At 43.5% G+C, this 72,089-nt stretch overlaps 1 protein-coding gene across 1 annotated transcript; it reads right to left on the bottom strand.

Annotated features, from left to right (window-relative positions):
- Positions 1 to 17,885: 17,885 nt before the first annotated feature.
- On the bottom strand, positions 17,886 to 27,961 carry FGF8 (fibroblast growth factor 8). Its single transcript, XM_073555742.1, has 5 exons — positions 27,088 to 27,961; positions 26,959 to 26,995; positions 25,148 to 25,328; positions 21,733 to 21,839; positions 17,886 to 19,330 (listed from the first exon to the last, which is right to left on the bottom strand). The coding sequence occupies exons 1-5, from the start codon at positions 27,117 to 27,119 to the stop codon at positions 19,052 to 19,054; spliced, it is 636 nt and encodes a 211-aa protein (XP_073411843.1). The 5' UTR covers positions 27,120 to 27,961; the 3' UTR covers positions 17,886 to 19,051.
- Positions 27,962 to 72,089: the final 44,128 nt, after the last annotated feature.

The following is a 72,089-nucleotide window of genomic DNA, read 5'->3' on the forward strand; positions in this document are numbered from 1 at the left end:
ATTTTTTAATTGTACGGCTGTAAGTTATAAACTTCTGTGAAGCCCTTGGGGGTTCAAAGTTCTCACCACACATCTAGATAAGTTCCTTGGGGGGTCTAGTTTCCAAAATGGTGTCATTTGTGGGGGGTTTCCACTGTTTTGGTACATCAGGGGTTTTCCAATCGCGACATGGTGTCCGATCTCAATTCCAGCCAAAAAAGTCAAATGGCGCTGCTTCCCTTCTGAGCTCTGCCATGCACCCAAATAGTCGTTTACACCCACATGTGGGGTATCAGCGTACTCAGGACAAATTGCACAATAACTTTTAGGGTCCTGTTACCCTTGGGAAAATAAAAATTGGGGGTGAAAAGATCATTCTTGTGGAAAAAATATGATTTTTTAATTGTACCGCTGTACGTTATAAACTTCTGTGAAGCCCTTGTGGGTTCAAAGTTCTCACCAAATATCTAGATAAGTTCCTTGGGGGGTCTAGTTTCCAAAATGGGGTCACTTGTGGGGAGTTTCCACTGTTTAGGTACATCAGGGGCTCTCCAAACGTGACATGGCGTCCGATCTGAATTCCAGCCAATTTTGCATTGAAAAAGTCAAACAGCGCTCATTCCCTTCTGAGCTCTGCTCACTCTGCTAACAGTGGTTCCCCCCACATATCAGGTATCAGCGTACTCAGGACAAACTGCACAATAACTTTTGCAGTCCAATTTCTCCTGTTACCCTTGGTAAAATAAAAAATATTGAACCTGAAGTATTTTTTTTGTGAAAAAAAGTTAAATGTTCATTTTTTTTAATATTCAAAAAATTCCTGTGAAGCACCTGAAGGGTTAATAAACTTCTTGAATGTGGTTTTGAGTACCTTAAGGGGTGCAGTTTTTAGAATGGTATCACTTTTGGGTATTTTCTATCATATAGACCCCTCAAAGTGGCTTCAAATGTGATGTGGTCTGTAAAAATAAAATAGTGTTGCAAAAATGAGAAATCGCTGGTCAACTTTTAACCCTTATAACTTCCTAACAAAAAAAATTTTGGTTCCAAAATTGTGCTGATGTAAAGTAAACATGTGGGAAATGTTACTTATTAAGTTTTTTGTGTGCCGTATCTCTGTGATTTAAGGGCATAAAAATTCAAATTTGGAAAATTGCAAAATTTTCAAAATTTTCACCAAATTTCCATTTTTTTCACAAATAAACGCAAGTTATATGAATGAAATTTTACCACTAGCATGAAGTACAATATGTCATGAGAAAACAATGTCAGAATCACCGGGATCCATGGAAGCGTTTCAGAGTTATTACCTCATAAAAAGACAGTGGTCAGAATTGAAAAAATTGGCCCTGTCATGAACGTGCAAACCACCCTTGGGGGTTAAAGGGTTAAAAGCATGGTTGAAAAGCAATGTCTTACTTCCATCTGTTAATTTTCACAGATTTTTTATTTATTATTACTTTTGTCAGATTCAAGTTATTTCTGTGGCCATTTTGGGTTTTTCTATCATTAAACGAGGGGTACCAACAATTTTGACCACGTGTGTTCATAAATACACTGTTTTTTGTGAAACATTGTACAGACCCTCATTTTCCCTCTTTTTTAGATCTTTTGACAATTATTTTGAAGATACACCTTTTACGTCTTGATGGGAGTCTTTAACTATATTGAATTAAATGTTAGATTTTAGGGGTCTATGTTTCAGGTTTTTTTTTCTGTATTGAAGGGAGGATGGATGGATTCATGTATCACGAGAGTTTGACTAACAACCTCCTACCTTCAGTAAGAGCATTGAAGATGGGTCATAGCTGGGTCTTCCAGCATAACAATGACCCGAAACACACAGCCAGGGCAACTAAGGAGTGGATCTGTAAGAAGCATTTCAAGTTCCTGGAGTGACCTAGCCAGTCTCAAGACCTAAACCCCATTGAAAATCTTTGGAGGGAGCCTAAACACAATATTGCCCAGCGACAGCCCCGAAATCTGAAAGATCTGGAGAAGGTCTGTATGGAGGAGTGGGCCAAAATCCCTGCTGCAGTGTGTGCAAACTTGGTCAAGAGCTACAGGAATCGTCTGACCTCTGTAATTGCAAACAAAGGTTTCAGTATCAAATAAATAAACAAAAAACTTGCAAAATCGGCAGTGAATCAAATACTTATTTTCCCCACTGTATCTATCTATCTACAGTATCTATCTACAGTATCTATGTATCTACCTATCTACATATCTCCATTTCACAGTTACATATACAGTATACAATTCTGATCATATTTGTCATTTGTCCATTCTTAGTATATGAACATGCCACTTATTATATGGATGGATCGTATATGATGCATCGTTGGCAATACGCTGGCACCAGACTTATTCGGGTACATTTTATCCTTCTTTGTCTGATCTGACTGTTGAATGTTCTGTCTGGTATAGCTTGCTCTAACAAATAAGGCAGACTGATTACTTGTCATGAAGATACGATTTCTGAACCTTCCTTCCAACACCAACTTACTAAGTCAAAAAAGGAGAGTTATTCTTAGTGAATTGAAATGTCACATTGTCAAATGACACAAATATCCTGCACACCGGGGGTTCTCATCTGCTTAATCCTAATGTGGCCAGATCCCCAGTCAATAAAGAAACAAAAACCAGGGAGAGCCTCTCAGGTGCCCCCTGTAGCTCATTGACAAGAGGGAAAGATGTGCAACAATCTACACAGTGGGCTGCAAAGTTTTAAGCCACGGAGACGGTCGATTGTTATGAAATTCTCATAAAACGAATCATATCGTGCGCTATATGCATATGGATATCACTTGCTTTAAATCATATAACATTTTGGCCTTTGTATGTTACCATTGGGTTTATGAGGATTGTTATGGGGATAAAGATTTTGCCAAAATCAATAAAATGTGCTATTACATCTCATGACAGCAGAGAGTCAGCTATGGTCCTCATTTATTAAAAAGTATCACAAATATATGAACAATATGTTCTAAGGCCTCGCTCACTCTGGTTGGATGTTACATTAATTTCAGTGGAGATTTTGCATCGCAACAATTTGCATCTCATATTTCTGTAACACCGTTCACTTTCTACAGAACATTTCCACACAAACTTTTGCAGAACATGCAACTTATTTCAATGGATTTTGCATGGAATAGCTGAGGACTTGCCCCATTGGGGTTCTCCAGTGATCATATAGTAATTCTGCAATTTTAATTGGTTTTATAAAGATCTCAGGTGAGTAACTCTACAGACCTTGGTTTCATAGTCATGTAACTCCTCCAAACCGTATGATGGTAGAAATCACATTTTTTTTGTCAGATAGGACATCATCATGCCTAAACATTTTGCTGTGTATACTGTGATGCATCTATAATGCTTTGCAATGATGAAATCTTGAAAAGAAAGTAAAGGAGAAACAGGTTAATGGCCCAGGGCCCATCAAGGATCAGAAAAGTTTAATCTGAAGTTCTTAGTAGGACAAGAACTATCTTCTTTTTTCACCCAAGAGATAAAAAAGGTTTCAGTAAAAAACTAAACGCTAGAAGTGTCAAAAACAAACAGTTCCATACTTTAAATGACCTGACATTTAAATGTTACTCTTCGTCAAGTTGTCCATCCCATCCACGTCAAATCATAACATACAGTCCACACTCTTATATACTTATCAAGCCTCAAATACTCTGATGCTTCTCGATAACGACTGTAGACCACTGAAAATTTCATGGGTATGGGACCTGCCGGAAACAACTCTAACACCTAAAGAAATTTGCTGTACAGGATTTCTCTTGTGAAGCTCAATGATTTCCCAGAGATGATTGGTGTCAGAGCAGCCTAGGAACTGCTTATTTCCTCCAGTTTTCTCAAAACTCCCATGATATTGGTAGTAGTGTAACTTTTCAATGTATAGCAAAAAATCCTTCAGCTCTCAAAAAGGCTGGAGACTTTTAGCAATGCCACTAATAGATTTTACAAATAAATCTTCACACCATTGGCTTAAAAGGAAAACTTTAGGAAAACGTTTATACAATCTTGTGGACTGCAAATGTCACTCTATTGCTATTTCTAGTAGGTGGCACAAGAGTTTTTGTTCTCTTCCTTCATAAAGATGCTGTTTGCATATCTACAGTACATTCCCAGATGAGCTTGCATGGTGTAGAAGTCTCTTTACGTCAACTTAGCAGCCTCCACGAGGAGAAATTTTCCCCCTTAAATCACCTATGAGAGGCTTTTCAAACCGCCAAATCAAATATTTTGCTTGCACTCATGAGGGGCAAACACACTGAAACAGGTGTCTACAAAAGGAGATTCTGGTTTGACTTTTTATCCTAAGTCATATGGCAAAGCCATATGACATAAAGGGTCAATGTTGACTTTTAAGATTGCTACTTCCAATCATAGAATCGTAGAGTTGGAAGGGATCTCCTGGGCCATCTGGTCCAACCCCCTGCTCAAAGCAGGATTCGCTAAATCATCCCAGTCAGATGTCTGTCCAGCCTCTGTTTGAAGACGTCCATTGAAGGAGAACTCACCACTTCTCATGGCAGCCTGTTCCACTCATTGATCACTCTAACTGTCAAAAAGTTTTTTCTAATATCTAATCTGTGTCTCCTCCCATTCAGTTTCATCCCATTGCTTCTAGTCTTTCCTTGTGCAAATGAGAATAAAGTTGATCCTTCTACAATGTGACAGCCCTTTAGATATTTGTAGACAGCTATTAAGTCTCCTCTCAGTCTTCTCTTTTGCAAACTAAACATTCCCAAATCCTGCAACCTTTCCTCATAAGACAGGGTTTGCAGACCGGTCACCATTCTGGTCGCTCTCTTCTGAACTTGCTCCAGTTTGTTGATGTCTTTTTTAAAATGTGGTGCCCAAAACTGGACACAATATTCCAGATGAGGTCTGACCAAAGAGGAGTAGAGGGCAATAATGACTTCACGTGATCTAGACTGTATGCTTCTGTTAATACATCCTAGAATTGCATTTGCCTTTTTTGCTGCTGCATCACACTGTTGACTCATATTCAGTCTGTGATCTATTAGTATACCCAAGTCTTTTTCACATGTGCTGTTGCTTAGCCCTATTCTTCCCATTCTGTATATGCTTTTTTCATTTTTATTGCCCAGATGTAGTACTTTGCATTTTTCCCTGTTAAAAAACATTCTGTTAGTTGCTGCCCACTGCTCCAGTTAGGTGTCCTAAGGTGTCCAGTTAGGTGTCCTTAGGTGTCCTAAGGCTATGTTCACCCATTACGTTTTTTCAGCGTTTTTTTAATGTGTTTTTAATGCAAATTTTCAGTTGGACCAGCAAAGGACAGTGCCAGTAAAGTCTAGGAGATGTCAGAAATCTCATACACAGGTATCAGTTTTTGCTGCATATTTGGTGCAAAAACCTGATGAAGGACAATATGATTTTTTTATGCACTGAATTTTATCAGTATGCACAACAAAAAAATGTACCCTGACAAAAATGCAGTAAAAATGCATCAAAAACTAAGGAAAACCTGATTATTTAAAGCATTTTTCTTATTGCAAATCGCGTAGGTATTGCCTGTGGAAGAAAACAAATTAAAATCACTATGTGTGAATGTGGCACCCCACGAGTCCAGTTGCCACAGTGGCATTGCCTCCCTCGCAGGAAGTAATGTCATGCCTGGAAGCAAGGAGCACTAGGAACTGGATACCGGAGTCCGTGGTTGTGTGGGTACTGAAGTCCCGGCAGCTAAATACAGAGGGCAGGGGCCTGCAAGTCTCCTGGCCCGATCTAATACCCAGCGGCACAGCAGCATACCTGAGTCTGGAGCCGACAAAAAAGAGTGGCACCTGTGGTAGGTTCGAGCTGCCTGCCATGCGGGCAACAGTTTGTTTTTAAAACAGAGAGTCAGTTAGCAGCAGGAGAGTGAGCTGTTAGGCAGCGATGAAAAAGGGAGGACAGCGCAGAAGGAAGGGCTCCAGAAATACCTGACCAGGTGTATCCAAAATTGCTTCCAGGCTGCCCGGCTCTCCATCATGATCTGTTACCAGTACCCTGGTCTGTACCATCAACCATCAAGTAAAGGAAAAGAAAACTATAGTCCTCGTGTCCTCCAGTGATCTCTTGCACCCTAAGTCCTGCACCACAAGGTACACAAAGCCTGATATAAACAAAACCGGTAGCCCTGGGGCCCCGCTCCACCTGTGGGGAGCAGAACCATCCCAGCTGCGTCACCATCAGCCCCAGTGGTCTCCATTAGCAGCGTCGGCCATCTGTTGCCGAACACCACGGGTGGCGTCATGTTAAATCCCATATACATATTCCCCATTTTACGGCACAGCCAGGGTCACAGAGTCGGGTCAAGACCCCTTGACTTCCTCATAACTGTATGACCTGGTTCCGAGTACCCCACCGCCCTGGTGGGCGTGTCATTTTGGCGTCACAAACAGGATTTCGTAGCCCGGTATTACCGGGTACTGTGTGCCATAGACTTTATGGAACTGTATAATAGCTGCGATTACTGTGCCACACGGCGTGCAGAAAGCAGGAGGCAACGACTTGGAAACTTCTGGGAGCTCAATCAATCCCGCCACTTACTAACGATAACAATACCCAGAGCCTGGCTGAGGTTCACTAAGAGGGAAGGAGATGCCCTATCTAGGAGGGGATTATCCATGCCATATATCCCAGGGGCGGTCTGGCTACCTCAGTACTCAGGGGAGTCGCACACCCTGAGCGACTTTAAGGAGAGACTTCATAGTTTATTCGAAGTGTACCCCCTGTCAGAGAGCCAAAAAGTCAGCATCCTTATGGGCCAGCTAACCGGTGCGGCCCAGAGGGAGGTGAAGTCCTGGCCAGATACCGACAAAAGAACTGTTAGGCAAATCCTGGCCTGGCTTAAGGATACTTTTGATACCCGCACAGCAGCGGAGATTAAAATGAAATTCTACGGATGCAAACAAAGGCGCAGGACAGTGTACGGGACTATGACCTAAACCAGCAAGAGGCGCTGCAGGCCATTAAACAGGTAGGCCTAAACAGTGTGTGGGACGAGGACAGATTGCTAACTGAACAGTTTACTGAGGGGCTTCTGTCTACCGCTCACCTTACACAGCTGTGCATTATGGCCCTGCAAAACCCTGATCTGGACTTCGTACGATTTAAAGACCAGGCCATCAGGGTGCTGTGAGAATCAACTCCAAGTGGCACTGCACCCCTCCAGTGCCCAACTATCACATACCACCAGGAGGTCATGCCCTTTTCCCTGACACCCGTGAAGGCCGATGTGCAGACCCCAGATAATGACTCCTCTACAGGCCTATGTCTCCAGGTCCAGGAGCTGATCAAATGTGTGGCTGCACTAACCAAAACCATGCAGTCCATGCAAGTGTCCCCAAAGAAGAGGATCCAGCAGGCCTCCAGTCCAGATGACTTCCCATGGTGATGGCAGAGGAGAATCCCACCGACCAGAGGGAGAGACAATGATCGCTACGACCAGGCTGGCCGGCCCATCTGTCGCCGCTGCAACAAGGCGGGGCACATCTCAAGATTCTGTAATTTAAACAAGCAACCCCTGGGGCAGAGAGCCAACCCCAAGGAGTAAGACAGCCGGGCCCACAAAGCTGATGAGACAAGTACGTGGCAGGACAGCCGGTCCAGCCCGTCGTGATCGATGGCATCCTGATGAACGCTTTATTGGACACCGGCTCCCAGGTGACAACAATGCCATATATCCTTTTTAAACGGTATTGGGCTAATTTAGACATTACTTGCAGCCCAGATGAAAACTTTAACATCCTTGCCAGCAATGGTCAGCCTTGCCTCCGATGGGGTATAAGGAGGTGACCATCAAGGTTGGCCGAGTAGAACTGCAGTCGCAAGGTTGGATTATAGTTGATATTGACAGACAAGAATGCCATCTTATGATTACTCTAGGCACAATGTAATAGAGAATTGTCTTGGAGAAATTATTGTTTTGTTGCAACAGGTAGCCGAGACCACCAGTTCTAGTCAGCAGCGTTTCCTGCAAAAGGAAATCAGAGCCCTGATGCAGAGACAACAGATAGAGCTGTCTGGTGGTGAAGTCGGCAGTATCAGAGAGAGTGATCCATTCGCCATTGCAATACCCCCTAGGAGTGAAATGTTGATTTGGTGTCAGGCAGCAATAGGCCTCAGGGGTCAAGATTACCAGGCCCTGGTAGAACCCATGTACTCTGATAGTAGACCCACCATCCTGACAGCCAGAGGGGTAGTTGATGTCTGCAAGGGGAGGGTACCGATACACATCCTAAATTGTGGGGAGAAAGAGGTCCATTTACTCTGGTATGCCACCTTTACTAAGCTGTTCACTGTCGGTAATAATGCAATAAAGGCCATGGAACCCTTGCTTCTATCCAACCAGGCAGAGGACAATGGCTCTGAGGGGCAGCTGGAGGATTGGTGTCAGAAGCTACACATGGGTACTGACTCCACCCCTTTGCATCAAAAGCATGGGGTTTACCGGGTGGTTTGAGAATATGAGCGGGTCTTTAGCAAACACCCTCTAGACTTTGAGCAGGTAAAATGGGTCCAACACCACAACCCCACCGGAGATCATTCGCCCATTAAAGAGAGGTACCGACTTGTCCCCCCAGCTCACTATCAATGTGCCAAGGGTATGTTATGGGAGATGAAAGAGGCTGGGGTAATCAGAGATAGTTGTAGCCCCTGGGCAGCCCCTTTAATCCTCGTTAGAAAGAAAGATGGTACAATGAAGATGTGTGTTGACTACAGGCAGATTAACTGCATTACACATAAGGACGCCTACCCATTACCCAGAATTGAAGAATCATTAGCTGCACTGAGATCCGCTAACTATTTCTTCACTTAAGATGTCACCAGTGGGTATTGGCAGGTTCCCGTGGCAGAAGCAGACAGAGAGAACACAGCGTTTATGACACCAGCGGGCCTCTGCTAGTTCAACTGCATGCCATTCGGGCTCTGCAATGCATCGAGAATGTTCCAGCGTTTAATAGAATGTTGCCTAGGACATAAAAACTTCCAAATCATTTTGTTGTACCTGGACAATGTCATCGTCTACTCAGAGACGTACAAAGACCTCCTGGAGCACCAGGCCGAGGTGTTCGAGGTCTGAAAGTAAAGCCGTCCAAGTGCCACCTGTTGAAGCCCAAGGTGCAAAACCTAGGTCACGTGGTAAGCGCCGAAGGTGTGGCACCAGACCTTGAAAAAGTCACCATGATCAAAGACTGGCGAAGACCTTCCACTATCAAGGAAATGTGGCGGTTCCTCGAGCTGGTAGGTTACTACAGGAGATTCATAAAGTTCTTGACAAAGATAGTGGCATCCATGCAGGACCTCTTAATAGGCCAGTCCATGAAGACCAAGAACCCGAGTCCTCTGTTCGAGTGGAGTAAAAGCGAAGAAGAATCTTTCACTCGGTTGAAGATGGCTCTTACGGGAGACGAAGTCCTGGCCTATCCCGACTATGGCCAACCCTTTATACTCTATGCGGATGCCAACAACGTGGGATTGGGAGCAGTGCTGTCCCAGGTACAGCAAGGCAAAGAGAGAGTGATTGCCTACGCCAGCAGGAAGCTTCATCCCACGGAAAGGAACCCCGACAACTATAGTTCCTTTAAACTGGAGTTTCTCGCCATAGTCTAGGTGGTAATGTAGCGCTTCAAGCACTATCTGGCTTCAGCGAAGTTTGCCATTTATACGGATAATAATCTGCTCACCCACCTTGAAACGGAGAAGCTACAATAGGTGCGTTGGAGCAGCGATGGATGATTTGGCTGTCCAACTACGAGTTTACCATCAAATACCGGGTGGGGCATAAAAACGCTAATGCTGATGCGCTGTCCAGGATGCCCAACTTGCTGGTTGGGGGAGAATACCCAGAGGAACTTGAAGAAATCGAGTTAACAGCCTTCCACCACCCTGGTGCGGCCCAGCACGCCCACTGCATGAGGAACAAGCGCTATACCGTGCAAGAGGTAACGATTAACCCATTGCCCCACCATGGATGGGCAGAAACGCAGGACAGCCATTCAGCAGTCCACCTAGTAAAGGAATTGCTGACACAAGCTGATTCGCACCCTGGTCTATATGCTCCACATGAGACCCAACAGTTGTGGAAGGAGAAGGGCAAGCTGTTCATCTATGAGGGGAAGCTGTGTCAGAGAAGTGTCAACTCTCGAACCCACAAACTCGTCTGGCCGGTGGTAGTCCCGAAGTGGGATGCGCCAATGGTCTTAGAAGTGTACCACGATGGAGCAGGACACTTTGGGTGTAAGAATTTGGAAGTCCTGCTACGTGAGCGATTCTACTGGGTTGGCATGAGGAAAGCAATCGAAAAATTGTGTAGAGAATGTGGTCCATGCAACCTGAGATGGAAAGACCATGATAGCCAGAGGGCTCATCTACAGACCATAGTCACAAAACAACTGCTTGAGCTGGTAGTCTTGGACCACGTGAAGCTGGCCCCAAACCAGTCAGGCTATGTCTACACCCTCACCATAGTAGACCACTACTCCCAGTTCCTGGTAGTAGTGCCAGTGAAGGATCAGACAGTGAAGGCGGCCGCCAAAGCATTTTAACAACAATTTTGTAGCCTGCATGGTTACACTGAATGTGTGCTTACCGACCAAGGCCCAGCCTTTGAAGCAGAAGTGTTCAAGGAGTTCTGTAACCTGTACAGCTGCAAGAAAATAAGAACCACGCTGTATCATCCTCAGACCAATGGGTTATGCGAGAAAATGAATCAGGTAGTAATAGACCTGTTGAAGACTCTGCTCCTGGAAGAGCATAGCCTGTAGCCAGAGAAGGTACCGGATTTGGTAGACTTATATAACCACATCCCGGTGAACTCCACCAACTGTACACCCGCCTACCTGATGAGGGCAAGACCTGGCAAGTTATCCATTGACTTGAACATGGGAGTTTTAACACCTGAGACGACATCACCAGATGCAGACTAGGATATGGAGCGGCTGCAACAATATCACAAGGTGCAAGAATGTGTAGAGAAAAGTTTGTCCCAGGCAAGACAGAGGCAGGAAAGAAATTATAATCAGCATACCCCTGCAGTTCCCTTGTCACCTGGAGAACAGGTACCTCAAAAGGAAGAGACGAGTTCACAAACTAGGCAACCAGTGGGAGGCTGAGCACTGTTTTACCTTCAGACTTTGATAACACCAAGGTGTGCCTCATCAGTAAAAATGGAGGAGAAACCTCAGCGGCAGTGTTGAGGGATCATCTAAAACCATGCCCTGACCAACTAAAAGAAAGGATTGAAGACCAAGACATTCCTCAGCCAGTGGAAGAGGTGGAGAAAAAGATCAGCACAGTACTCGGCGAGTTCCCTCCAAACTGAACAAGGGTGAACCAGGCCATAGTGGTGCCTGTTTTGACCTTTCCCCCAATAGTAGTGCCAGAAAGAGATGCGACTCAAGACCAGCCTGAAGACCAGCGGGCTCAAGCAGGAGATGCCACACCAGCAGTGGAGCAAGAGAATCCACCCCCTGCCAGTGGTGAATCTGTCATGCCCACGTTGAGCATCAGTGGTTGTAGAACATCGGGTATACCCGTGCTACGTGGAGTCACCCGTAGCACAGCCAATAGAGAGCGCACTACACCAGTACCAGTGCTACAAAGGTCTACTCGTAGTACCCTAGGTCAAATCCCCGTAAGGTTCCGCATGTAAGTAGATCGTGTAAATAAGTTATGTAAATGTGTAATGCAAGTACGTAACCGTCGAGCATATGGGCCTACAGAGACTCTGTAAGAACTCTTGAACTATCCTATTTTACTTGATTTAATGATCGATTGGGTCACTGGACTCGTTGTGACCAGGACAATACTTGTATATAGTTACCAACCTGGCTCAGGAATGAACAATGGATAAAGACGCATGGACTAATCATCACCAGGACTATTTTTGAGCTTTGGTTTTTGTCATTTTTATTTTTGAAATCTTGTAAATAGTTATGATTGTTCACTTATTAATATGTTTATGTTTCCTCAGTCCAGGAGTACTGAATTTCACTAGGGGGGATTGTAGCACCCCAAGAGTCCGGTTGCCACAGTGGCATTGCCTCCCTCACAGGAAGTAATGTCATGCATGGAAGCAAGGAGGGGTCCCCTTACCAGATGTCAGTAGGAGAGATGTCCAGCAGAACCCGGGGAGTGGAGCTGTGATTAAACTCGCCCCAGAGCTGAGCGCTAGGAACCGGATACCAGAGTCCGTTGTTGCGTAGGTACTGAAGTCCCGGCAGCTAAATCCAGAGGGCAGGGGACTGCAGGTCTCCTGGTCCGATCTAATACCCGGCGGCACAGCAGCATACCAAAGCCTGGAGCCGACACAAAGGAGCGGCACCTGTGATAGGCTTGAGCTGCCTGCCATGCGGGCAACGGTTTGTTTTTAAAACAGAGTCAATTAGCAGCAGGAGGGTGAGCTGTTATTCAGCGAGGAAAAAGGGAGGACAGAGCAGAAGGAAGGGCTCTGTAAATACCTGGACAGGTGTATCCAAAATTGCTTCAAGGCTGCCCAGCTCTCCATTACGATATGTTACCAGTGTCCTGGTCTGTACTATCAACCATCAAGTAAAGGAAAAGAAAACTACAGTTCTTGTGTCCTCCAGTGATCTCTTGCGCCCGGAGTCCTGCACCACAAGAAACACATCTCAATTTAGCGTACTTTCAAATCCCATCCTATCTCTTGGTAAATCAAAGCAATAATATCAAATATATACCGGTATATAAAAATAAAATGTGTATAAATCAAATGAAAAAATATAAAAAGGTACCGTAAATTTAAAAAAGTCTAAAAAATATAGACTTTATTTTTTTTAAAAAGGGAACATTTAAAAAACAAACAAAACAACAACTAATGTCTTTTAACAACTGATTTTACAAATTTTGGAGCCAGTAGACAATGTTTAGACAAACTTCTTCCATGCTCTGAGACAATTCCAAATACCTATAATTGCATTCCAAAGTAAAAATAAAACACCACATTTTCAAGAATCATGTGCCTGGAAACTAAAAACTAAAAAAAAAATATCCAGTTTATTAGGTCAAAGTCTAAAAAAAATAATCTTAAAAATTTCAGGAAGCAGGTAATATGTTGTGTTTTCCTTCGGAGCATCGGTGCGGGACCACTGAAATAGCACTAGACCCGGCAAAGTTTAATAAACGGCTAAGCATGGTCCGCAGTCATTTAATCTTTGCCTAAATAAGTACCAGATAATATCAGAGTCCATCTGTCTTCTTTTTGGCATTCTCAGCTCTTCGAGTTCTTTTGGTCCTTTTTAAAGAATAGTAAGAAAAATGTCTTGCCATCTATAAAATAAATTCACAATAGCACCTGTGCGCCTTCATCTTGTATCTTACACATTAAGTTTTATTTCCAATAAAAAAAAAATGAAAAATGATCTGGTATTCTGCTGCACTCTCAAAATATAAATATGCGTTTTGAGGCCAAGTAATGAGCTCTGTTCCTTACATTAAGGTTGTGTGTTTTCCTCTAGATCATTATTTGGCCCACTTCCATGCCACAATCGGCTCAGCCTTACTTTTAATGTGTGGACCAAAAAGAAAAAGTGTCACATTAATCTTTGTATGCTATTTAAATCTTTTCATAAAAGTATTCATACTTTACTGGCAAAATGTGCAGGACCTTTTTTTTTCTTCTTATTGCAAATTCCACCGTGTAGTCGCTGGGCGCATGGCTGCAACCAGACTCTGAGAAGAACCCATGAATTTTGTACAGGCCACTGATTAGTTTGTGTTTTATAACAAATATAATTTCTTTCATCCCTGTGTGTTCAGCAGCTTGGTAATGATACGCTTTAATTTGGTTTAAAGTGCTGGTGGCCAAAACCAAAAGAAATAAATGAATGGTATATTACGAATCGGTGATTCTCTCCATTGTGGTTATGATTTAAGAGACAGGTCAACAGGGTTTTCCAAAGTGTGTGAAGTTAAAAAAAATGCATCTTGCGTTGTGAAGATACCTCCATCATATTATTGGGTAACACGGGATAGCACTGATCACCTTGCAGAATTGGGTCTAGATTCGAGGTGGTCAACATCTGTTTGCATTTTTTTCTTCACTCCATGAGCCCACTGGGAACTAGAAGTGATATGACATTTTGGTAATAAAGCTTCTATTGGAAGAATTGCTATAATCGCTACTAATGGACTTTCTCAAGATACACAGGAGCACTTGCCATATGTGGGCTTTCCAAGGTTAAAAGGTTATTCCAAGGTGGGCAAGTTTTCATCAATCCACATGATATTTACTGATCGTTGAGGGTCCTACTGCTGGAACGTTTACCGAGAACGAGTCTCTGAAGTATAAGCCATTTCCATCCATTCGCACTACTGCTCCATACATTGTCTATGGGAGTGCTGTATCTAGTTATCTCTCACAGCCCCATGGAAAAAGAATGGAGCAGTGGCATGCAGCTGCTTTGACTCTTGTCTCCTAGTCATTGAGTAGTTCACCACCGTCCGGTCCACTCTTCAGTAGCAGATGTAACCTCCTAATATAGTGAATCACATAAATGTTGCTTGTTCATGATTTTTTGGTTTCTTATAAACTCTAGTTCTGAGCACTAACATGTTCCTCTCTTTTATGACTTTGGTGATATTGGTGGCCTTATGCCACTTGCAGGTGCCACTTAAAGAAGTCAAAGAAAAGTCCATATTTATCTCTCATGAAGAAGATGTAGGGAAAACTTGACGTGTTTGTCACTACTTTGACAACCCCTTCTGAAACCCTATGCAGCAGCTCTCACTTCTTCTGGATGCATGTGATTTGTCCAAAGACGGGGGGAGAGTGAAGCCAGCGTTGACTGGCTTCAGGGATCGCGTGAAATAACAATGCAATCACCAGTGGAGACAGTAGTGACACCATTGGTGAGTATGTTGTTATTTTACAAGGGGAAAATGTAGGCAATGAGAAGGGGTTGTCCCAGCTGCGAACAACCCCTGTAAACACTCAAACAGGTCTCCCTTAGATAGCAACCAGTTCCTACATTTATCTTTTTCCCGAACTTACTCAGCACAACGTTTGAGGTTATTCTACTTAATGACGCATTATCACATTAAAAAACTTTACTTTGTAAATATGAACATCTGATTGCACAGTTCAAGTCACCTGACGGCTACAGCCAATGCCGTTATCACTTGCAGTGCCACCGCAGACCACGGAGCTGCCAGTGCTGGGGGCCACCGCAGGCGAATATGGGAGATTTAGTTATTTCCATAGAATCCAAGGCTTGGGTCATCATTGTTTTTAGCCTGGACTAACCTTTACGTAGAGCTAAGAGGATCTAACAAGATTCAGATTCCCAATATTGTGCTGATTTTACTGGAATATTCAATTTACAGCAAATTTATTCTCTGCAGATTGAGTGCACCATACTATGCATTGGGGTCTGGAGAGACCCCTGGGCATAATAAATGTAAGATCTGTAAAAAAAAAAAAAACTAATATCTCACCGCTCACCTCTCCTTCTTGCTTTCCTCCATCTAGTTGACACATCTCTTATCACCTCCGCACACTGCATCTTCATGCTAGGCCAGACTTCTGTCTGCCACTAGCCTACATGTGCAGGGTCGTTCCGGGCCTAGAGTGTGCGTTGTAAAGTGACAGTGACATCGTGATCTTACAGCGCACATGCCCAGAAACATTCCGGGCCTAGTCGCATACTCATGGTCTGGACTTCCGGCTGTAACTTGGCCCGGGATGTCTCTGCGCATGTGTGTTGTGTAAGGTTAGAGCGTCATCGTGACGTCACAACATGCGCCGAAACTTTACAACATAGACACACATAGAGATATCCCAGGTCAAGTTGCAGCCGTAAGTGTAGGCTTCAAATGCATGACTAGTCCTGGACCTAGTTGCAGCTGAAAGTCCTGGCTTTGCATTAAGATACAGCGCACTGCATAAAAAAAGATCTGCTGAAGACTGTGCAGGGGATGAGCGGTGAGGTGTATACTGATTTTTTTTTAACCTTTTGTGAACCTTCTATGGTATTGAAAAATGGTGGCCAGTCAGCTGCCCTGTTGCTGAAATCAAATGAAGCAAATTACAAAAAAAACCTGAAGAATACAGTTTTTTGTAAAATTTTAGTAAAATTCAATTCTACATGTATAATAATGCTATTAACTTACACATATGGGGTTATTCTGCAGGTTAATGGTGTTCTGACATTGTAAGGTGCCATCACTTGAGAGACCCACTGCCGGGAGGAAATGAACCTTATTCCCCCAGCGGCATTCCGCTTCCAGACATAGGGGTGGCGCCAGTGTGCTTTCAGTCACTGTTCTGTGTGATGCTGAGCTGCTGTCAGTCAGTGCAAGGATTACGGTTACAGCCTCTGCTAGCTATACACATAGAGGTCACTGTGACTGGAAACTGAACGCTGCTGGGGGAATAAAGTTAACTTCCTCTCGGCAGCACGGCTCTCAGTGTCAGAACGCTATTAGCCTGGAGAATAACTTCATATCTGCAGGTTAATAGCGTCATTTTACATAGCAGGTTCCCTTTAAGAATATAAAAAAAAAATACTAAATCATAAATTATATTTTGTTTCTTCAAATCAATTTTAGGAAATTTCCGCCACTCTTGTTAACAATTTAGCATTTTTGGAGAATTCTCAGCACGTTTAGTATTTATATTTAAGCAGCACATTATCATTCTGCAGCGTCAGACCAACTGAACTGGAGAATCACGTCACCTTAGTCTAAGCTAAAATAACCAGCGCACAAGCCAATAAATCAGGCTGTTATTTCAAAAGCTATTCTAGGATGCTAAGAAAGTAACCAAATATAAACTTCTCACAAGTCAGACGTACAGTACGTGCTTTCTCGTTTTACATCATTGACTATTAAGTAAGATTTTCTCCCTAGAATTAGTAGATTGTCGTAACCGCATCCAATAATGGGGTACAATATAACACCACATAAAAAGTGGTGTTATCTGGTTTACAAAATATATATCCTAGCAGGACATTTAACATAGATAGCTCAATCTATATTAAATTTATATTTAAATGGGTGTTCTCATCTCCAAAATCCTATCCAATATGTAATAGGTGTAATAATATTAATATTAGAAATGCAGCACAGCTCTTCTGATTAGCTATGTCGCTTACCCCATGTGCAAGACATTGCAGTAGCTTAGGTTTCCAGGGTTACGACCACTAATATAGTGACATTTAGTTGTTAGTAGTCGTAACCATGGAATTCTAAGCTCTTTCAGTGCCCTGCACATGGGGAAAGCGACATAGCTCAACAGAAGAACTGTGCTACATTGCTAATTGGAGGTATTTGTTTATATTATTATTACTACACCTAGTACACATAGGGATGGGATCTTGGAGAAGGGAATACCCCTTTAAATCTTTGCAAACCAACAACCCTTTTGTTTAGGACTCTCATATATTAGATGTTGGAGGAGTAGAGAGCTAAAAAGTGTATCCTGAGGCCATGTGCACACGCTGCGGATTCGCCCGCGGATTTGTATCTGCAGATCTGCAGGTAAAACCGCACGTAAAATGACCTGCGGTTTTACCTGCGGATTGGCCAGCGGTTTTCCCCTGCGGTTTGCCACCTGGACAATGGAATAGGTGGCAAACCGCAGCGGAATCCGCAGAACGAATTGACATGACAATTCTTTCTGCGGATTCAAAACCGCAGCTTTTCCGCAGTTGAAAAACCGCAGCATGTGCAAAGTGTAATGTAAGTCACATAGACTTACATTGTACTGTACACTGCCTGCAGAACTGCTGCGGATCCGCAGAGGCCAAATCCGCAGGGGATCCGCAGCAGAATCCGCAGCGTGTGCACATAGCCTTATTGTTTTTTTTTTTTTAAACCGACAGATTCAAGTATCTCGCGGCCAGTCTACTAATTTCAACGAGAACAGTGTAATACTTAATTTCACCAGTGGTGGTGCTCTTCACAGATGACAAGTGATCGTTGATGGTCATGATCAGGTTATTGTTTCAAGACCACTTTAACCAAAAGTTTAAATACTGTTGTAATTGATCCATCTGATTAAAAAAAAAAAGTGTTTAAAATTATTAATATTTTTTTTAAAGCATCATTACGAATTTTATTCTGTCTGCAGTTTGATCCTAAAATTAATTCCCTTTCAATAGACCAATAGAATAGCAAATCAGAGATAAAAGGAAACACCTAAGCACAAATTACTAGTACAAATTTTAATACACATTTAAATAAATATTTCATCATTAATATTAATATTTACACATATCCTCAAAAAAAAAGGATAAAGGTCTTTGCCAGAAAACTGACATTTGTACAGTGTTTCCAAAAATAATAACATTATTACTTTTATCACTATTTTTTTTTTTTTACAACTGATCTCTACCTCTGGGATGCGTCTCCGTTTTACCACCATTTAGTTGCAAGTCTTGAGGTTTTCACTTTCTGTATGTCAAACGCAAATACGGTTTGTCCAACCTTGCAGAATTCACGACAACAGTATCAAAAGTGGATCACAAAAAGATGTAAGAAGGATTCATGGTTTCCATAAAGAAAACCGAATAGGTAAAAAAAAAACAACAAAAAAAAAAACAAACAAAAAGCAGCTCTTATGGATAGTCAAGAAAACATATGTTAAAATCAATTATTCCATAATGGATGCCGAAGAAAAAAATAGCACAAAACACAGAAGGTGGAATTCCTTCTTCGGTCTCCTTACACCTGTCTTGTTTGTCAGTCTTGAGTTTTTGGTTAAGTGTTTTCATCAGTAAGTAGCACTTTTGGTCCCAGATTTGTCCTCTTCTAAAATATCTTTTCTAAGTATTAAAAAAAATCTAAGATCTATAGGAAGAGCCCACTTTATTTATACGTCCATTTTCTTTTTTTTTTTCTTAAAAAAGTCTTGTAAGTATAAAAAAATAAATCATCTGTAAAAACAAAAAAAATATATATATGTATATTTATATATAAAACAGCTAGTTCAGGTGTCCTTTTTTTTTTCTTTTTTTTTTAACTTTATATTAGAATAGAGTAGTCTATATTTAAAGTCTGTAGAATTTGGAATGGACTTTTGATCCAGTTCCTACCGAGAACGTGAGTGTCGAGTCCTTTTACTTCTCCGATTAAAAGGGTAATTAATAAATTCAAAACGTCTATGAGCCTCGGTGGTGTGGTGGCCCTTTGGCATCCTCTTCATAAAATGAACCTCTCGTTGGTGTTGTCTTGTTTTGGATCCTTTCCTAGGACGTCCTCTCCGAGTGAAGGCCATATACCACCCTTCGTACTTGGCATTTTGCAATGCTGTGTAGTTATTTTCCAAGACAATTTCGGTAAAGACACAATCTTTTCCTCTTCCATTTGTCTAAAAAAAAAAAAAAAGAAATAAAAAAGATGATAAATATAATATACCTAGATTAAAAAAATTTGAAAAGTCGGAAATTTGTATAAACCAATGTACAAGGCTTGAGCCGGTTATTCATCAGCGTTCGACTTGTGTTTCCCTAATTTGTAACCCTTAGTGCCACACAAAGCACGTATATATTTATTTTATATACTATTTGTCCTCTAATTAGACATGACATATTTTATGGCTGACTGGCTTAGCGTATGACTCACAGCAAAGAGAATTAGATCACAGAATTGATTAGGGAAGATCAATCTTTGATGCACTGTAATGTTACTTTTTCTACTGTGCTGGATGGTATTAACTGCAATAAAGTCGGTGCCCTTGATTTTTAGCTTTTATTTTTTTTAACAAGAATAAAAATTTGTTACAGATCCATTCTATAATTTCTATATATTGCTTGGGTTTTCAAAAATAATAAAGCCAGGACTTTTTTACAGTCAATGGATGGGCCACAAGTTGCCCTTTATGGCTATTGTTATCTGTACCATGGTCAGTCCCACCAGCTTTATTGTTCTTACCCGCTTAATGCATTTTATCTACACATATTCTTATTTCAATGACCTATCTAGAATTCAATCGATGACTATACATTTATAAAGATTATGGAGTGACATTTTTGCAATTTTTCTCGCTGACATAGTAACACAAGTTACCGTGGAATTTTATTTTAGGGTTCATCAATCACCACCAAAACTAAAAAAAAAAACACTTATACAATTATATTGAGATCTTAGACCTCGCAAAAAAACACAATTTCACTTCTTTACTTTTACATAACAAAATGTTTTATTACACATGTAAAAGAGGGCTACTCGCTGCCCCTTTGGTGTGGCCAATGGTTAATTGCACCATTCCGTCTCCTCAATTAGCATCTTCCGCACCTTCACTTAGCTTGCTTGACATCGCTTGCTTACTCAGAATGAGCGCTGCCTGAGCATAATTCCTGTCCATGCGCATCCACACTGACACTGCAGGAGAGCCCAGAAAGCGTGCAAACACACAGTGTCAGAGTTGTAACGCTCTCATTCCTTTTTTCCAAACTGCAGCGCGTGCCCACTATAGTGTGATCCTCGGTGCAGCGAGCGACCGCTGTAGACAGGAGAGATGGATCAGAGCGCACCCGCACTGACACTGTGTATGAGCGCCCTCGCTGGGCTTCTGCAGTGCTGGTGGGAATGTGCAGGGCTTCGAATTCAATTCACACAATGATCGCTCGGGTCTTAAGACAATAAACTGATCTGGACAAGCAAGCATTTGCATATATAATAAAAGGTTTCTATTCAAACCTAAAGTAGTAAAAGCTATATTACAGGTATGCTTTTTATAGGGGCTAAGCACTTTATATGACTGTATATAAGTAGCTTAATTTTAGTTTTCGAGGGGCCAGACTCTCTTTCAAGTTCCCAGGGTCTGATCTCCTCTAACCGCTAATGACATCACATGTCAGTATGGTGGCCAATCAGAAGCCGAGTTTTGGCAATTTTTTACATGTAGTGATTTTGGTTGTTTTCTGGAGAAGACAGAAGTGTTCTTTTTTTTGAACCATCACTTGATCGTCTCAAAGCAAATATTCTTCAATAAGCCTCAAGACCCAAGGAGCAGGGCGAGGACGGGCGGTTAATGACATACAGGCTGTTCATATGAGCCGCAGCCATGTAACACTGTAACTGCCAGGAAGTCATTGTCAGTTACTGAAGTGGATAAAGGTTGGGAAAAAACATTTCTAAAGCAGGTATGCGCAGGCAGTGGGCGTATTAACTTTGATCAGGCCGGGTCCCCTCACCCCACATAATAACAGTGAATACGAGGAATGAAAATCCTCATTGTAGCAGACATCTTTAGAACCAATAATGGCTTGAAAGTGAAGTTTTAAAAGGACCCCTCGGAACGGTTTCTGGGTGTTAAAGAACAACCATGACTAATGTGAAGATTTCAGGGCTTAGTGATGAGGCAGCCTGAACTTTGTGTCTTAACATTCCAAATACTTGTAGCATGTAATTGTACATAATAGCAAAGCAATTTGGCTATTTGTTAAATAAGATATATGGAATTTGAAACACCCCTTTTTTCTCCTTTCAGCTTTTATTCCTTTTGACTCTTTTATCTCATCTTTGTTACTCTTTTTCCTTTTCCCAATTCTCTTGCGCCTTTTGATCAAAAATTGTATTCACGATCTTACTACCGTGCATTTTCCCCCCCTGTCTTTTTAATCAGCGCCTCCTCTGTGCCTCTTGACTGCAATATTCGCCCCCGATGGCCTCCTTTTATGTTTAAATTAATTTCCAAGGCCTTCCAGCTCAGTGGGGGGAGGGGGGATGTGACAACATTTTGTCGCGGTGTGGTGAAATCTGACTCACCTTGCCAACCAACTTCCCCTTCTTGTTCATACAGATATAAAAACCCGTCTCGGCTCCTTTTATACGGACCCTGCTTCCGAACGTGTCTGTTTCCACAATCAATTTGGCTGAAAGGACAAAAGAAAAGAAATAACAAGTTATTCTTTTTTACTGTGTCAATGGGGCGGAATTACAAAAAATCCTCCACCTGCTATAGGTGAAGACAAAGACATTGCGAAGTGCGTTGCGGCGCCAGGAGGAGAAACTCCCATTGTTTTACAAAATACAAGACAATAATGTTGATCATATGGAATCTGTCCTTCTATACCAATCATAAAGTCATATATATCTGCTACGGTTGTTAGCTGTCATTTATTGAAAGGTCAAGTGAAAATCAAAGGCGGCAAAATCTTCTCTCTAAGCCAATCATGTTGGAGGACTCATCGCCTACAAGGATACTTCCAGTTTCCAGCATATTTGTTGACACGTGTACTTATGAATCCATCAAAGAATCTTTTTCCACATTTTTTCTGGTTTAATAAATACAATGAGTTTGAGAACCGTAGGATAGAAAATGCCCTTTAATTTGCCTAACCCTTGTGCGAAGAGCCATATTGATTTACTTCCTAACATTGATTGTGGTTCAGACTGACTATGCAAATTTCGGGTCGATGCAGTAGAGAAAAAAAATAAAGAAGAAAAAAAAAGTCTCTATGTTCATAGATATTACATGCTCCTACTGCTGTCTTTTATGTTATTATGACCTAAAAATAATATCCAACTTCACGAGCAAAATGAGACTAAAACTATCTCGAATTGGATGACTTATATAATTTTAATTCTGCGAGTTCCTCTCTACAGAAAAATAATAAAAAAATAAAATCCCCCAATGACCGGTCGAGCCGTGATCACTTTAACATTTGCATCTACCCACACAGTGAATCGGGAACTGTCTGTAGATTCTATCATTTTATTCAGTTGTTTCTTATTTTTTTACTACTCCTACTTTAAGTGTGTGTAGACTGAATAAAACAAAATCAAAAATGGAAAAGCTGCCATTAAACAGCATAATATATACATATATATATAAAAAAAGGCCTCTTGCTATGCGAGGCTTCATTCATTAGAGTAAGGATAGACAGGTAGGATGAAGACAGTTTTCTTTAGTAAGGAGCAGGGAGGAAAATCAATTAGAGATCCAGTAAAAGGTTTACAGGATATTGATTTGCATCTACGTCTGTCTTATATATTGTTATACTGTATGAGTCTAGATATAAGAGTGGACAAAAATGAACAAAACACCATATAGATGAAGATATAGCTATAATATTACTACCGTGACTTTATTTTTTTTACGGTATTCTATATTTGAAGATTCCACCCAACAAGTTCCATTAGCCATAAAGCACCAACGTAGTCCACAACTCTGGAGACAGAATTTACTCTCATTAATCTCTTTTACTAAATAGGGCTTGACACCTAATTTCATGCTCCTACTAAAGGAAAGGAAATTGGTCTCTCTGGACTAAACCCATACAAAGAAGGGGTAAGAATAACCCTTGAAAATGTTGCTTGACCGGATTTGAGCCACTTTCAATGCAAAACACAACAACACATGACGATTGGCTCAAAAAACAAAAAAAAGGAAATCTCGAATGTACAGTTACAACCAATGCACGGTTTACTTTCTTTTGGGGGATGATTTGTAAATAATTGAACTTTTTTTCTTTTTTTTCTCTTTAAGGGTCTTGAGATGTATTTTTGGAAAGCTTAGCATATTCATTTTTATCCTTTTGCTCTAGTGACAGCTTTATCCCAGAAAAATTATGTTTCGAGCTGAAACTTTGAAGGAAAGTAGCTACGTAGATGCAGAAAAAATGCAGTGAGACACATTTGATCCCAAAACTGCACTGAGAAGAGGAGAAAGTATTCAGGAAATGTTAAAAAAGGTGAAAGTAAGAAGAGTTTTAATGGCTCTTCCAGACATTAGGGGTCTCTCTAGAGATTCATATAGAACAATCTTGAACCTCTCTTTAACGTTTACAGACTACAACTTTCTTAAACTTTTACATCTGAGAAAATGCTTGTTCTTTTTCTGTTTTATATCATACTTCATAACCTCCTCTTAGTGTTTGTCTATATATTTATTATAGAGATTTTTTTTTTTGTTTCCTTGTTTTCCGCCCCCGCCCCCCATCTTGAAATATCTTCCCCCTGAATTGAAATGTTCTGTTTTTTGTCTAAATTACATTTTATTTTATGAATCAATGTTGCTGTGGGAAATGTCTGTACACAGACTATCCCCTCCACCTCCCTTTTCTACCAGACTGTCTATGTCCACTTCGTCTAGTGTTGGATTTTCCTTGCAGAACTATTTTGTTCCCCTTGGTAATAATTTGTCTATAGATTAAAAAAAAAATTAAAAAAAAAATATATATAGATATATTTCTGGTTTTTTTTCTATCCTTAGCCAAGCTTATGTTTGGTACAGAATCTCCAAATTCCTTTATTCCATTCAGCCTTATAAATGTTACAGATTTTTATAATTGCAAAGCACAAACCTTTTCCTACAATACAGAGATTTACGGATAACAAAAACATAGGAAAAAGCGAAGCTTACATCAAAGGATGGGATCTAATTGTCCATTATATTTATGACTCACATTGACAAAATTTCGAGTGCTAATACTAACTCTGACTCTTTCCACCTGAAGGAACAGGCCTGTACACCTGACCCTATACTTTAGGCCTATGATTATGTTCTAAAGCTTTACAATAATATTATATTATAAAAACATGATTTGAAACATGTAATCTCCCACATTATTATTTTAAAATAATTTCATTTATGCATTCTATACTATTACCCATTTTACTATATCATTATATGGATGGCTACAAATAAATACAATTTGCTCTAACTTTCTCTATACGGAAAAATGTCGAGAAAGAAAATGCTCTCTGACATCACAAACAGCCATATAAGAGAAAGCTACAAGGCCAAAAAAGCATTTCTGTATGACCCTTAGGCAAGTTATATGATTTCTTAAGTCAGGGACCGGTTTAAGATATAGGATGCTTTATGGGGCACTCATTCACAATAACGGAGAAATCTTTCGTTGATGACACGGAAGGGCTGTGGTCGTTTTATAGCTTCATGATATTATTAATAATGGCATTATTAATTATTATGATCTGATAGCTACATAAAAAAACACTACAGACGTGGCAGCGCTACATGTGACATATTGTTCCCTAGGGTTGCATGCTTTGAAACTCGAAAACCATAAATTCAATATGGGGTGAATACGTTGGATGCAAAAATGACCAATACAATTAATGGGTCATGATAAGTGTCCTGTTATAATTTTTATATAGGTTTACCCAAAGCCGGGACTCTCACCCCTGTCCCCACCCCATAAAAAAGTGTTCTTACCATGTGGATCCCCGTCCTCGGCCATTGCATTGATTTTCTTGTTGTCCAGTACTTGCACATGCTTCCCACTGGTGCGGCTGTATAACTGGTAGGTCCTGATGAGTCTTCTGCTCAGCTGATCTGTCACCAGGCTCTGATCCCTCACATGCTGTGTAAAATTAGGTGGGGACTGAACAGTTACCTTTAGGAAATACATAAAACAAGCTATTATATGGTATATCTTAGTCCAACTAGATGATGCCCGAGTGCACTCTATATTATATTATAATGGTGCGATTCTGCGTGCAGGGCAGTAACAGATTAAATGTATATATAGATACATTGTAGTGATTTCTATAGAACTATAGCTATGTAGGGTTGTAAATAAAAACTAACAAGTACTCTGCAAATAGCAGATGTCATGTAAAGAGATTACTGATGTAGCAGAACTGAAATGTCATTTATCTTTCCAGGTAAACACGCAGCAGGTCTATGTAAAAACGTCATGAATCAGATGGTTTCAAGTGACGCTCATCTCTGCTGCATGAGGGCATATAATAAATATAAATGTCATGTAACAAGTAGATTTAATTAACTATGTCTAGAACAATATATATAGTCCTATATGTAAGCATATATTTCTATATATTCTCAGTACATTGACTGAAACTTGTCCTATAGTCACATGTTTATACATATATATATATATATATATATATATATACACACACATATATATATGTCTATATGTATGTGTATATATATATATATATATATATAAAATGTGTGTGGATATAGGTCAGGTATCAATGCATATATTGATAAGTTCCAGAAATATATGCTCACGTATAGGAATATATATACAGTATATATTTATCTATTAGTAGCATCTTCCTAAAATTAGACAGCCATGGTGTTTCTCTTAATAATGCGTAGAAACCACATTGACTACTGTGACAAATTTGGCAGATTGCTAAGCAAACCATCCCGCTGGAGATTTATACTCCCTTTGGCAATGGAAAAGAGAAAGGAAAAAAAAAAAAAGGAAGAAGAAGAAGCTCCAATGGAAGTAGAAGGGATTGCTCTCATCTTTGACATTTATAAAGATGTATACTCAACAAATGTGAGGGAGATTCGGCTTTACTTCTATGGGTAACAAGGGAGCTCTTAGTGAAATCCCCATATCAAATCAAAAGATTTCGACTTCCGTACCTCACAAAAGCGAAAAGAACTCTTTTTTTTTTTACTGGATTTTTCCTATCTCTTTTAAAGTGCACTTAATATGGACAATATGTCTAAGAATTGTTTGCCAGCAGCATGGGGATATACGCTGTATAATGGCATACGGCTCACCCCCCATGTGATGCCCACCTTTATTCTGGTGAAAACTGTAAAAACCCAATTCTATTAATAGAGGTGTCAGGCCTTTTCATAGGAAATGCATGGACTCAATATCTAGATGGAAAAGTATCTCCGGGACACTTCATTTGTAGTTCTTGCTATGACCTTGAAACATGCTGCCAACCGATTATTAATAAATGGGATTAACGTGGGCCGACGGGGCAAGTTATTAGCTAATGTATAGTGCTGCATTTTGATTTATTAGTCATCTATGCTGTCTTTCCCCCCCTAGCATTGTACGTATCCATTGTTGTATTGATACTCTTGTATCATTGCTATCACCTTCCATTATTATTGGATCATTGTTATTAGGATTAACGCTACTTGTTACATAACACTCTATTTATATTAATGCATAATTGTGATTAACTGTTACTAGAGTCTAAGAAATGCTACTTATTGTAAAAATAGGATTAGAAAAGGATTCTTACCTGAGCTTGTAAACAGATGACAAACAAGTGCATCAACCTGGGGGAGATACAGAGAGATGGAGGAAAGTGACACATGGGTTTAATGCAATATATAGGGAGATGGAAGAGAGAGATCCAGTGTATACTCACAGGTAGCCAAGCATGGATGTGATGTAGAGCATGATGAGCTCCTGGCTGTAGACAGGAGGATAGTCCCTGGGATTGTTACTGTGCTGCCTGGGCAAGGGAAGGTCCTCAGTGGTAATGCAGGCAGCTGGTGGTGGGAGAAGAAGGTTCAGTGCTGCTGCTAAGTCCTAGGAGCTCCAGCAGATTCCTCCTCCCATCTCCCTGTCCAGGATACAGGGGGGAAGCAAAGGATCACAGCCGAGGCAGGCAATGCAGATTCACCAGGGACATGTAAGAGCAAGGAGGAAAAAAAAAACAGCCCCAGAAAACAGGGAAGCTCCAAAGCCACCAGCAATAGTCCAAGATCCTGCAAAGTCCAGGAGAAACCTTCCCAAAAAAAAGTTACTGCTTGCTGCTAAGGAAGAAACTCTCAAGTTTGGTTCCAAGAATTGCTGGGATGAGATGACAAATGTCCAAGTCTTCTCAAGGGTGGCCGCTCGCAGATGGGACCTCAGAGGGGACGTCCTAAGTTGGAGATGTTGGAGATCTGGGCTGTCAGGTTGAGGCACTCAGTGTGAAGGTCTCAGCGAACTAAAGCCAAGCTCTGAATAACTGAGGGAGAAGGAGCTTCTTGGGAGGATCATATTTTTTTTTCCTCTCTCTTCTCTGGAAGCAGAATGACGTTGTGTTGGATGAGAAGGCAGCTCTTGTTGTGTGAGATGATTAAAGTGTTTGATGAGTGAAGCACAGATCAGACCTTGTAGCTCATGAGAAGGACCTGCCTGTGGAAGTTGTGGTTTGGGAGCTCCTGATGGGATTGTGTGTGAGTGTGAATGTGAGTGTGTGTTGGCTGCTGTCTCATTGAGCACTAAGTGCAATGATCGCCAGCAATCTGCTCTTGTCCCTCCTCTTGTCCTGAGCTCTCCAATGTCAAACTCCCTTCTCAACTATCCTGGGTTAAATGTGGGAGGATGGACCAGGAGAACCAGCCCCTTGGAAATCCATAGCGTTACAGGATGCCCTCAGCCATGCTCAGGAGTTATGGAAGTCATTAAAATCCACCAATGACCAAATTCAGCTTCTGGAGGAGCAAGTGCAGGGGAAGGCTGGTGTGACAAGTGGTCATTATGTAACATTGTGTGGAGTGGCTGCAAAAAGTCACATATACACGATACAAAACAGCCAAGTCTATGCTGGGGGACTACAAGAATCACAACAACTGTAAAACGTCTGTATGCAACTGCTGCTGAAGAACTAAAAGTACCAGCCTCTCCTGCACTGTACTGTGTATGCAACTGCTGCTGAAGAACTAAAAGTACCAGCATCTCCTGCACTGTACTGTGTATACAACTGGTGCTGAAGAACTAAAAGTACCAGCATCTCCTGCACTGTACTGTGTATGCCACTGCTGCTGAAGAACTAAAAGTACCAGCCTCTCCTGCACTGTACTGTGTATGCAACTGCTGCTGAAGAACTAAAAGTACCAGCATCTCCTGCACTGTAATGTGTATACAACTGGTGCTGAAGAACTAAAAGTACCAGCCTCTCCTGCACTGTACTGTGTATGCAACTGCTGCTGAAGAACTAAAAGTACCAGCATCTCCTGCACTGTACTGTGTATACAACTGGTGCTGAAGAACTAAAAGTACCAGCATCTCCTGCACTGTACTGTGTATGCCACTGCTGCTGAAGAACTAAAAGTACCAGCCTCTCCTGCACTGTACTGTGTATGCAACTGCTGCTGAAGAACTAAAAGTACCAGCATCTCCTGCACTGTAATGTGTATACAACTGGTGCTGAAGAACTAAAAGTACCAGCCTCTCCTGCACTGTACTGTGTATGCAACTGCTGCTGAAGAACTAAAAGTACCAGCATCTCCTGCACTGTACTATGTATGCAACTGGTGCTGAAGAACTAAAAGTACCAGCATCTCCTGCACTGTACTGTGTATGCAACTGCTGCTGAAGAACTAAAAGTACCAGCATCTCCTGCACTGTACTGTGTATGCAACTGGTGCTGAAGAACTAAAAGTACCAGCATCTCCTGCACTGCACTGTGTATGCAACTGCTGCTGAAGAACTAAAAGTACCAGCATCTCCTGCACTGTACTGTGTATGCAACTGCTGCTGAAGAACTAAAAGTACCAGAATCTCCTGCACTGCACTGTGTATGCAACTGCTGCTGAAGAACTAAAAGTACCAGCATCTCCTGCACTGTACTGTGTATGCAACTGCTGCTGAAGAACTAAAAGTACCAGCATCTCCTGCACTGCACTGTGTATACAACTGCTGCTGAAGAACTAAAAGTACCAGCATCTCCTGCACTGTACTGTGTTTACAACTGCTGCTGAAGAACTAAAAGTACCAGCATCTCCTGCACTGTACTGTGTATACAACTGCTGCTGAAGAACTAAAAGTACCAGCATCTCCTGCACTGTACTGTGTATGCAACTGCTGCTGAAGAACTAAAAGTACCAGCATCTCCTGCACTGCACTGTGTATACAACTGCTGCTGAAGAACTAAAAGTACCAGCCTCTCCTGCACTGTACTGTGTATACAACTGCTGCTGAAGAACTAAAAGTACCAGCCTCTCCTGCACTGTACTGTGTATGCAACTGGTGCTGAAGAACTAAAAGTACCAGCATCTCCTGCACTGTACTGTGTATGCAACTGGTGCTGAAGAACTAAAAGTACCAGCATCTCCTGCACTGTACTGTGTATACAACTGGTGCTGAAGAACTAAAAGTACCAGCCTCTCCTGCACTGTACTGTGTATACAACTGCTGCTGAAGAACTAAAAGTACCAGCCTCTCCTGCACTGTACTGTGTATAGAACTGGTGCTGAAGAACTAAAAGTACCAGCATCTCCTGCACTGTACTGTGTATGCAACTGCTGCTGAAGAACTAAAAGTACCAGAATCTCCTGCACTGTACTGTGTATGCAACTGCTGCTGAAGAACTAAAAGTCCCAGCATCTCCTGTGTATACAACTGGTGCTGAAGAACTAAAAGTACCAGACTCTCCTGCACTGTACTGTGTATACAACTGCTGCTGAAGAACTAATAGTACCAGCCTCTCCTGCACTGTACTGTGTATGCAACTGGTGCTGAAGAACTAAAAGTACCAGCATCTCCTGCACTGTACTGTGTATGCAACTGCTGCTGAAGAACTAAAAGTACCAGCATCTCCTGCACTGTACTGTGTATGCAACTGGTGCTGAAGAACTAAAAGTACCAGCATCTCCTGCACTGTACTGTGTATGCAACTGCTGCTGAAGAACTAAAAGTACCAGCATCTCCTGCACTGCACTGTGTATGCAACTGCTGCTGAAGAACTAAAAGTACCAGCATCTCCTGCACTGTACTGTGTATGCAAATGCTGCTGAAGAACTAAAAGTACCAGAATCTCCTGCACTGCACTGTGTATGCAACTGCTGCTGAAGAACTAAAAGTACCAGCATCTCCTGTGTATACAACTGGTGCTGAAGAACTAAAAGTACCAGCCTCTCCTGCACTGTACTGTGTATACAACTGCTGCTGAAGAACTAAAAGTACCAGCCTCTCCTGCACTGTACTGTGTATGCAACTGGTGCTGAAGAACTAAAAGTACCAGCATCTCCTGCACTGTACTGTGTATGCAACTGCTGCTGAAGAACTAAAAGTACCAGAATCTCCTGCACTGCACTGTGTATGCAACTGCTGCTGAAGAACTAAAAGTACCAGCATCTCCTGCACTGCACTGTGTATGCAACTGCTGCTGAAGAACTAAAAGTACCAGCATCTCCTGCACTGTACTGTGTATGCAACTGGTGCTGAAGAACTAAAAGTACCAGCATCTTTTGCACTGTACTGTGTATACAACTGGTGCTGAAGAACTAAATGTACCAGCCTCTCCTGCACTGTACTGTGTATGCAACTGGTGCTGAAGAACTAAAAGTACCAGCATCTACTGCACTGCACTGTGTATACAACTGGTGCTGAAGAACTAAAAGTACCAGCATCTCCTGCACTGTACTGTGTATGCAACTGGTGCTGAAGAACTAAAAGTACCAGCCTCTCCTGCACTGTACTGTGTATACAACTGGTGCTGAAGAACTAAAAGTACCAGCATCTCCTGCACTGTACTGTGTATACAACTGGTGCTGAAGAACTAAAAGTGCCAGCATCTCCTGCACTGTACTGTGTATACAACTGGTGCTGAAGAACTAAAAGTACCAGCATCTCCTGCACTGTACTGTATATGCAACTGGTGCTGAAGAACTAAAAGTGCCAGCATCTCCTGCACTGTACTGTGTATACAACTGCTGCTGAAGAACTAAAAGTACCAGCATCTCCTGCACTGTACTGTGTATACAACAGGTGCTGAAGAACTGAAAGTGCCAGCATCTACTGCACTGTACTGTGTATGCAACTGGTGCTGAAGAACTAAAAGTACCAGCATCTCCTGCACTGTACTGTATATGCAACTGGTGCAGAAGAACTAAAAGTACCAGCCTCTCCTGCACTGTACTGTGTATACAACTGGTGCTGAAGAACTGAAAGTGCCAGCATCTACTGCACTGTACTGTGTATGCAACTGCTGCTGAAGAACTAAAAGTGCCAGCATCTCCTGCACTGCACTGTGTATGCAACTGGTGCTGAAGAACTAAAAGTACCAGCCTCTCCTGCACTGTACTGTGTATACAACTGGTGCTGAAGAACTAAAAGTACCAGCCTCTCCTGCACTGTACTGTGTATACAACTGGTGCTGTAGAACTAAAAGTACCAGCATCTCCTGCACTGTACTGTGTATACAACTGGTGCTGTAGAACTAAAAGTACCAGCATCTCCTGCACTGTACTGTGTATACAACTGGTGCTGAAGAACTAAAAGTGCCAGCATCTACTGCACTGTACTGTGTATACAACTGGTGCTGAAGAACTAAAAGTACCAGCATCTCCTGCACTGCACTGTGTATACAACTGGTGCTGAAGAACTAAAAGTACCAGCATCTCCTGCACTGTACTGTGTATGCAACTGCTGCTGAAGAACTAAAAGTACCAGCATCTCCTGCACTGCACTGTGTATACAACTGGTGCTGAAGAACTAAAAGTGCCAGCATCTACTGCACTGTACTGTGTATGCAACTGGTGCTGAAGAACTAAAAGTACCAGCATCTCCTGCACTGTACTGTGTATACAACTGGTGCTGAAGAACTAAAAGTACCAGCATCTCCTGCACTGTACTGTGTATGCAACTGCTGCTGAAGAACGAAAAGTAACAGCCTCTCCTGCACTGTACTGTGTATGCAACTGCTGCTGAAGAACTAAAAGTACCAGCATCTCCTGCACTGTACTATGTATGCAACTGGTGCTGAAGAACTAAAAGTACCAGCATCTCCTGCACTGTACTGTGTATGCAACTGCTGCTGAAGAACTAAAAGTACCAGAATCTCCTGCACTGCACTGTGTATACAACTGGTGCTGAAGAACTAAAAGTGCCAGCATCTACTGCACTGTACTGTGTATGCAACTGGTGCTGAAGAACTAAAAGTACCAGCATCTCCTGCACTGTACTGTGTATACAACTGGTGCTGAAGAACTAAAAGTACCAGAATCTCCTGCACTGTACTGTGTATGCAACTGCTGCTGAAGAACGAAAAGTAACAGCCTCTCCTGCACTGTACTGTGTATGCAACTGCTGCTGAAGAACTAAAAGTACCAGCATCTCCTGCACTGTACTATGTATGCAACTGGTGCTGAAGAACTAAAAGTACCAGCATCTCCTGCACTGTACTGTGTATGCAACTGCTGCTGAAGAACTAAAAGTACCAGAATCTCCTGCACTGCACTGTGTATGCAACTGCTGCTGAAGAACTAAAAGTACCAGCATCTCCTGCACTGTACTGTGTATGCAACTGCTGCTGAAGAACTAAAAGTACCAGCATCTCCTGCACTGTACTGTGTATACAACTGGTGCTGAAGAACTAAAAGTATCAGCCTCTCCTGCACTGTACTGTGTATACAACTGCTGCTGAAGAACTAAAAGTGCCAGCATCTCCTGCACTGTACTGTGTATACAACTGCTGATGAAGAACTAAAAGTATCAGCCTCTCCTGCACTGCACTGTGTATGCAACTGCTGCTGAAGAACTAAAAGTACCAGCATCTCCTGCACTGTACTGTGTATGCAACTGCTGCTGAAGAACTAAAAGTACCAGCATCTCCTGCACTGTACTGTGTATACAACTGGTGCTGAAGAACTAAAAGTATCAGCCTCTCCTGCACTGTACTGTGTATACAACTGCTGCTGAAGAACTAAAAGTACCAGCATCTCCTGCACTGTACTGTGTATACAACTGCTGATGAAGAACTAAAAGTACCAGCCTCTCCTGCACTGTACTGTGTATGCAACTGGTGCTGAAGAACTAAAAGTACCAGCATCTCCTGCACTGTACTGTGTATACAACTGGTGCTGAAGAACTAAAAGTACCAGCATCTCCTGCACTGTACTGTGTATACAACTGGTGCTGAAGAACTAAAAGTACCAGCATCTACTGCACTGCACTGTGTATGCAACTGGTGCTGAAGAACTAAAAGTACCAGCATCTACTGCACTGCACTGTATATTCAACTGGTGCTGAAGAACTAAAAGTACCAGCATCTCCTGCACTGTACTGTGTATGCAACTGCTGCTGAAGAACGAAAAGTAACAGCCTCTCCTGCACTGTACTGTGTATAGAACTGGTGCTGAAGAACTAAAAGTACCAGCCTCTCCTGCACTGTACTGTATATGCAACTGGTGCTGAAGAACTAAAAGTGCCAGCATCTCCTGCACTGTACTGTGTATACAACTGCTGCCGAAGAACTAAAAGTACCAGCATCTCCTGCACTGTACTGTGTATGCAACTGCTGCTGAAGAACTAAAAGTACCAGCATCTCCTGCACTGTACTGTGTATACAACTGGTGCTGAAGAACTGAAAGTGCCAGCATCTCCTGCACTGTACTGTGTATGCAACTGGTGCTGAAGAACTGAAAGTGCCAGCATCTACTGCACTGTACTGTGTATGCAACTGGTGCTGAAGAACTAAAAGTACCAGAATCTCCTGCACTGCACTGTGTATGCAACTGCTGCTGAAGAACTTAAAGTACCAGCATCTCCTGCACTGTACTGTGTATGCAACTGCTGCTGAAGAACTAAAAGTACCAGAATCTCCTGCACTGCACTGTGTATGCAACTGCTGCTGAAGAACTAAAAGTACCAGCATCTCCTGCACTGTACTGTGTATGCAACTGCTGCTGAAGAACTAAAAGTACCAGCATCTCCTGCACTGTACTGTGTATACAACTGGTGCTGAAGAACTAAAAGTATCAGCCTCTCCTGCACTGTACTGTGTATACAACTGCTGCTGAAGAACTAAAAGTGCCAGCATCTCCTGCACTGTACTGTGTATACAACTGCTTATGAAGAACTAAAAGTACCAGCCTCTCCTGCACTGTACTGTGTATGCAACTGGTGCTGAAGAACTAAAAGTACCAGCATCTCCTGCACTGTACTGTGTATACAACTGGTGCTGAAGAACTAAAAGTACCAGCCTCCCCTGCACTGTACTGTGTATGCAACTGGTGCTGAAGAACTAAAAGTACCAGCATCTACTGCACTGCACTGTATATTCAACTGGTGCTGAAGAACTAAAAGTACCAGCATCTCCTGCACTGTACTGTATATGCAACTGGTGCTGAAGAACTAAAAGTGCCAGCATCTCCTGCACTGTACTGTGTATGCAACTGGTGCTGAAGAACTAAAAGTACCAGTCTCCCCTGCACTGTACTGTGTATGCAACTGGTGCTGAAGAACTAAAAGTACCAGCATCTACTGCACTGCACTGTATATTCAACTGGTGCTGAAGAACTAAAAGTACCAGCATCTCCTGCACTGTACTGTATATGCAACTGGTGCTGAAGAACTAAAAGTACCAGCATCTCCTGCACTGTACTGTGTATACAACTGGTGCTGAAGAACTGAAAGTGCCAGCCTCTCCTGCACTGTACTGTGTATACAACTGGTGCTGAAGAACTGAAAGTGCCAGCATCTCCTGCACTGTACTGTGTATGCAACTGCTGCTGAAGAACTAAAAGTGCCAGCCTCTCCTGCACTGTACTGTGTATACAACTGGTGCTGTAGAACTAAAAGTACCAGCATCTCCTGCACTGTACTGTGTATACAACTGGTGCTGAAGAACTGAAAGTGCCAGCCTCTCCTGCACTGTACTGTGTATACAACTGGTGCTGAAGAACTAAAAGTACCAGCCTCTCCTGCACTGTACTGTGTATACAACTGGTGCTGAAGAACTGAAAGTGCCAGCCTCTCCTGCACTGTACTGTGTATACAACTGGTGCTGAAGAACTGAAAGTGCCAGCCTCTCCTGCACTGTACTGTGTATACAACTGGTGTTGTAGAACTAAAAGTACCAGCATTTCCTGCACTGTACTCTGTATACAACTGGTGCTGTAGAACTAAAAGTACCAGCCTCTCCTGCACTGTACTGTGTATACAACTGGTGCTGAAGAACTAAAAGTGCCAGCATCTACTGCACTGTACTGTGTATGCAACTGCTGCTGAAGAACTAAAAGTACCAGCATCTCCTGCACTGTACTGTGTATACAACTGGTGCTGAAGAACTAAAAGTGCCAGCCTCTCCTGCACTGTACTGTGTGTACAGTTGTGGCCAAAAGTATTGACACCCCTGCAATTCTGTCAGATAATACTCAGTTTCTTCCTGAAAATGATTGCAAACACAAATTCTTTGGTACTATCTTCATTTAATTTGTCTTAAATGAAAAAACACAAAAGAGAATGAAGCAAAAAGCAAAACATTGATCATTTCACACAAAACTCCAAAAATGGGCCAGACAAAAGTATTGGCACCCTCAGCCTAATACTTGGTTGCACAACGTTTAGCCAAAATAACTGCGACCAACCGCTTCCGGTAACCATCAATGAGTTTCTTACAATGCTCTGCTGGAATTTTAGACCATTCTTCTTTGGCAAACTGCTCCAGGTCCCTGATATTAGAAGGGTGCCTTCTCCAAACTGCCATTTTTAGATCTCTCCACAGGTGTTCTATGGGATTCAGGTCTGGACTCATTGCTGGCCACCTTAGAAGTCTTCAGTGCTTTCTCTCAAACCATTTTCTAGTGCTTTTTGAAGTGTGTTTTGGGTCATTGTCCTGCTGGAAGACCCATGACCTCTGAGGGAGACCCAGCTTTCTCACACTGGGCCCTACATTATGCTGCAAAATTTGTTGGTAGTCTTCAGATTTCATAATGCCATGCACACGGTCAAGCAGTCCAGTGCCAGAGGCAGCAAAGCAACCCCAAAACATCAGGGAACCTCCGCCATGTTTGACTGTAGGGACTGTGTTCTTTTCTTTGAATGCCTCTTTTTTTCTCCTGTAAACTCTATGTTGATGCCTTTGCTTAAAAAGCTCTGCTTTTGTCTCATCTGACCAGAGAACATTCTTCCAAAATGTTTTAGGCTTTTTCAGGTAAGTTTTGGCAAACTCCAGCCTGGCTTTTTTATGTCTCGGGGTAAGAAGTGCGGTCTTCCTGGGTCTCCTACCATACAGTCCCTTTTCATTCAGACGCCGACGGATAGTACGGGTTGACACTGTTGTACCCTCGGACTGCAGGGCAGCTTGAACTTGTTTGGATGTTAGTCGAGGTTCTTTATCCAACATCCGCACAATCTTGCGTTGAAATCTCTTGTCAATTTTTCTTTTCCGTCCACATCTAGGGAGGTTAGCCACAGTGCCATGGGCTTTAAACTTCTTGATGACACTGCGCACAGTAGACACCGGAACATTCAGGTCTTTGGAGATGGACTTGTAGCTTTGAGATTGCTCATGCTTCCTCACAGTTTGGTTTCTCAAGTCCTCAGACAGTTCTTTGGTCTTCTTTCTTTTCTCCATGCTCAATGTGGTACACACAAGGACACAGGACAGAGGTTGAGTCAACTTTAATCCATGTCAACTGGCTGCAAGTGTGGTTTAGTTATTGCCAACACCTGTTAGGTGCCACAGGTAAGTTACAGGTGCTGTTAATTACACAAATTAGAGAAGCATCACATGATTTTTCGAACAGTGCCAATACTTTTGTCCACCCTCTTTTCTATGTTTGGTGTGGAATTATATCCAATTTGGCTTTAGGACAATTCTTTTTGTGTTTTTTCATTTAAGACAAATTAAACAAAGATAATAATACCAAAGAATTTGTGTTTGCAATCATTTTCAGGAAGAAACTGAGTATTATCTGACAGAATTGCAGGGGTGTCAATACTTTTGGCCACAACTGTACAACTGGTGCTGAAGAACTAAAAGTACCAGCCTCTCCTGCACTGTACTATGTATGCAACTGGTGCTGAAGAACTAAAAGTACCAGCATCTCCTGCACTGTACTGTGTATACAACTGGTGCTGAAGAACTAAAAGTACCAGCATCTCCTGCACTGTACTGTGTATACAACTGGTGCTGAAGAACTAAAAGTACCAGCATCTCCTGCACTGTACTGTGTATGCAACTGGTGCTGAAGAACTAAAAGTACCAGCATCTCCTGCACTGTACTGTGTATACAACTGCTGCTGAAGAACTAAAAGTACCAGCATCTCCTGCACTGTACTGTGTATACAACTGGTGCTGAAGAGCTAAAAGTACCAGCATCTCCTGCACTGTACTGTGTATGCAACTGGTGCTGAAGAACTAAAAGTACCAGCATCTCCTGCACTGTACTGTGTATTCAACTGGTGCTGAAGAACTAAAAGTACCAGCATCTCCTGCACTGTACTGTGTATACAACTGCTGCTGAAGAACTAAAAGTACCAGCATCTCCTGCACTGTACTGTGTATGCAACTGGTGCTGAAGAACTAAAAGTACCAGCCTCTCCTGCACTGTACTGTGTATACAACTACTGCTGAAGAACTAAAAGTACCAGCATCTCCTGCACTGTACTGTGTATTCAACTGGTGCTGAAGAACTAAAAGTACCAGCATCTCCTGCACTGTACTGTGTATACAACTGCTGCTGAAGAACTAAAAGTACCAGCCTCTCCTGCACTGTACTGTGTATACAACTACTGCTGAAGAACTAAAAGTACCAGCCTCTCCTGCACTGTACTGTGTATACAACTGCTGCTGAAGAACTAAAAGTACCAGCCTCTCCTGCACTGTACTGTGTATACAACTGCTGCGGAAGAACTAAAAGTACCAGCCTCTCCTGCATTGCACTTTTCACACCTGTGGGCTCTGAAGGACTACAAGTGCCAGCAATACACGAACATTGGGCTTCAGCACCTAGAAATAAATGTGGCATTGAGTTTTATAGTATTGCCAGACTACTAGTGCCAGCATGTCATAGGTATTGATCACTGGCAGAAGAGCTGGAAGTGTTGGCGTACTACAAGTACCAGCTACTCACTACTACATCTTCACCATATAAGAGCAGTGGTGTTCCCGCAGCTGCTGTGTCTGTAGCGGATCACGGACCCGGGGGATCAGGTGTCAGTGTTTATACAGGGGATCCTGCAGCCAGATCACTAGGATGGAGCTGGTGATGATCAGTGATCACCACCGGGCGGATTATCGGCGCCATCATTAGTGGCTGATAATGGAAGGAGCCCGGTACATGCTGAGTGTGAAGCCCGAGTGTCAGCAGCGGGGTGATCGGAGGCAGCGCCGCCGCGGAGGAGCCGGCAGGTGCAGCGGACCCGGGACCCCGAGCGTGGACGGCGGCCGCCCACTATGTGGATTGGAGGAGCCGGCTATGGAAATCGGCCAGACGGATTAATTGGATTAGGGATTCCCTCTGTAAGGTTACAGTAAACGAAAGGTTACAATGAGCACCAGCAGGTCCCAACACCTCTCCCCAGCCATGCCCTCCACTGTGTGCCACCGACTGTAATGATCAGGGTGGAAGCCAGGGAATAAGCTGGGGGGGGACATTACATCTAGCAAGGAACACTCAGGAGTGAAGGGGTCAGCAACAAGCAATGTTCTAATAATGCCAGGTAGAATCCTACTGTATAAACTGATAAATGATCAATGAACTATATCTTCATTATGGCGGGGAAGTAAAATTACACAAAAAAAAATCAAGTATCTTTAACAAATAAATAAATAAAAATATGAAAAAACAAACAACAAAATATGAAATGTAAATCATTATCTAGCTATCTATCATCTGTCTATTATATATCTGCATTATCTATCTATTATCTATCTATCTATCTATCTATCTATCTATCTATCTATCTATCTATCTATCTATTCTCTCTCCATTACCTATCATCACTCTGCCTGCGCCCTATATCACCTGTCTGCACCCTATATCACCTGTCTGCACCCTATATCCCCTGTCTGCACCCTATATCCCCCTCTGTCTGCACCCTATATCCCCCTCTGTCTGCACCCTATATCACCTGTCTGCACCCTATATCCCCTGTCTGCACCATATATCCCCCTCTGTCTGCACCCTATATCCCCCTCTGTCTGCACCCTATATCCCCCTCTGTCTGCACCCTATATCACCTGTCTGCACCCTATATCCCCTGTCTGCACCATATATCCCCCTCTGTCTGCACCCTATATCCCCCTCTGTCTGCACCCTATATCCCCCTCTGTCTGCACCCTATATCCCCCTCTGTCTGCACCCTATATCACCTGTCTGCACCCTATATCCCCCTCTGTCTGCACCCTATATTCCCCTCTGTCTGCACCCTATATCACCTGTCTGCACCCTATATCCCCCTCTGTCTGCACCCTATATTCCCCTCTGTCTGCACCCTATATCACCTGTCTGCACCCTATATCCCCCTCTGTCTACACCCTATATCCCCTGTCTGCACCATATATCCCCTCTGTCTGCACCCTATATCCCCCTCTGTCTGCACCCTATATCCCCCTCTGTCTGCACCCTATATCCCCCTCTGCACCCTATATCACCTGTCTGCACCCTATATCCCCCTCTGTCTGCACCCTATATTCCCCTCTGTCTGCACCCTATATCACCTGTCTGCACCCTATATCCCCCTCTGTCTGCACCCTATATCACCTGTCTACACCCTATATCCCCCTCTGTCTGCACCCTATATTCCCCTCTGTCTGCACACTATATCACCTGTCTGCACCCTATATCCCCCTCTGTCTGCACCCTATATTCCCCTCTGTCTGCACCCTATATCCCCTGTCTGCACCCTATATCCCCCTCTGTTTGCACCCTATATCCCCCTCTGTCTGAATCCTATATCCCCCTCTGTCTGCACCCTATATCCCCCTCTGTCTGCACCCTATATCCCCCTCTGTCTGCACCCTATACCCCCCTCTGTCTGCACCCTATATCCCCCTCTGTCTGCACCCTATATCACCCTCTGTCTGCACCCTATATCCCGCTCTGTCTGCACCCTATATACCCCTCTGTCTGCACCCTATATCCCCCTCTGTCTGCACCCTATATCACCCTCTGTCTGCACACTATATCACCCTCTGTCTGCACCCTATATCCCCCTCTGTCTGCACCCTATATTCCCCTCTGTCTGCACCCTATATCCCCCTATGTCTACATCCTATATCCCCCTCTGTCTGTATCCTATATCACCCTCTGTCTGAACCCTATATCCCCCTCTGTCTGCACCCTATATCCCCCTCTGTCTGCACCCTATATACCCCTCTGTCTGCACCCTATCTCCCCCTCTGTCTGCACCCTATATTCCCCTCTGTCTAAACCCTATATCCCCCTCTGTCTGCACCCTATATCCCCCTCTGTCTGCACCCTATCTCCCCCTCTGTCTGCACCCTATATCCCCCTCTGTCTGCACCCTATATCCCCCTCTGTCTGTACCCTATATCACCTGTCTGCACCCTATATCCCCCTGTCTGCACCCTATATCCCCCTCTGTCTGCACCCTATCTCCCCCTCTGTCTGCACCCTATATTCCCCTCTGTCTGCACCCTATATCCCCCTCTGTCTGCACCCTATATCCCCCTCTGAGCTCGTCTGCACCCTATATCCCCCTCTGTCTGTACCCGATATCACCTGTCTGCACCCTATATCACCCTCTGTCTGAACCCTATATCCCCCTCTGTCTGCACCCTATATCCCCCTCTGTTTGTACCCTAAATCCCGCTCTGTCTGCACCCTATATCCCCCTCTGTCTGCACCCTATATCACCCTCTGTCTGCACCCTATATCCCCCTATGTATACACCCTATATCCCCCTCTGTCTGCACCCTATATCCCCCTCTGTCTGCACCATATATCCCCCTCTGTCTGCACCCTATATCCCCCTCTGTCTGCACCCTATCTCCCCCTCTGTCTGCACCCTATATCCCCCTCTGTCTGCACCCTATCTCCCCCTCTGTCTGCACCCTATATCCCCCTCTGTCTGCACCCTATATCCCCCTCTGTCTGTACCCTATATCACCTGTCTGCACCCTATATCCCCCTGTCTGCACCCTATATCCCCCTCTGTCTGCACCCTATCTCCCCCTCTGTCTGCACCCTATATTCCCCTCTGTCTGCACCCTATATCCCCCTCTGTCTGCACCCTATATCCCCCTCTGAGCTCGTCTGCACCCTATATCCCCCTCTGTCTGTACCCGATATCACCTGTCTGCACCCTATATCACCCTCTGTCTGAACCCTATATCCCCCTCTGTCTGCACTCTATATCCCCCTATGTATACACCCTATATCCCCCTCTGTTTGTACCCTAAATCCCGCTCTGTCTGCACCCTATATCCCCCTCTGTCTGCACCCTATATCACCCTCTGTCTGCACTCTATATCCCCCTATGTATACACCCTATATCCCCCTCTGTCTGCACCCTATATCCCCCTCTGTCTGCACCATATATCCCCCTCTGTCTGCACCCTATATCCCCCTCTGTCTGCACCCTATCTCCCCCTCTGTCTGCACCCTATATCCCCCTCTGTCTGAACCCTATATCCCCCTCTGTCTGCACCCTATATCCCCCTCTGAGCTCGTCTGCACCCTATATCCCCCTCTGTCTGTACCCTATATCACCTGTCTGCACCCTATATCCCCCTCTGTCTGCACCCTATATCCCCCTCTGTCTGCACCCTATATCCCCCTCTGTCTGCACCATATATCCCCCTATGTATACACCCTATATCCCCCTCTGTCTGCACCCTATATCCCCCTCTGTCTGCACCCTATATCCCCCTCTGTCTGAACCCTATATCCCCCTCTGTCTGCACCCTATATCCCCCTCTGAGCTCGTCTGCACCCTATATCCCCCTCTGTCTGTACCCTATATCACCTGTCTGCACCCTATATCCCCCTGTCTGCACCCTATATCCCCCTCTGTCTGCACCCTATATCCCCCTCTGTCTGTACCCTATATCACCTGTCTGCACCCTATATCCCCCTCTGTCTGCACCATATATCCCCCTCTGTCTGCACCCTATATCCCCCTCTGTCTGCACCCTATCTCCCCCTCTGTCTGCACCCTATATCCCCCTCTGTCTGCACCCTATATCCCCCTCTGTCTGCACCCTATATCCCCCTCTGTCTGCACCCTATATCCCCCTCTGTCTGTACCCTATATCACCTGTCTGCACCCTATATCCCCCTGTCTGCACCCTATATCCCCCTCTGTCTGCACCCTATATACCCCTCTGTCTGTACCCTATATCCCCCTCTGTCTGCACCCTATATCCCCCTCTGTCTGTACCCTATATCCCCTGTCTGTACCCTATATCCCCTGTCTGCACCCTATATCCCCCTCTGTCTGCACCCTATATCCCCCTCTGTCTGTACCCTATATCACCTGTCTGCACCCTATATCCCCCTGTCTGCACCCTATATCCCCCTCTGTCTGTACCCTATATCCCCTGTCTGCACCCTATATCCCCCTCTGTCTGCACCCTATATCCCCCTCTGTCTGCACCCTATATCCCCCTCTGTCTGCACCCTATATCCCCCTCTGTCTGCACCCTATATCCCCTGTCTGCACCCTATATCCCCCTCTGTCTGCACCCTATATACCCCTCTGTCTGTACCCTATATCCCCCTCTGTCTGCACCCTATATCCCCCTCTGTCTGTACCCTATATCCCCTGTCTGTACCCTATATCCCCTGTCTGCACCCTATATCCCCCTCTGTCTGCACCCTATATCCCCCTCTGTCTGTACCCTATATCACCTGTCTGCACCCTATATCCCCCTGTCTGCACCCTATATCCCCCTCTGTCTGTACCCTATATCCTCTGTCTGCACCCTATATCCCCTGTCTGCACCCTATATCCCCCTCTGTCTGCACCCTATATCCCCCTCTGTCTGCACCCTATATCCCCCTCTGTCTGTACCCTATATCACCTGTCTGCACCCTATATCCCCCTGTCTGCACCCTATATCCCCCTCTGTCTGTACCCTATATCCCCTGTCTGCACCCTATATCCCCTGTCTGCACCCTATATCCCCCCCTGTCTGCACCCTATATCCCCCTCTGTCTGCACCCTATATCCCCCTCTGTCTGCACCCTATATCCCCCTCTGTCTGTACCCTATATCCCCTGTCTGCACCCTATATCCCCCTCTGTCTGCACCCTATATCCCCCTCTGTCTGCACCCTATATCCCCCTCTGTCTGCACCCTATATCCCCCTCTGTCTGCACCCTATATCTCCCTCTGTCTGTACCCTATATCACCTGTCTGCACCCTATATCCCCCTCTGTCTGCACCCTATATCCCCCCTGTCTGCACCCTATATCCCCCCCTGTCTGTACCCTATATCCCCTGTCTGCACCCTATATCCCCTGTCTGCACCCTATATCCCCCTCTGTCTGCACCCTATATCCCCCTCTGTCTGCACCCTATATCCCCCCTGTCTGTACCCTATATCCCCTGTCTGCACCCTATATCCCCTGTCTGCACCCTATATCCCCCTCTGTCTGCACCCTATATCCCCCTCTGTCTGCACCCTATATCCCCCTCTGTCTGCACCCTATATCCCCCTCTGTCTGCACCCTATATCTCCCTCTGTCTGTACCCTATATCACCTGTCTGCACCCTATATCCCCCTCTGTCTGCACCCTATATCCCCCCTGTCTGCACCCTATATCCCCCCCTGTCTGTACCCTATATCCCCTGTCTGCACCCTATATCCCCTGTCTGCACCCTATATCCCCCTCTGTCTGCACCCTATATCCCCCTCTGTCTGCACCCTATATCCCCCCTGTCTGTACCCTATATCCCCTGTCTGCACCCTATATCCCCTGTCTGCACCCTATATCCCCCTCTGTCTGCACCCTATATCCCCCTCTGTCTGCACCCTATATCCCCCTCTGTCTGCACCCTATATCCCCCCCTGTCTGTACCCTATATCCCCCCCTGTCTGCACCCTATATCCCCCTCTGTCTGCACCCTATATCCCCCCCTGTATGCACCCTATATCCCCCCCTGTCTGCACCCTATATCCCCCCCTGTCTGCACCCTATATCCCCCCTGTCTGTACCCTATATCCCCTGTCTGCACCCTATATCCCCTGTCTGCACCCTATATCCCCTGTCTGCACCCTATATCCCCCCCTGTCTGCACCCTATATCCCCTGTCTGCACCCTATATCCCCTGTCTGCACCCTATATCCCCCCCTGTCTGCACCCTATATCCCCTGTCTGCACCCTATATCCCCCTGTCTGCACCCTATATCCCCCTCTGTCTGCACCCTATATCCCCCCCTGTCTGCACCCTATATCCCCCTGTCTGCACCCTATATCCCCCCCTGTCTGCACCCTATATCCCCCTCTGTCTGCACCCTATATCCCCCCCTGTATGCACCCTATATCCCCCCCTGTCTGCACCCTATATCCCCCCCTGTCTGTACCCTATATCCCCCCCTGTCTGCACCCTATATCCCCCTCAGAGCTCTCTTCCAGTGATTGGATGTCAGGGCATTGTACCTACAGCCAGTTAACCCCTTATGACCTGCTCTCAGAATGAGCATTGGAGGACAAGGTGATTTGTTTAGCAAATCAAAGCAATTTTGCACTGTTTGCTCAGCCTGTCCACTGAGCGGCATAGACATGCAGATGGGGCCGTGACATGGAGGAGCAGACACAGAATTCCACCTCCCTCCCCAAATCCACATAGGGGCTGAGCTGTGCTCGGGCTCAGTCCACACGACTGTCGCTAGAGTGCTACCAGGAGCTTCCCCCCTGCCGGGAGCTCAGAAACCAGACAGCACCGAGCAGTCACTGCGGTTTCTTCCCTATACATATTCATTGAGCTGGACAAACATCGTAAGTCAGATGGTGTCATCATAAAATGCCCTGTCCTTATTGTATTCAGAGCCTGGGCTGCAGAGCACAAAGGCTGCTCCTAGTCACACATGGAGGTGAGTACTATCACAGCTCCATTATTATCAGTAGGAAAAAAACACCTAATACTTCTGCAAACCATTGTCCCTGGCTCATCCACTCACAGGCAAGGCATAGGGCCCGATGTCTTTTATGGGTAGGAGAAAAAAAGACAATTTTTTGAATGTGTCCAATCCAATTTTCATCCACTTTTTGTGTGTCTGTTGTAACTATCAGTAAGGGATTCCGATGCCCAAACCCTCCATTTCCCAAGTCTCTCCTTCTGGAGCTTGTGTGCCCACAGTGAGTTCTTGGTGAGTTTTTGACATTGCCTATGTGCGCTAAGTGAAAAATCCAACGTTCTTCAGTTCCATCAAAGTGGATGGATTTATAGAAATCTCCTGCTCGCTGGGTTCGTACTCAGCATAAACTGACGCACGGTGCGTGGTTCAAAGCCGCAACATGCCAATTATTCAACTGCGGAGATTCATCAGAAACGCATGCATTCTGCACATGACTGCATCGATAACGGTTTGTCAAAGCTGAATACGAAGGAGGTATGAAAAGCAAAGCAGCTTTGTAAAAAAAAAAACGCATGACACACCCCAAATAATGCAGAGTCAAAAGCAAGATAAAAAAGTACTGAAAAAATGCAATGAAAAAAAACGCATGTTATCTAAATTACATAATAGGCGCAGAAATTCTGCAGCGTCAAAAACTCACCAAATGCTTATCGCAAGAATGTAACCACCGTGGAAATACACTAAGGGCATGTGCACACGTTGAGGATTACCCTGCGGATCCGCAGCAGGATCTGCTGCGTTGTACAGTACCATTAAAGTCAATCTAAAATCAAAATCGCTGATTTTCTGCGCGGATTTTCTGCAGATTTGAATCCGCTGCATGTCAATTCTTTTGTGCAGATCCGCAGCGTTTTTACACCTGCTCCATTTTAGGAATCCGCAGGTGTAAAAACGCAGGGGAAATCCGCAGAAAATCTGCACTAAATCCGCAGATAAAGCACAGGTCATTTTACCTGCAGATTTAGCTAAATCCGCGCGGAAAAATCCGCAGGGTAATCCGCAGCGGGTGCACATACCCTAAAACCGCAAGAGGATTTCCTGCACCTAGTGCAAATCTACAAGCAAAATCCGCACAGAAAATTCAGCGGAGACGCAAGAGAAATTGACATGGTGCTGTTTTTAACGGCGCACCGCAGGTCAGTTCATGGTGCGTTGAAAAGAAGCACAACGGGCAGGAGATTTCTATAAATCCCATTCCCTTTGCTGGAACTATAAGACGCAGTGAAAACACTCAACGTCAATAACTCACCAAAAATGAGTCGTGGGCAATCAGCCTGCAATAAAACAAAATGTCACCTCTCAGATGTCACACGGACGGCATCCAAGCATCAGACTTTTTTTTTTACGAAGCCATTCATTAGTTTTATCCCCATTCACATAGAAAAACAAACAGGTCTCCTTTATTTTCAATTACCCCTCCCCCAATATTTGAACACGTGAACCTGCAAACTAAACATAAAACAGCAAAATGTTCCAAATTTTAGAAGACATTTGATGTGCGCTAACAATTTTGTCTTTTTAAGGCTAGTTTCACACTAGCGTATGGAGGAGCTGCAGAGGGATGCGGACTTCCTCCATGAAGCTCCGCCCACTGCTGCGCCTCCTCCGGTCAGCTCCGCCTCTGTCGGCATGCGTCCTGCATACCCTATCTTTAGCATAGGGTACGCAGGCCATGCTGATGTATGCGAATGCCTCCACATGCGTCGTTTTGACGGTGCAGCGACCGCAACAAAATCCAACACGTTTCGTTCGGCGCAGGTCGATGCACCATCAAAACGACACATGTGGAGGCATTCGCATACATCGGCATGACCTGCGTACTCAATGCTAAAGATAGGGTAAGCAGGACGCATGCCGACGTAGGTGGAGCTGAACGGTGGAGGCGCGGCAGGGCCGGAGCTTCACAGAGGAAGTCCGCATCCCTCCACAGCTCCTCCATACACTAGTGTGAAACTAGCCTAAGTTAAAACAAACTAGCTCGCTAGTGATTTCAATACACACCCAGTAAAGATGAGTCTTACTATGCGCAGACGTAACTTTTTGCAAAATTTGCACTAGATCAGGACCCCCTAGTCTCCAGGGACCGGGTGCTATTGTAGCTACGCCTCAGGATATTGTTACACTCTGTCATTGGGATACAGTAATGCTGGCTTACCAGACAAATGAGGAATATTCTTTAGTAATCAGATGAGAAAATAAAAATAATGATAAAAACAAAAACCTACCAAAATTGCAAATGAGAAGCCCTGCACCTTTTTGTGCCACACACTGGAATTCTCACTTCCCAACTTTGCTTTTACAGTACATTTTTTTATGCAATTAAAATGTCAAACCTTAATTAATTTTTAAGATCTCACCTCCACTGTGTTTCAAGTGGCATCTTTAAAAAAAATGGTCCTAAATTTATGTAAAGATGAAAAATAACTTTAATTAGACTCTAAATGTATCACTGCACTCCTGAATTCTTTCTTTTGAAACTTGGTCTAAGTAGCAGATAAATTCGGCAAACATTAAATTTTGGGGGCCGTTCTAGTATGGTATACATAATGCATGCTTCCTTTAAAGGGATTGTCAGAAATTTTTAAAAACTTTCCTAACAGCAGCAGCAGCAAATAAAAAAATAGGTAAATAACTGGACAGCGCGGTGGCTCAGTGAGTAGCATTGCAGCACTGGGGTTCTGGGTTCTAATCTCACTAAGGACAACATATGCAGTCCGATGAACGTTGTAATACCGGCAGTGGCTGGCATGGCGTCCTCAGGCACAACTTGCCAACAAACAATCCATCTTCTGGCGGCAACAGATGGTCACCGGTTTTGCCTGTTGAGCCCCTAGTCAATTAATCTGTAACGCCGAGATGGGAAGTGCTGTTAGGAATCTGTGTCCTGCCATACATATGCAGAGATCCAGATCCTCACATTTGTCTCCAGAGGCTAAGTCCTTTCAGCCAGCTTCTGAGCATGCTCATGGAATGAGCTCCCATTGGAGTTCAGGAGTCAGGTGCTCAGGTCCTGCTCCTGATTCCATTGGTTCAGCTCAGGGCTCTGGAGATTTCTGGCAGGTCCCGTACGCTATAAAAAGTGCGCATGGCCGCTATGCTGCTGTGTGCTTGGTGATGGATGCTTGGTCTGGTGAATGACTTATTATGAAACCCCTTCCCTCTGATATTACGTTTGTGTGAGTGATTGGGTACAGCCAGTATTGTGCTAGCGCCAGCGCGCTCAAGCATCACCTGTTGCAGCAGTCAGCGTCCTGCATTTGCGCCTGCAGTCATTTTGGCGTTCGCAGTTGCGACGCCGTGCACACGTCCTACAACGGTAAGTCCACTCGGGTGTAGTGACGACTTTTAACTACTCCGATTATTGACTACCGTACGTGTGCCGCTGAGTATCTGAGAAGGTTACTCAGACTCAGCGTTTTTGTATTTATGTTATTTGTGCAGCTCTGTGAGTCCTAACAGAGCTTGCTTTAGTGCACTAGGTGCAGTTCAACCCTGTGCACACTACCGCTGTAGTGCTCTGCCTCCCTTAGCAGCGGTTTTGCCATCTGCCGCACGGTGGACCCCGAGTGGCGAAGGCACTTTAATTATTTATTTTTTTTAGTGCCTTCCGCCACTCATAACAAGTGCCATAGATGTCACTGCCCAGCGCCTGCCAAGAAGGGGGAACACGCCTCATAATCCTGCACCTGGCACTCGCTTCTGTTTGGCTGAGTGCCCGACACTCTGCGCACTCACTGACTCTCAGGGGGTCTTCACGTAACTTGTTTTGGGGAGCGGCTCCGCACTCTCACTTTGGAGCGCGGTACACCTCTGCTTCGTCTCCCTGCCGGCGGGAAACTGAACTCTTTTCCCACGCTTCCTGCTCACTGCCCGGTTTCACCACGCCCCCTCTCACCAGGTCATGGATCCTATCCAGCTCCCCATTCTTTCCCCCTGGCAACACTGGACGCAGCCTCGATAGTTCCGGACCCGGCATTGCACAGGTACCCGCAGCCCAGTCTTCCTCCTTACATGTGCATGGACAGAACAAAAGTAAACACAGACCACCAGAGTGGTAGCACTGGACTAGCGTGGATTTAAAGACGATTTTATTTTATTGCATTTGCAGCTGTTAGGAAAGTCTTGAAAAATCTTTAAAAAACTCTTTTAAGAATATGTAAGGACAAGTTTTAGGAACTTTCTTTACTACTGGACCATAGACCAAATATCTAAAAGACTTGGCAAGTCAGGTCAGGCTGAGACATTTATTCCTACCACTCATTGGAGAGCGTTACTGATACTTCTCACCTACTATGCTCTTAGGCAGGAGTAAGAGGATCTGAACTGTGTAAGTATTGTAATAATGACATGTTATTAAGCTTATTGAGACAGTTTGCTTTAAATAAGCCATAATTGTATTAGGTCAACTAGGCGTGCAGAGAGGAGGCCGTGAAAGCCGGGCTGTGGACTGAGACATTCCCAGAACTCTTCTTACCTGAAGCCTTTGATTGGCAGCTGCTAATATACTGTAGATTATCAAGCTTTTAATCTAAGATCTCGGCTTCTTTGGCTTCTTCTGCATCTCGCTTTTCTCCATCTGCCTTTTCTGCCTTTTTATCTTATCAAAGCCCATAATTACAATTGTCATTTTGTTTCCTCGAATTAGCAATCACTGCTATCTTAAACTGATAGAAGACCAGCCCCTGTCAACCTGATGTTTGACTGACAGTCCAAAGCCTCCTCCACCCCACCTCAAGAATATGACCTCAACACAACACTCCTATTGTTACTGTAGCTATCAAGCCCCCCTCCTCACCATCTTCACCTTGCACAAGCTGCTGGATAATGCTACTGTCTTTCCAAGAATTCTTCACAAGGGCTGTTTCAAGGACATTAATCAAATTAAAGGAGCCTGACAACCTAAAACACTTAATTAAAACATATTTACTCTCAATTAAAATGTTTAAAGCCGATCTGCCACCGGATGTCACATTGTAAGCTGCATACATTATTAAATAAGTTTCTTGGACCCGATGAGAGTGGTGTACTCTCTATGAAAATATATGTTAGAATAGCTGTGAATTTTAATGACAGATCCTATTTGTAACTATTTTTAAAACAATGTTTTTGTACATAAAAGTAAACAGGGAAATTGCATGACCTTTCTTCTTAGAATCTATCCATTAGATGTCACTGTTAGCAAAAGCTCCATATTTAGATCCTGGAACAAAAAAAAGTTTTATACACTGCTCAAAAAAATAAAGGGAACACTTAAACAATAGAATATAACTCCAAGTAGATCAAACTGTCCATTTAGGAAGCAACACTGATTGACAATCAATTTCACAAGCTGTTGTGCAAATGGAATAAACAACAGATGGAAATTATTGGCAATTATCAAGACACCCTCAATAAAGGAGTGGTTCTGCAGATCGGGACCACAGATCACATCTCAGTACCAATGCTTTCTGGCTGATGTTTTGGTCACTTTTGAATGTTGCTTGTGCTTTCACACTCGTGGCAGCATGAGATGGACTCTACAACCCACACAAGTGGCTCATGTAGTGCAGCTCATCCAGGATGGAACATCAATGCGAGCTGTGGCAAGAAGGTTTGCTGTGTTTGTCAGCGTAGTGTCCAGAGGCTGGAGGCGCTACCAGGAGACAGGCCAGTACACCTTGAGACGTGGAGGGGGCCGTAGGAGGGCCAGAATCCAGCAGCAGGACCGCTACCTCCTCCTTTGTGCATTTGTGCAAAGAGGAACAGGAGGAGCAGTGCCAGAGCCCTGCAAAATGACCTCCAGCAGGCCACAAATGTGCATGTGTCTGCACAAACGGTTAGAAACCGACTCCATGAGGATGGTCTGAGGGCCCGACGTCCACAGATGGGGGTTATGCTCACAGCCCAACACCGTGCAGGACGCTTGACATTTGCCACAGAACACCAGGATTGGCAATTCGCCACTGGTGCCCTGTGCTCTTCACAGATGACAGCAGGTTCACACTGAACACGTGACAGACGTGACAGAGTCTGGAGATGCCATGGAGTGCGATCTGCTGCCTGCAACATCCTTCAGCATAACCAGTTTGGCAGTGGGTTAGTAATGGAGTGGGGTGGCATTTCTTTGGCGGGCCGCACAGCCCTCCATGTGCTCACCAGAGGTAGCCTGCCTGCCATTAGGTACCAAGAAGAGATCCTCAGACCCCTTGTGAGACCATATGCAGTTGGCCCTGAGTTCCTCCTATGTAGGACAATGCCGGACCTCATGTGGCTGGATTGTCAGCAGTTCCAGCAAGATGAAGGCATTGAAGCTATGGACTGGCCCGCCAGTTCCCCCGACCTGAATCCAATTGAGCACATCTGGGACATCATGTCTCGCTCCATCCATCAATGTCACGTTGCACCACAGACTGGCCAGGAGTTGGTGGATGCTTTACTCCAGGTCTGGGAGGAGATCACTCAGGAGACCATCCGCCGCCTCATCAGGAGCATGCCCAGACGTTGTACAGTACGGAGGTCATACAGGCACGTGGAGGCCACACACAATACTGAGCCTCATTTTGACTTGTTTTAAGGACATTACATTCCACTTTAATTTTGTGTGTGACTCCAAATCCAGGCCTCCATTAGTTAATAAATTTGATTTCCATTGATGATTTTTGTGTGATTTTGTTGTCAGCATATTCAACTTTGTACAGGACAAAGTATTCAATAAGAATATTTCATTCACTCAGATCTAGGATGTGTTATTTGAGTGTTCCCTTTTTTTTTGAGCAGTGTATGTTGTTTAAGAAGGAATTTTCACTACATTTTAAATGTTGAGCTGGACAAGAGATGTAATTGTGGCTAGAGAGCAGAATGAAGCATTTTTTTTCAATTTTGCAGATATATTAGCAATCAACGTATTTGGCACCTAATGAGTTAACGTTTCTTAAATTCAAGTGGGTGTTATCAGATAGTTTTCACTGGGGGTGTCTACTTCTTCGTTGTGCATGATGTTGCCCAATCATAAGTAGACAGCAACACACTTAAGAAAGAAAAAAACACCCCCAACAATACCTCAGAACAGGATTCTCAGTGTGTGAGATGACTAATCACACTTATGTCTGCTGGTCTCAAGCATCCTGTAATCACTCTCCAGTGAAAGCAGACTATCGTTACATCACACGCAGGTGCAGTCTGTCCTGGGCTACTTACTTGTGAGATGTAATGAGCCTGCTTTGGTGTAACTGCAGAGTGATTACAAGTTTTTCCCTTAGCACAACAGACTTAAGTGTGATTACTAACACATTTCTAGACAGGCAGTGTGAGGGGAGGTGCAGTACAATAGAGCTGGTCTTGCTAGGAGAGGTGGGTCTCATAGAAGGGTCTGTAATGTGACACAGCTAAACTTAGATGTGTCGCCCATCCTCCCACACCAATGTTACTTGAAAGGTGTTAGTTATCTGTGATTTTTAAATATGCATAAGGTTAGACGAGGAATCCAGGGATGCTATAGATCTCGCACACTGAGAAACCTACCCTAAGCTATGGTGGGGGTTTGTTCTTTCTATAGTGTATTTCTGCTTACAACATCACACAGGACAAAGAAGTACACACCCTCAGTGAAAAGTATCTGATGACACCCACTGGGATTTAACAAAAGTTAACTTATTAAGTGACCAAATACTTTGACTGGTAATATCTCCACAATGGAGAAGTGAAGTAAACAAATATTTCATTTAGCTCTGCAGTTACTATTAAATTTACTATTAATTTGTGTGTCCATTTGAGAATGAAAATTTTGGTCAATGCTCCTCTTTAAGTTTGAACATACACCTTAGAAAGTGACCAAACACTCATTCACTTGACATCTATCCCTCCTGTTTTTCCTCACACTTTAATGCTCGGAACAGCTGAGAGTGCATGTGTTTTTAATGGCAAGATTGGAGGAAGCTTCTGCCAGACACCACTGGTGGTGGCTTATCTCCTAGGAACATAAAAGGCTCAGGCAACCTAATTAACCATTTCTGGTGCTTCACTTCTCAGACTTCACCTGTAGAATGAGATTTGGGAGGCCCCATACACAGTAGATGGTTGACATGTTCTCAGTAGTAAAATGGTGCACACTAAGCCTCTGAACTCCCACTAGTGGTGACTGCAGCAGAAATAATTTTACAATTTAGCTATATTTATAAGTATAAATAGTTAAAATAAAAAAAATGAGCTCCAAACTCTCTTAGATGCATAAAGAGATTAATCAGCTCATAATATTGGACCTATAATATGATGTGATATGTAACGTAATCGCTTCACCAGGTCAAGATTGGCTAGTTTTTGCTCTTTATTCTTGCTATTTCCCTGAGTATTCTTTTTTTTTTTATAATTTTTCATCCACCAAGCGATTCCAGAGATATGGGCCTTTTTATTTTCTGTGCCCAATATGCAAATTTTTATGGTCATATTCAAGTGGCTGATGCTGAAGTGATTCCCTGGAGGCATGTCTTTTTAGGCTGTTTTGCATAATTATCCTTTAAGCAACACCCTCTTAGTAAAGACTATAACATTTAGCATATTGCTGACGCTGAATAAAAGGCCCATATCTCTGGAACCAAATGGCAGATTTAAAGGGAATCTGTCACCCCATTTTTGGCCTATGAGCTGCGGCCACCGCCATTAGGGCTTATCTACAGCAATGTGTAATGCTATAGATGAGCCCCTGATGTAACCTGAAAGATAAGAAAAATGAGTTAGATTATACTCACCGGGGGGCGGTCCGGTCCGATGGGTGCAGTGCTCAGGCGCCGGACCTCTCTGACCTTTCCCGGCACCTGTGCACTGCAGTACTTTACTCTGCCCTAAACAGGGCGGAGAAAGTACGCCTGCACAGGTGCCATGGCAGAAGAAAGAAGGGGGACGTCATCGCATGAAGACAGGAGGCGCCGGACTGGACCTCGACACCCACCGCGATCGTCCCCGCCTCCCCAGTAAGTATAATCTAACTTTTTTTTATCTTTCAGCTTACATCAGGGGCATATCTACAGCATTGTAGATAAGCCCCTGATGGTGCTGGCTGCATTTTATAGGTTGAAAATGGGGTGATAGATTCCCTTTAAAAAAAAAAACTAATAATAAAAAAATGGAATATTCATGGAAGCAGTGAGAATAAAATATGGGCAAAAACTGGCCACTTTTGAATCAGTGTCAAGTCCTCTTTAAAGGGTAGCCATGATTTTTTTTGTCCATAAAGCAATAGTACACATGGAAATAAGAAACTTAGTAATATATCATATTAGGTAAAACTACTTCATGCTCCTCCTAGACTGATTTTTCATGGCTAGCATATCAGAATTCAGGTTAAAATCTGTCTTCAGTGATTACAAACCTTCCCGTTACTAAGATAGGAAATGATAGTTTCTGCCCATAAAATTCTATGGAAGGGGGAGGAGGAAAGGAGGAGCTAAAGGCAGACAAGGACATCCTGCTGCAAGTTCCAGTCACACTTTAAGTTCCCAATGCTATGAGACAGTGCATTCTAACAATTTTACCATTGTTTTTAGGAATGCCTCTGCATTGTGGGGGAAATAATTATTTGATCTCTTGCTGATTTTGTAAGTTTGTCCACTGACAAAGACATGAACAGTATAATTTTAAGGATAGGTTAATGTTAACATTGAGAGATAGCATATCAAAAATAAAATCCAGAAATTTTTTTTATATAAATTATATAAACGTACTTGCATTTTGCAGTGAGAAACAAGTATTTGATCCCGCTGGAAACAAGACTTAATACTTGGTGGCAAAACCCTTGCTGGCAAGCACAGCAGCCAGACATTTTTTGTAGTTGATGATGAGGTTTGCGCACATGTCAGAAGGAATTTTGTTCCACTCCTCTTTGCAGATCATCTCTAAATCATTAGGATTTTGAGGCTGTCACTTGTCAACTCAGAGCTTCAACTCCCTCCATAAGTTTTCTATGGGATTAAGGTCTGGAGACTGGCTAGGCCACTCCATGATCTTAATGCGTTTCTTTTTGAACTACTCCTTTGTTGCCTTGGCTGTATGCTTTGGGTCATTGTCTTGCTGGAAAATCCAGCCGCAACCCATTTTTAATGTCCTGGTGGAAGGAAGGAGGTTGTCACTCAAGATTTTGCAGTACATGGCTCCATCCATTCTCCCTTTGATGCGGTGAAGTAGTCCTGTGCCGTTAGCAGAGAAATACCCCCAAAACATAATGTTTCCACTTCCATGCTTGACAGTGGGGATGGTATTCTTTGGGTCATAGGCAGCATTTCTCTTCCTCCAAACACGGCGAGTTGAGTTAATTCCAAAGATCTCAATTTTTGTCTCATCTGATCACAGAACCTTCTCCCAATCACTCAAAGAATCATCCAGGTGTTCATTGGCAAACTTCAGACAGGTCTGCACATGTGCCTTCTTGAGCAGGGGCACTGCAGAATTTTAAACCTTCACGGTGTAATGTGTTACCAAGGGTTTTCTTGGTGACTGTTGTCCCAGCTGCCTGGGGGGGTGGAGTCGGATGTGGTGAGTGTCGCGGTCCAGTCCTCCCTTCTTCATGCGATGACGTTGCCCTTCTTACTTCTGCCACGGCTCCTTATACTTATTTCCCCACTGTACTTTACAAGTTGAGTGCTTATGATCAAGTGAATGGAAAGTATCTGTGATGGTATACAACAAATCTGTCAGAGTAAAGTACTGCAAGTGCCATCTGTCCTGTCCAGTCCTAGCCTGGCTCAGATGTACTCATTCCGTGAGTTGTCTAACTTTTGAACACTAGATAGGTTGTCAGCTAAATTTCTTAAATCTGCCTAGTGTTTCGGCAATGTTTCAGAATGTTCTGTAATGTTTCTGAATGTTCGGCAATGTTTCGGAATGTTCAGCAATGTTTTGGAATGTTCGGCAATGTTTCGGAGTGCTTGGCAATATTTCAGAATGGTTGACAATGTTTCGGAATGTTCAGCAATGTGTCGGAATGTTGAGTAATGTTTCAGAATGTTCGGCAATGTTTCTGAATGTACGGCAATGTTTCGGAATGTTCAGCTATGTTTTGGAATGTTCGGCAATGTTTTGGAGTGCTTGGCAATATTTCAGAATGGTTGGCAATGTTTCGGAATGTTCAGCAAAGTGTCGGAATGTTCAGTAATGTTTCAGAATGTTCGTCAATGTTTTGCAATGTTCGTCAATGTTTTGGAATGTTCGTCAATGTTTTGGAATGTTCAGCAATGTTTCAGAATGTTTGGCAGTGTTTCATAGTGTTTGGCAATGTTTCAGAATGTTCGGCATTATTTTGGAATGTTCGGCAATGTTTTAGAATGTTCAGCAATGTTTCAGAATGTTCGGCAGTGTTTCAAAGTGTTTGGCAATGTTTCGGAATGTTAAGCAATGTTTCGTAATGTTCGGCAATGTTTTGGAGTGGTTGGCAATGTTTTGGAATGTTCGTCAATGTTTCGGAATGTTCTGCAATGTTTCAGAATGTTCTGCAATGTTTTGGACTGTTCAGCAATGTTTTGGAATGTTCAGCAATGTTTCAGAATGTTCGGCAGTGTTTCATAGTGTTTGGCAATCTTTCAGAATGTTCGGCAATGTTTTGGAATGTTCGGCAATGTTTTAGAATGTTCAGCAATATTTCAGAATGTTCGGCGGTGTTTCAAAGTGTTTGGCAATGTTTTGGAATGTTAAGCAATGTTTCGTAATGTTCGGCAATGTTTTGGAGTGTTTGGCAATGTTTCGGAATGTTCGTCAATGTTTCAGAATGTTCTGCAATGTTTCAGAATGTTCGGCAATGTTTTGGAATGTTTCGCAATGGTTCGGAGTGTTTGGCAAAATTTCAGAATGGTTGGCAATGTTTCGGAATGTTCAGCAGTGTTTCAAAGTGTTTGGCAATGTTTTGGAATGTTTGGCAATGTTTCGTAGTGTTCAGCAATGTTTCCGAATGTTTGGCAATATTTTGGAATGTTCGACAATGTTTCAGAATGTTCATCAATGTTTTGGAATGTTCGTGAATGTTTTGGAATGTTCAGCAATGTTTCAGAATGTTTGGCAGTGTTTCATAGTGTTTGGCAATGTTTCGGAATGTTCGGCAATGTTTCGGAATGTTCGGCAATGTTTTGTAGTGTTTGGCAATGTTTTGGAATATTCAGCAATGTTTTGGAATGTTCGGCAATGTTTCGGAATGTTCAGCAATGTTTCGGAATATTCAGCAATGTTTCTGAATGTTCGGCAATGTTTCGGAATGTTTTGCATTGTTTCATAGTGTTTGGCAATGTTTCGGAATATTCAGCAATGTTTCGGAATGTTCGGCAATGTTTCGGAATGTTCGGCAATGTTTCAGAATGTTTGGCAGTGTTTCAAAGTGTTTGGCAATGTTTTGGAATGTTTGGCAATGTTTCGTAGTGTTCAGCAATGTTTCCGAATGTTTGGCAATATTTTGGAATGTTCGACAATGTTTCAGAATGTTCATCAATGTTTTGGAATGTTCGTGAATGTTTTGGAATGTTCAGCAATGTTTCAGAATGTTTGGCAGTGTTTCATAGTGTTTGGCAATGTTTCGGAATGTTCGGCAATGTTTCGGAATGTTCGGCAATGTTTCATAGTGTTTGGCAATGTTTCGGAATATTCAGCAATGTTTCGGAATGTTCGGCAATGTTTCGGAATGTTTGGCAATGTTTCAGAATGTTTGGCAGTGTTTCAAAGTGTTTGGCAATGTTTTGGAATGTTTGGCAATGTTTCATAGTGTTCAGCAATGTTTCCGAATGTTTGGCAATATTTTGGAATGTTCGGCAATGCTTCAGAATGTTCGTCAATGTTTTGGAATGTTCGTCAATGTTTCGGAATGTTCGGCAATGTTTCGGAATGTTTGGCAGTGTTTCATAATGTTTGGCAATGTTTCGAAATATTCAGCAATGTTTCGGAATGTTCGGCAATGTTTCGTAATATTTAGCAATGTTTCGGAATATTCAGCAATGTTTCGGAATGTTCGGCAATGTTTTGGAATATTCAGCAATGTTTCGGAATGTTCGGCAATGTTTCGGAATATTCAGCAATGTTTCGGAATGTTCGGCAATGTTTTGGAATGTTTGGCAGTGTTTCATAGTGTTTGGCAATGTTTCGGAATGTTCGGCAATGTTTCGGAATGTTCGGCAATGTTTCAGAATCTTCGGCAGTGTTTCAAAGTGTTTGGCAATGTTTTGGAATGTTTGGCAATGTTTTGCAGTGTTCAGCAAAGTTTCCGAATGTTTGGCAATATTTTGGAATGTTCGGCAATGCTTCAGAATGTTCGTCAATGTTTTGGAATGTTCGTCAATGTTTTGGAATGTTCAGCAATGTTTCGGAATGTTCGGCAATGTTTCAGAATGTTCGGCAATGTTACGGAATGTTTGGCAGTGTTTCATAGTGTTTGGCAATGTTTCGGAATATTCAGCAATGTTTCGGAATGTTCGGCAATGTTTCGGAATATTCAGCAATGTTTCGGAATATTCAGCAATGTTTCGGGATGTTCGGCAATGTTTTGGAATATTCAGCAATGTTTCGGAATGTTCGGCAATGTTTCGGAATATTCAGCAATGTTTCGGAATATTCAGCAATGTTTCGGAATGTTCGGCAATGTTTCGGAATGTTTGGCATTGTTTCATAGTGTTTGGCAATGTTTCGGAATATTCAGCAATGTTTCGGAATGTTCGGCAATGTTTCGGAATGTTCAGCAATGTTTCGGAATATTCAGCAATGTTTTGGAATGTTCGGCAATGTTTCGGAATGTTTGGCATTGTTTCATAGTGTTTGGCAATGTTTCGGAATATTCAGCAATGTTTCGGAATGTTCGGCAATGTTTCAGAATGTTTGGCAGTGTTTCAAAGTGTTTGGCAATGTTTTGGAATGTTTGGCAATGTTTCGTAGTGTTCAGCAATGTTTCCGAATGTTTGGCAATATTTTGGAATGTTCGGCAATGCTTCAGAATGTTCGTCAATGTTTTGGAATGTTCGTCAATGTTTTGGAATGTTCAGCAATGTTTCAGAATGTTTGGCAGTGTTTCATAGTGTTTGGCAATATTTTGGAATATTTGTCAATGTTATGGAATGTTCAGCATTGTTTCGAAATGTTCGGTAATATTTTGGAGGGATTGGCAATGTTTAGGAATGTTTGGCAATGTTTCGGAATGTTCGGTAATGTTTTGGGGTGTGTATGGCTATGTTTCAGAATGTTCGGCAATATTTCGGAGTGATCGGCAATTTTTCGGAAAGAACAAGAAACAACTAACTACAGTATATGAAGAGATATTTACTGGTCATACATATGACATTACTTTAAGGGGAAATTTATTTTTTTAAAGAGTATCTGTCAGCTCTGCCAGCTTTTTGGACATGTCTGCTTTTCTGTTCTGAATTATCATCATCTTAGAAACTTTGAATTTCTCTGTTATTTCTACTAGAAATGTCTAAATAAATGAACAATTACCAATTTGGTTTGTGCCCCTACACACTTTGATATCTGAAAGTCTCAGACTTGAGGTACACAATTATTTGAGTAGAAGAATGGTAGTATCAATTAATCCTTTTATTTAGATATTTCCAGGAGAATCACCAGAGGAACAGCACAACACGGATTTTAAAAAGAGGCATAGTTTTTTTCGTTGATTTTCACTAGAATGGGCAAGTCAACAAAAAATTGACAATTCCTTTTTTTTATCAAGAATTGATGTTGACTTGACAGTAAAAGTTGCATCTACAGCACAGACGTAGTAGGAACTGAAAAGTAAAAGTTGGTATTTGTAGTCAATATCTTTCCAGCTAATAGATTGTGCTCCCAAAAACAGAGTCCCCCTCCCAAAATGCCTTAATAGGGTTTTCTTTTTAATTCAGTTTTCAAAACCACACAACCACTTTAGGCTAGGGCTACACAGTGACACTTGTCGCAGGCAAAATATCGCTAGGTATTGCTGCTATAGTGCAGCATAATACAAGCAAATGGGGTTTCATTGTGACCCCGAGGGTATCATGACCGTGACAAGAAAGTTACAAAAAAAACTGGAACAGGTTGAATTTTTTTGCAACTTGCTTGTTGTGTTGGTTGTACACTCGGGATCGATCAGATTCACTTTTATTATGCTGCGATGTAGCAGCGACACCAGGCAAGCTAAGGCCACACAAGATGGGCTGTGGCCAATGTTGCTGTATAGTCCCAGCCTTAAAAGGGTTGCCTGGCGTCTTACTGTAGTTAGACACTGCGCGCTGTGAGGGTTGCGACATGCATATTTCCCATCACAAGCCGACTACATGTGTCTGGCCTCGCTCAATACTCTTGCATTGAATGAGGCCGTGCACGTCTAGTCAACATGTGACGGCAAGTATGGAAATTGCAGTACATACCTGCAGTCACGTGCTAGCCACTCTTGGTACCGACACCAGAGAATCCTCACAGCACTCAGTGCGCATGATGAGGATTTACAAATCTGCAGTCATGTAGAGTGACTGCATAGCTGTAGACTAAGGCTGGACAACCCCTTTAATGAAGCTAAATAATGATATTATAAAACTTTGCATATACTGCACTAAATCCTTGAAAATTTACACTGTATATTCCTTCATATTAATGTCTATCATACTGGCAATTAGCGTTAATGAGGCTAACTGGCTATCGCTATGTATAATATTATACGAGGGTAACTAGTCCAAATTCTCTTAGACTATAGAAATGGTGAATATTTACCCTACCAGTAGGGAATGACAGCGACAAATCAAAAGACACAGACAGATTTTATAAAACACCTGATAAATCGTAGTTTAGCAGCTTTGCTTTCTAAGCAATATTATCTTTGGACTCAATTTTTTCCAGAATTAAAAAATAGGGTCTTGCTTTATTTTCTCTGGAAAAAGTGCGGTTCTTGCTCACAGACTATTCTGGTATGACAGCTAGGACATATTCTCACTTGGAGGATAAGTTGTAATACCAGACACAGCCCTTGGATAATAGGGTAATAGTGGGGCTGTTTCTGAAAAAATAAAATTAGCTCTTATTTTTACAATACTGATCTATGCAGTTCTTTACAATTCAACAGTTCATATACAAGTCATAAGTAACATAGTTAAAGTTAATAAAATAAATCAAAAATAATGACGACCCTGCCCGTAAGAGCCTACAATCTACAATGAGATGGGGGTAACACGAAGTACAGGGGCTTATTTACAGTGATGGTCCAACCATCTTAAGGGAATGGGGAATAGATAAAGGCTACACAAGGTAGTCACCACCAGCCAATATTTGTACTGGTTTTGGGTGCGGTGGAGGTTGATGGAATGTTATGTTCAGAGGAATAGTGAATGGGCTATAAATAAAAGGACTTCAGTTAGGAAATGTGATAGATGTGTTTTTAGGGAGCGCCTAAAACTATGTAATTTGTAAATAGTCATAATTTCTTAGGTAGAGCATTCCAAAGAATTGGTGCAACTCGGGAGAAGACTTGGATCCGGGAGTGGGAGATACGGATTAGTGCGGATGTTAGTTAAAATTCACTTGTGGAGAGTAGAGAACGGGTAGGCTGATAAACAGAAATGAAGGAGGAGATGTAGGTGGGAACCGCATGGTCGAGAGCTTTTTGGGTGAGAGCAAGCAGTTTAAATTGGATCCTATAATCAATGGGCAGCCAGTGCAATGACTGGCACAGAGTGCAGGCGTCTGCATACTGATTAGCCACATAGATGACCCTAGCTGCTACATTAAGGATGGACTGGAGAGGGGAAAGTCGAGTGAGGGGGTAGCGAATTAATACAGAATAACAGTAGTCAAAACGTGAGTGGTCAGGACAACAGTGAGGGATTTTGTTGTTTTCATGCTGATAAAGTGGCGTATTCTAGAGATATTTTTCAGTTGCAAGCGACATGAGTGGGCAAGAGATGGCATATAAGAGGTAAAGGAAATATGTGTCAAACATAACACCCAGGCAGCGCGCAGACAACCCAAAAAATCTAAATTCCCTATGAGTATGTCTTTGGAGTGTGGGAGGAAACTGATGAATCCCGGAATAAACCACGCAAACCGGGAGAGAACATACAAACTCTTGCAGACGATGTCTTTGGTGGGATTTAGACCCAGGTCGCCAGCACTGCTAGGCAACAATAATATCCAGTGAGCAAATCAAAACAACACTAAGCTTAGAAATACTGTTAGCTTAGCACTAGACTAGGCAGATGTCACGGTCACGTGTGTCTGGACGCAGCGAGTACCGCAAGGTGAACCAAAGACACGCGTGACCCTGGATACACCGCCTCCAGTTGGGCGAATTTAAATAATAAGACGTGCAGCTGGATACACCGCCTCCAACTGGCGAATTAAGGTATTACACGTATATATAAAGTAGTCTGGAAACCCCGCCTCCAGTAAGGCGAATTTAAATATAAAAAGGGAAACCTGGGTAACATTAACAATGGTGGGCTGTTATGATTGAGTCACCATAGGAGGCAAAAACAGAAATGCTAGCTAAGTCCTGAAAACCAGAGAAGTTGGCAACTATCAGATTGCAGACCCCTGAACCTATCAACACAACTAGCAGTAGCCGTGGGGGGTTCCTACGATGACCTAGACCCCTCGATCACAGCCGGAGAGATACATAAGCCTAATGAAGGAAAGGGGAAATCTAACTGCCCCAGAGCAGACCCCAAAGCAATAGGCAGCCCCCCACATATAATGACAGTGAAGCAAGATGAAAACACTTACACAGACAGAAAGACAGGCTGAGCAAAGACGGGCCCAAAAACTACCTAGATAGGAACGGATAGGAAGGCTGCTGTCTGCAATCTGCCAAAACCCTATCAGAGACAAAAGCCAACAAGCTGATATAAAAAATGGCCCTGAAGCAACTAAGCTTCAAAAACTAAATCAGCACTCAGGTACCTTCAGAAGACAGAGCTCACGGAACACTGCACACTCCAGCAGGGAGTGGCAGAATCCAAAAAGCAAGAAAAACAAAAACAAATCTTAGATGCAAAAAGGCAAAACAGAAAACTTAGCTTTAGGAGAGCAGGAATCAGACTGGTGTCCAAGAGTCCACAGAGAAATCACCCGCAGGGCAGAAAGGGCGTGGGCTGCCTTAAATCCAGTCAGTGACTCCACTCAGCCAATCGTCTTCATTAGTCCCAGGTGTCTGATAATCAGACTCACTACCTTCCTTCACTAGAATAGGGAGTTCACCAGGCCTCAGTGACGGAGGGGAAAATGAACTCACAACAGTACCCCCCCTTGAGGAGGGGTCACCGAACCCTCAACAACGCTACCAGGGCAATCAGGGTGAGCCCGATGAAAGGCACGCACCAATCTTTTGGCATGAATATCAGAGGCAGAGACCCAGGCATTATCCTCCTGACCATAACCCTTCCACTTAACCAAATACTGGAGTCTCCGTCTAGCCAGACGGAAATCCAGAATTTTCTCTACCTCATATTCCAAGTTACAACTGGCTCAACAAACCTCTTCAACAAGGACTTATGGAACACATTATGGATCTTAAATGTGACAGGAAGAGCCAAACGAAAAGAGACCAGATTAATAATCTCCAAAATCTTGTAAGGTCCAATAAATCTAGGCTTAAATTTAGGAGAAGCCACCTTCATAGCAATATTTTTTGATGATAACCACACCATATCACCAATCTTAAACTGGGGACCAATGGTCCTATGTCGATTGGAAAACCGCTGGGCCTTTTCCTGGGAGAGAGATAACTTATCCACCACTTGGTCCCAGATCTGGTGCATTCTCTCCACCACAGTGTCAACACCTGGGCAGGCAGAAGGCTCCACCTGCCCTGAAGAAAATCGAGGGTGAAAACCAAAGTTACAAAAAAAAGGTGACATCAAAGTGGCAGAACTAGCTCTATTATTTAAAGCAAATTCGGCCAAGGGCAAAAATGAAACCCAATCATCCTGATCAGCGGAAATAAAACATCTCAAATACGACTCCAAGGTCTGGTTTGTTCTCTCTGTCTGCCCATTGGTCTGAGGGTGAAAAGCAGAGGTGAAGGACAACTGAATTCCCAACTTGGAACAGAACGTCCTCCAAAATTTAGACACAAATTGAACTCCTCTGTCAGATACAATGTTCTCAGGAATCCCGTGCAAGCGAACCACCTGTTGCAAAAACAGAGGCACCAACTCAGAGGAAGATGGCAACTTAGGGAGTGGTACAAGATGAACCATCTTAGAGAACCTATCACAAATCACCCAAATAACCGTCATTCTTTGAGAGACCGGCATATCAGAGATGAAATCCATTGAAATATGGGTCCATGGCCTCCTGGGGACCGGCAAAGGCATCAACAACCCACTAGAGCGAGAACAAGATTTAGACCGGGAGGAAGTCCCACAGGACTGCACAAAATTCCTGACATCATGAGACAAGGTGGGCCACCCAAAAGAGCGACTCACCAGATCTCTAGTACCAAAAATACCTGGATGACCAGCCAATGCAGAGCAATGAACTTCAGACATCACTCTCTTCTTCCACTGGTCAGGAACATACAACTTTCCACTGGGGCAACGCTCAGGTTTGTCCTCCTGGAACTCTTGCAGAGCAAGTCTCAAATCGGGCGAGATGGCAGAAAGAACTACCCCTTCACCTAAGATGGTGGCAGGCTTGGTCACCACAGGAGAATCAGCAAAGAAACTCCTAGAGAGGGCGTCTGCCTTGACATTCTTAGTTCCAGGAAGGAAAGAGACCACAAAATCAAAACGTGTAAAAAACAAGGCCCACCTAGCCTGTCTAGGGTTCAAGCATTTAGCCGACTCTAGGTAAATCAAATTTTTGTGGTCAGTGAGGACCACAACTTGATGTTTGGCTCCCTCCAACCAATGTCTCCACTCCTCAAATGCCCATTTCATGGCCAACAGTTCCCGATTCCCCACATCATAGTTACGTTCAGATGAAGAGAATTTACTGGAAAAGAAAGCACAGGGATTCATTTTAGATATTACCGGATCCTTTTGGGACAACACCGCTCCTGCACCAATCTCAGAAGCATCCACCTCTACCTGGAACGGGAGTGAGACATCAGGTTGCCGCAGAACCGGGGCGGAGGTAAATCTACGCTTCAGCTCCTGAAAGGAAGCAACCGCCTCCGGAGACCAATTCAACACATCCGCACCCTTCCTGGTCAGGTCAGTCAATGGTTTGGCAATACTAGAAAATTTTGCTATAAATTTCCCATAAAAATTAGCAAAACCCAAAAACTTCTGGAGGGCCTTCAAAGAAGTGGGCTGAACCCAATCATAAATGGCCTGTACCTTGGCAGGGTCCATTTCAATAGTTGACGGAGACAAAATAAATCCCAAAAAAGAAATTCTATGTACTCCAAAAAGGCATTTTGATCCTTTGACATACAGAGAATTCTCTCTCAAGATCCGGAACACAGTCCGAACATGTTCCACATGAGAATCCCAATCCTTGGAGAAGATCAAAATATCATCCAGATAGATAATCAAAAATTTATCGACAAAGTCTCGGAAAATATCGTTCATGAAGCACTGGAAGACAGAAGGGGCATTAGTGAGCCAAAAGGCATCACCAGGTACTCAAAATGTCCCTCCGGAGTATTAAACGCCGTCTTCCATTCATCCCCCTGCTTAATGCGGTTAAGATTATACGCCCCCCTGAGGTCAAGCTTGGTAAACCAGCAAGCACCTCTGACTCTAGAGAATAGATCCGAAATCAGGGGTAACGGATACTGATATTTAATAGTAATTTTACTGAGGGCACGATAATCAATACAAGGCCTTAAAGAACCATCCTTCTTGGCCACAAAAAAAAAACCGGCACCTAAGGGTGAAGAGGATGGTCTAATATGACCCTTCTCCAATGCCTCCTTAATATAGGACCGCATAGCCTCGTGCTCGGGTACAGATAAATTGAAGAGCCGACCCTTAGGAAATTTACACCCCGGGTTTAGTTCAATTGCACAGTCATAACTCCTATGAGGAGGCAAGGACGCAGACTCATTCTCACTAAATACATCATAGCAGTCCGCCAAATAGTCAGGAATAGAGTTGAGCGATACCATCCGATACTTCAAAGTATCGTATCGGATGGTATCGGCCGATCTTTAAAAAAAGTATCGGTATCGCCGATTCCGATACCGGAAGTCCCATTCAAGTCTATGGGACTTCCGGTATCGGAATAAGAAAAACCCTTTCCTGCCCTTGTACAGCCTCTCTGGGGTCTGTACGGGCCTTTCGGGGGGCTGTGCCGGCCTGCCAGGGGGTCTGTGCAGGCTCCGGTGGTCTGTGCCGGCCTGCCGGTGGTCTGTGCAGGCTCCGGGGGGCTGTGCCGGCCTGCCAGGGGGGCTGTGCCGGCCTGCCAGGGGGTCTGTGCAGGCTCCGGTGGTCTGTGCCGGCCTGCCGGTGGTCTGTGCAGGCTCCGGGGGGCTGTGCCGGCCTGCCGGGGGGCTGTGCCGGCCTGCCGGGGGGCTGTGCCGGCCTGCCGGTGGTCTGTGCAGGCTCCGGGGGTCTGTGCAGGCATCGTCCGATGGGACTACAAGTCCCATCTGGCGATGCCTGCTACCATGACAGTGATTGACACATTAGCCAATGATGGGACAGTAGTAGTCCCATCATCCGGCTAATGTGTTAAATGTAAAAAAAAAAAAAAAAAAAAAATTACATGCTACATACATACTACATACTACATACATGCTACATTCATACTACATACTACATACATGCTACATTCATACTACATACTACATACATGCTACATTCATACTACATGCAACATACATACTACATATATACTACATGCATGCTACATATATACTACATGCATGCTACATACATACTACATGATACATACTACATATATACTACATGCATGCTACATACATACTACATATATACTACATGCATGCTACATACATACTACATGCTACATGCATGCTACATACATACTACATGCTACATGCATGCTACATACATACTACATACATGCTACATATATACTACATACATACTACATATATACTACATGCATGCTACATATATACTACATGCATGCTACATACATACTACATATATACTACATGCATGCTACATACATACTACATGCTACATGCATGCTACATATATACTACATACATGCTACATATATACTACATACATACTACATATATACTACATGCATGCTACATACATACTACATATATACTACATGCATGCTACATACATACTACATGCTACATGCATGCTACATACATACTACATACATGCTACATATATACTACATACATACTACATATATACTACATACATACCACATACATACTACATGCATGCTACATATATACTACATGCATGCTACATACATACTACATATATACTACATGCATGCTACATACATACTACATGCTACATGCATGCTACATACATACTACATGCTACATACATACCACATATATACTACATACATACAATACATTCATACAATACATACATAGACATACAGTACATATAACATAGAGTAACATACTTACCAATACTTGTCACATTGTTCCCCGAAGCCATTGTCGTCTACGGAATAAATATTAACATAACAAACCACAAAAATACTCACCCACGATCCGAAGCAGTCCACGAGTGTGTCCCACGACGATCTTGGGTAGAGAACTGCAGCATCAGCTGATGCTGCCGTTCTCTACGGGCTGCAGGAATCCAATGACGGAAGGTAGGTATCCTTCCGCACTGTATTCCTCCGCCACTTAAAAAAAAAAAAAGTCCCTAGTCTCACTTTATGCCATTGCTGTGTGGGAATTTCCCACACAGCAATGGCATAAAGTGAGACTAGGGACTTTTTTTTTTTTAAGTGGCGGAGGAATACAGTGCGGAAGGATACCTACCTTCCGTCATTGGATTCCTGCAGCCCGTAGAGAACGGCAGCATCATCTGATGCTGCAGTTCTCTACCCAAGATCGTCGTGGGACACACTCGTGGACTGCTTCGGATCGTGGGTGAGTATTTTTGTGGTTTGTTATGTTAATATTTATTCCGGAAAGACAATGGCTTCGGGGAACAATGTGACAAGTATTGGTAAGTATGTTACTCTATGTTATATGTACTGTATGTCTATGTATGTATTGTATGAATGTATTGTATGTATGTAGTATATATGTGGTATGTATGTAGCATGTAGTATGTATGTAGTATGTATGTAGCATGCATGTAGCATGTAGTATGTATGTAGCATGCATGTAGTATATATGTAGTATGTATGTAGCATGCATGTAGTATATATGTAGCATGTATGTGGTATGTATGTAGCATGTAGTATATATGTAGCATGCATGTAGTATATATGTAGTATGTATGTAGTATGTATGTAGCATGTATGTAGTATATATGTAGTATGTATGTAGTATATATGTAGCATGTATGTAGTATATATGTAGTATGTATGTAGTATATATGTAGCATGCATGTAGTATATATGTAGTATGTATGTAGTATATATGTAGCATGCATGTAGTATATATGTAGTATGTATGTAGTATATATGTAGCATGTATGTAGTATGTATGTAGCATGCATGTAGCATGTAGTATGTATGTAGCATGCATGTAGTATATATGTAGTATGTATGTAGCATGCATGTAGTATATATGTAGCATGCATGTAGTATGTATGTGGTATGTATGTAGCATGTAGTATATATGTAGCATGCATGTAGTATGTATGTAGTATGTATGTAGTATGTATGTAGCATGCAGTATGTATGTAGTATGTATGTAGTATATATGTAGTATGTATGTAGCATGCATGTAGTATGTATGTAGTATGTATGTAGTATGTATGTAGTATATATGTAGTATGTATGTAGCATGTAGTATGTATGTAGTATTTTTTTTTTTTTTTTTTTTTTTTTTAACATTTAACACATTAGCCGGATGATGGGACTACTACTGTCCCATCATTGGCTAATGTGTCAATCACTGTCATGGTAGCAGGCATCGCCCGATGGGACTTGTAGTCCCATCGGACGATGCTTGCACAGACCTCCGGACATCAGCACAGCCCCCCGGCAGGCCGGCACAGCCCCCCGGCAGGCCGGCAGAGACCCCGGGCAGTCCACACAGCCCCCCGGCAGGCCGGCACAGCCCCCCGGCAGGCCGGCAGAGACCCCCGGAAGGCCCGAAATGATGGCGCATCATGATGCGCACACACCGCGCATCATGATGACGTCAGGCCGTCAATCAACTGAACTTCCGATTCCGATGCCGAATTCCGATATTGAAAAAATATCGGAAGTCGGTATCGGAATTCCGATACAGCAAGTATCGGCCGATACCCGATACTTGCGGTATCGGAATGCTCAACACTAGTCAGGAACCTCATGCGACTGAGGAGAGGTGGAAAAAACCGGAGCCTCACTAAAGGTACACCGGCAACCCCAACTCACCACAGACACAGACTTCCAATCCAAAACTGGATTATGAATCTGCAACCAGGGAAACCCCAGAACAACGGCATCATGCAGACTATGCAACACCAAAAATCTGCAATTTTCTTGGTGGTCTGGGGCGACCCGCATGACCAACTGGGTCCAAAACTGAGGTTTATTTTTAGCCAGAGGGGTAGCATCAATCCCCCTCAAAGGGATAGGCGTCTGCAGAGGTGTCAACGGAAATCCACAACGTTTAGCAAAATCCAAGTCCATTAGGTTTAGCGCTGCTCCCGAATCCACAAAAGCCTTGGCGGAAAATGTGGACAGGGAACAGATCAGAGTAATCGCCAAAAGAAACTTAGGCTGAACCCCACCAACAGAAAACGTGTGTGCAAAGCGTTTCTCACGTTTAGGACAAACAGAAATAAAATGTGAGGCATCTCCACAGAAAAAACACAGCTTATTACGCCTTCTGAAATCCTGATGTTGCGCCTTAGACAAAACTCTATCACATTGCATAGGTTCAGACGTCTGTTCAACCGGTGGCAACACCTCTCGTGTAATCCTGCGTTCACGTAAACGCCGATCAACCTGAATGGCTAAAGACATAGAATCGTCCAGACCAGAGGGAACAGGAAATCCCACCATAGTATCTTTTACGGCTTCTGACAAACCCTTCCGAAAGAGAGCAGTCAAGGAACTATCATTCCAGGTAGTAAGGACCGCCCACTTTCGGAACTTTTGACAGTACAACTCTGCAGATTCTCGACCGTGGTTCAATGCTAACAGGGTCTTTTCAGCCTGATCAATAGCATTAGGTTCGTCGTACAGCAACCCCAAGGCTTGAAAAAATGCGTTCACATTAGTCAGAATAGGGTCATCTGGTTTCAAAGAAAACTCCCAATCCTGGGGATCGCCGCGCAGCAAAGAGATGACAATTTTAACCTGCTGTGCGGGGCTCCCTGACGAGTTAGGCTTCAAAGCAAAAAATAATTTACAATTATTTTTGAAACTCAAAAATTTAGATCGATCCCCAAAAAATACATCAGGTGTGGGGATCTTTGGTTCAACGGCATGTGAATGAGCAAGATAGGCGGAAATTCCTCGCACTTCACCAGCGAGCTGCTCCACACGATCAGACACTTGCTTTATCTCCATTGAGAGAAAAAAAAATTCCCCCTACGGCCTCAGAGATATAGAGGAAAGAATATACACACACCTTTTTTTTTTTTAAACACAATTCTTTCCTGCTATTGAGTACCCCAGGATCTGCGGTTTGGCGGGTGATTCTGTTATGATTGAGTCACCATAGGAGGCAAAAACAGAAATGCTAGCTAAGTCCTGAAAACCAGAGAAGTTGGCAACTATCAGATTGCAGACCCCTGAACCTATTAACACAACTAGCAGTAGCCGTGGGGGGTTCCTACGATGACCTAGACCCCTCGATCACAGCCGGAGAGATACATAGGCCTAAAGAAGGAAAGGGGAAATCTAAACTGCCCCAGAGCAGACCCCAAAGCAATAGGCAGCCCCCCACATATAATGACGGTGAAGCAAGATGAAAACACTTACACAGACAGAAAGACAGGCTGAGCAAAGACGGGGCCTAAAAACTACCTAGATAGGAACGGATAGGAAGGCTGCTGTCTGCAATCTGCCAAAACCCTATCAGAGACAAAAGCCAACAAGCTGATATAAAAAATGGCCCTGAAGCAACTAAGCTTCAAAAACTAAATCAGCACTCAGGTACCTTCAGAAGACAGAGCTCACGGAACACTGCACACTCCAGCAGGGAGTGGCAGAATCCAAAAAGCAAGAAAAACAAAAACAAATCTTAGATGCAAAAAGGCAAAACAGAAAACTTAGCTTTAGGAGAGCAGGAATCAGACTGGTGTCCAAGAGTCCACAGAGAAATCACCCGCAGGGCAGAAAGGGCGTGGGCTGCCTTAAATCCAGTCAGTGACTCCACTCAGCCAATCGTCTTCATTAGTCCCAGGTGTCTGATAATCAGACTCACTACCTTCCTTCACTAGAATAGGGAGTTCACCAGGCCTCAGTGACGGAGGGGAAAATGAACTCACAACAGTGGGCCCTGCAATAGGGAATGGGGACGTGGAGACCTCCTGTACTCCCCTGAGCCAGTGTCCCTGCACTCCTAACGTTCCCTATGCCGGTTCCGCATCGGGCGACGCACAGGAACCTAAAAACCCTAGCTC

This window comes from Dendrobates tinctorius, unplaced genomic scaffold (genome assembly GCF_039654945.1).
Source record: "Dendrobates tinctorius isolate UK_male_01 unplaced genomic scaffold, ASM3965494v1 ptg000230l, whole genome shotgun sequence".
In the NCBI taxonomy this organism is placed as follows: domain Eukaryota; kingdom Metazoa; phylum Chordata; class Amphibia; order Anura; family Dendrobatidae; genus Dendrobates; species Dendrobates tinctorius.

Excerpts from the sequence above, each read along its gene's own strand:
- FGF8 (XM_073555742.1), bottom strand. The coding sequence starts at position 27,119 with ATGCTCTACATCACATCCATGCTTGGCTACCT. Across the intron at positions 26,996-27,087 it reads ACATCCATGCTTGGCTACCT|GTTGATGCACTTGTTTGTCA; the intron begins GTGAGTATACAC and ends TATCTCCCCCAG. Across the intron at positions 21,840-25,147 it reads CGAGGACGGGGATCCACATG|CCAAATTGATTGTGGAAACA; the intron begins GTAAGAACACTT and ends TTGTCCTTTCAG.